General features: G+C 39.4%; 2 protein-coding genes across 6 annotated transcripts; one reads left to right on the top strand and one right to left on the bottom strand.

The window, feature by feature from the left end:
- Positions 1-20,228: 20,228 nt before the first annotated feature.
- Positions 20,229-43,209, bottom strand: LOC141512167 (uncharacterized). Its single transcript, XM_074221019.1, has 6 exons — positions 43,109-43,209; positions 38,833-38,936; positions 34,669-34,820; positions 26,014-26,140; positions 24,825-24,893; positions 20,229-21,953 (listed from the first exon to the last, which is right to left on the bottom strand). Exons 3-6 carry the CDS (start codon positions 34,699-34,701, stop codon positions 20,329-20,331), a joined length of 1,854 nt encoding a protein of 617 aa, XP_074077120.1. The 5' UTR covers positions 34,702-34,820; positions 38,833-38,936; positions 43,109-43,209; the 3' UTR covers positions 20,229-20,328.
- A 2,856-nt stretch (positions 43,210-46,065) lies between these two features.
- Positions 46,066-59,034, top strand: LOC141512093 (uncharacterized). 5 transcript variants are annotated; one of them, XM_074220976.1, is made up of 5 exons: positions 46,066-46,152; positions 48,672-48,823; positions 51,641-51,767; positions 52,897-52,965; positions 55,912-59,034. In XM_074220976.1, the coding sequence occupies exons 2-5, from the start codon at positions 48,794-48,796 to the stop codon at positions 57,708-57,710; spliced, it is 2,025 nt and encodes a 674-aa protein (XP_074077077.1). In that variant the 5' UTR covers positions 46,066-46,152; positions 48,672-48,793; the 3' UTR covers positions 57,711-59,034. The 5 variants fall into 5 exon arrangements, with proteins under 5 accessions (XP_074077077.1, XP_074077079.1, XP_074077095.1 ...); XM_074220978.1 differs by lacking the exon at positions 52,897-52,965; XM_074220994.1 differs by lacking the exons at positions 46,066-46,152; positions 48,672-48,823; positions 52,897-52,965 and having other exon boundaries at positions 51,734-51,817.
- The last annotated feature ends 2,514 nt before the right edge of the window (positions 59,035-61,548 follow it).

Genomic DNA, 61,548 nt, shown 5'->3' with positions numbered 1-61,548 from the left:
CATTTATTTTTTTCAAGATGCTGGGATTGGGTAGTCTGTCCTGGACCATGGGGCCAGGTGGGTTGCTGGGTCTCTGGGGTGGGATGTAAGCTTGGGACCTTCTGGCCCCAGGGCCAGTACTCTGCTTCGCCATTCAGCTGCCCCACAGCCCTTTTTGAAGAGGGACAGAGTGAAAGGAGAGAGAAAAATAGAATAGATGGTAGTGGAGAGGAATGGATGGAGGGAATTCCAATCAGCAACAGCAACTGTGGGAAAATATGGAAGTAACTTCTGTGATGGACTTAGGATAGAGAATGTGACCCACCCGAGACAGAGCTGATGGTATCAGAACACAAGACTGGTTTTCTCTTTTTTACTTTTTCTTTATTTCTCATGAGGTTTTATATTTTTGTGGAGGAGGGGGGATTATATATACTCTTAAACAATATTTTAGTAATGTATAACTTAGAGAAAAAAAATTAAAATAGTAATATTCCATTTTTTTTTAAAGAGACTCTCAGCATTGAAACAGGGGGAGACCATGATCCTTAAACCTTAGCTAAGGGGCGGCTAGGTGGCATAGTGGATAAAGCACCGGCCTTGGAGTCAGGAGTACCTGGGTTCAAATCCAGTCTCTGACACTTAATAATTACCTAACTGTGTGGCCTTGGGCAAGCCACTTAACACCATTTGCCTTGCGGGAAAAAAAAAAAACCTTAGCTAAGCAGCCTCTTCCTGGTCTGGGGCTCAGTTTCTGAATCTCTGGAAAGGTATGTAGAAGTCTTTTCCAGGAGTCTCTTTTTCCTGTTCCAGATGCCAACTCCTATCTCCAGATCTGATGGCCACTAATGGCTGAAAAGAAGCCTAAGGCTTGCTTGAAAATGTCAGTGTTTGGGCTACAAGTGAACCTTCTGAGAAGATGTAAATTCCCCCACCTTCCCTTGCTTTCCGTGACTGGATTCATAGCACTCCCCTCACCCCACTTAAGTGAGGCTATTGATAGGTTCGGAGCTGAGTTTCAGGGCCTGGTTTTTAAGCCAATGGGTAACTTGGAGTTAAACTTGAATATTGTTTCTCCCTACCAGATCTTATATTAGAAAACAAAGATGCAAAACAAAACCCCATAAGGATGTTGCTCTTCTCAGTTTGGTCACTAGTCAACTCCAGATACTGCTATACAACACTCCTAGGCTAATCAAAGACATTTCAGAAAACTGGCTTGTTCCATATTTGTCCATATCTCCCTGGGAGCAATACTTGAGAACAAAATAGTGATATCTCACTGAGCCCTTCATTTCAGTTAATTCTCCAAGGAAGAAAAACATGAGAATAAAATCAACTTCTCAACTACAAATATTAATTCCTCAATGCTCAAAAAAAAATTGGAGAGAGGCATTGGAAATATTCAGTGTTTATTTTGTGATTATGGAGGTAAAGCATGCCAAAATGCTGTCCTTTCCAATTGCCCCTGACTTTTGTGGGTCTTCCACAAGAGCCCAATTATGAAAATTTCTTCAAGAGATCATCTGGGGGGGGGGGCTAGGTGGCACAGTGGATAGAGCACTGGCCCTGGAGTCAGGAGGAACTGAGTTCAAATCTGACCTCTGACACTTAATAATTACCTAGCTGTGTGACCTTGGGCAAATCATTAACCCCACTGCCTTGCAAAAACTAAAAAAAAAAATCATCTACCAGTCCTCTTTGGAGAGATCTTTGAGGGATGAATTTCCACCAAAGATGATCCAGGAAATATGACTGTCTTTAGGTCTTGCCAGTTCTTACCAAATATACAAGTTGAAACTTTTTAGGACAAATAATGTATTCAACAAACACAAGACAAAAACATAAACTTATTTCCAGGATGGCCTTTTTGTTTTTGCCCAATGAAGATTTGAACTTATGAATGTCTATAGGAAAGGTCAATCCACAAGCCTAGATCCCCTATCTGCAAACTCTCCCTTTATAGAAAATGGCCATCAGATACTTACAGAACCCTAGAAAATCATCTAAGACACTACTTCAAACAATTCATAAATTTAGCAAAATAGCAAGATATAAAATGAACTCATAAATCATCAACATTTCTATATGTGAACAACAAAGACCAAGTGCAAGAGATAGGAAGAGACATTCAATTTACAGTAACTGCAGACAACATTAAATACTTGGGAAACTACCACCCAAGACAAAACCAGAAACTGTATGAACACAATTACAAATAAAATATGTAATTTTTCATACACATAAAATTAGATCAAAACAATTGGAAAGATGTCAATGCTCATGGTTAGGCTGAGCTAATATAATAAAAATGACAATCCTACCCAAATTTTCTTACTTATTCAATACCATACCAATCAAACTCCAAAATAATTATTTTACTGAATTAGAAAAAAAATAGTAACAAAATTCATATGGAGTGAAAAAAGATCAAGAATATCAAGGGAACTGTTTAAAAATAATGTAAAAGAAGATGGCCTTACCCCACCATATCCAAAACTGTACTATAAAAGCATCAGTCATTAAAACTACCTGGTACTGGTTAAGAAATAAAGTTATGGATCAGTGAATTAGAATAATTCAAAGGAAAGGGTAGTGAATGACAAACCCAGTTTTGAAAAACCCAGAGATATTAGTTTCTGGGATTAGAATTCACTCCAGAGACAGTTTCTGGGATAAAAACTTACTATTTGTTAAAAGTTGTTGGGAAAACTGGAAAATAGTAAGATAAAAACTAGACATTAATACCACTGTTGGGTTCATACCCTGAAGAGATCCTGGAAAAGGTTAAAACATCACTTGTACAAAAATATTCATAGCAGCCCTGTTCGTGGTGGCAAAGAATTGGAAATTGAGTAAATGTCCATCAATTGTGGAATGACTTAGCTAACTATGGTATATGTATGTGATGGAACACTATTGTTCTATTAGAAACCAGGAGGGATGGGATTTCAGGGAAGCCTGGAGGGATTTGCATGAACTGATGCTGAGTGAGATGAGCAGAACCAGAAAAACATTGTACAGCCTAATGGCAACATGGAATTGATGATCAATCTTAATAGACTTCTCAAAAATAAAAAATAGACTTCTCATTCCATCAATACACAATCAAGGACAATTTTGGGGAATCTGCAATGGAGAATACCCTCTGTATCCAGAAAAAGAATTGTGGAGTTTAAACAAAGACAAAAGACTATTACTTTAATTTTTAAAAAACCTGCTATCTTATGTAATTTTGTTAACTCTTCTTTGTTTCTTCCTTAAGAATATGATTTCCCTCTCAACACATTCAATTGAGATCAATGTGTACCATGGAAACAATGGAAAGACACTAACAATGCCTTCTGTTGGGGGTGGGGGGAAGGGAAGTGAGATTAAGGGAAAATTATAAAACTCAAAAGTAAATAAATAAATAAGTTTTAAAACAACTAGACATAGACCCACATCTCACACTCTATATCAAAATAAGGTCAAAATGGGTTTAGCATTTAGAATAAAAGGTAATATCATAGACCAGTGAATAGATCTAAGAAATTATCTGTCTGATCAATGGAAAGTGGGGAAATGTATGACCAAACAAGAAATAGAATGGATTGTAAGGTGGGTAATTTTGACTATATTAAATTTAAAAGGTTTTTCACTAATAAAAGCAATGCTGCTAAAATTAGATGGAAATCAGAAAGCTGGGAAACAATTTTCACATCTAGGGGTTTTGATAAAGGTCTCATTTCTAACATATATAGAGAATTTAATCAAATTTATAAGGTTATAAATCATCCCCAACTGATAAATGATCAAAGGATATGAACAGGCAATTTTCAAATGAAGAAATCAAAGCTATATATAATCATATGTAAAAATGTTCCAAATCATTACTGATTAGAGAAATGCAAATATACCACCTCACACCTATCAGATTGGTTAAGCTATCAAAAAGGGAAAATGATCAATGTTGGAGAGATTGTAAAAGGATTGGGACTTTAATGCATTGTTTGTAGAGTTGTGAATGGATACAACCATTCTGGAGAGCAATATGGAATTATGCCCAAAGAACAATAAAACTGGTCATACCCTTTGCCCCAGCAATACCAGTACGAGGCCTATATCCAGAAGACACCATAAAAAATTGGGAAAAGTCCCACATGTTCAAAATATTCATAATTCATTTTGTAATGGCAAAGAATTAGAATTTGAGGGGATGTACATCAATTGGGAAGTGGCTGAATAAGTTATGGTATATGAATGTTAAAGAATACTATCGTTCTATAAGAAACCATGAATGGTCAGACTCTAGAGAATCATGGAACAAATCACAGGAACTAATACTGAGCAAATGAGCAAAGGGAGCAGAACCAAGAGATCATTGTACACATTAACAACAACATTGTGAGTTAATCAGCCTTGATGGATGAGCTCTGCTCAGCAGTTCAGAGAACTAAGACAACTCTAGAAGATCTGTTATCCATATCTAGAGGAAGAAAAACAAAACAAAAAACTCTACAGAATCTAAATGAACATTGCATTCACTTTTGAAAAATTTTTTTCTTTCCTCCTTAGTTTTCTTTCTTTTCACTTAGTCTTAATTCCTAATGCAGAAGATGACTAATCTGTACACATGTTAAACACAATGTGTTTTAGACTGTTCATTGTTGATGGAAGGGGATGGGAAAGGAGAGTGGAAGGAAATTTCATAACACATAAATATTCCTATGCATGTAGATGACTGTTGAAAAACTTTCATAATATGTAACTGGAAAAATAAAATATCATTTGGGAAAAAATGTTCACCTGGAAATAGCTGTGAACCACAACTCAGAGTTGTTTCAATTTGAATTTTTCTAATAGAAATTGAATGCATTTTCCCCATATAACTATAGATAACTTTGATTTCTTTATATGGAAAAACTGCCTGAAAATTAAATGATCATTAAAACAAAAAAAAAAATTTTATTTGTCCTTGGGATATATTTAATGGAACAAATAAAAAAACTTTACCTTGTCTCTTTCTGAAGTCTTTCCCAGAACTCCAGGAAGATATGAAAGGGAAAGAGGGATGGAAATTCATTTCATCTTCATGGTTCATTTCCCTATCCACAACAAGAATCACTAAGTAAAATGAGAAAATATTTGTGGCTTAATGTATTTTTTGTAACTGACTGATGCCAAGTAGTTTATTAATTGATAAATGAATGTGGGTCAGTTGCATGTAATATTTTGAGTTTCTTTTTTTAAAATCTAGATTGATGGAGAAAATAGCCTTTTTCAGGGAAAAGCTAATTAATTTATTGTTTGATTTATTTTACCCTGAAACACTGGTTACATTCTCCCAGTAACATTGGAATGATTAACTTAGGGAGCCAACCAGTTCTTCTAAAAATTAACCTGATAATAAAATAGGTATATAAGAAGAAGAAAAGTAATGAGAAAATAGGATTTCTGTTGTCTCTGTTCATCTGTGCTAGTTCATGATTTTTTCAGATATTTATAATATTCCTAGTTAGTGATCATGGAGCCTGATCAGTTAGTCTGTCAACTATCTGCAGAAACAAATCCATCTATAGTATCTTGATCTGTTGATTATGTTCCTGATGAGATGTGATTACAAAGTAACTGGTAAAGGAGGAAAGTGCTTTGGTTTTGTGACAGAAAGTCAGTGAGGTAGGGCAGCTGGGTGGCACAGTGGATAGAGCACTGATCCTGGAGTCACGAGGACCTGAGTTCAAATACAGCATCCAATATTAATTGCCTAGCTGTCTGACCCTGTCTCCAGGGCTGGTGCTCTATCCACTGCACCACTTAGCTGCCCCCAGCTAATAGCATTTTTAAATGTTTAATTTTGCCCATTTAAGTTTGAAGACTCTTTTTTTGACTGGGGAAATTGAATATCAGCTACTTTACTTTCTGCCAATAGAAATAAGAGAATTTATTTATTCATATGTGCGTGTATTGTTTCCAACAGATGGAACCAGGTTTGATGAGAAGATGAGTCCAAATGTGAAAATGACATCTTGGAATGACTATTCTTGTTACATTGAAGAGAGGGTTCATCTGGGTAAACATCAGAGAACCCGCATTGTTGAGAAAGAATATCAATACACTCAACATGGAAAAACTAAGAGGATCAACACTAAGGAGAAATCTTATGAATGTGCAAAGACTTTCATGTTCAACTCCAGTCTTGCTCAACATCAGAGAATCCACCATAGTAAGACACCTTGCTTCTGTAATCATTGTGGAAAGGGTTTCACAGTGCACAGCCATCTAATTTAGGCTGCCTGGTGACCCAGTGAATAGAAGGCTGTCCCTGAATTGACAAGAACTGAGTTCAAATTCAATCTCTAGTATTGTATATGTGCATGATCCTGGGAAAATCACTCTACCTATTTCTGCCTCAGTTTCCCTATCTGTAGAATGGGACCCTACTACTTCCTAGGGACCATGAAAGGTTAAAATGAGACAGTATTTGTCAAATGCTTTGCAAACCTTAAAACACTATATCAATGCTAGTCGTTTTTCCTAGAATCATAACTCTCATGGGAAGATGACTGACCTTAACTTTATTATGTATAGTTCATCACTTTTCCTTCTATTGAAACAGATATCCAGAAAATGGCAGATAAAAGCAATATGTTGTAATGGATTGGCAACAAGATTTATCATTGGAAAACTGGGTGCTCTCTTGCTGTATAACTCTGGGTGGGTTCTCTGTCTCCATTTACTCATCTCTAAATGAGGAGGTTGGACCCAGTCTCCTCTATGGTTTCTTCCCACCCTGTTTATTCATCAAAAGTCCACTCATATTTTTATAGGTGTTGTTCTGATCAGTATATATTTAAGAAAATGGATTTCTACCAGAGAAACTTTTTGTAATAATTTTCCCCCCTACTTTCCTGTTTTCACTCTAATTGGAGCCACATCAGTTTGGTTTGTGCAAAAGCTCTTTAATGTCATGTTCAGTGGGGCTAAGGCAGAGTTGAACAGATGCTCTGAGATGACTTCATTTTAGGTGCAGCCTCAGACAATTTTCTCCAGAGATTCCAGTGATCCAGATGTGGATCTCAATATGGCACTTTTGACTCTCATAAGGTAAAAGATTTAAGTTTTCTTATGGCAGATAAACCCCCTTATTCAGAATTTAATGAATTGCAACAGACCCGGGAATGCAGGTTTTAGAAAGAAACTAGAGATTTATTATTAAAGGAAGTTACAACATATTAAGAAACAGTAGATTTTTAGAGGAATTGTTAGAACAGACCTCAGCAGTCTTTCTCTCCACTCCCCTCCCTAGGCTCAGCACTCACGCCTAAGGGCTTCTGCTTACCAGCTCCGCCTGCTTCCAGTTCATGGATCTGGGCTGCCAGGGCCCTGAGGGCTTGTTCTGGCAGAGGTTCCCCCCCGCCACTGTGCCCGGTGCTCCCTGGGGTGTAGGTCAGGAAACTGTCCCCGCTGCCATGAGCCACAGCTCCCAGCACCCTGGGGCTGCTTCCTGGAGAATGAAGTTCCTTTGCTCTGGTGGCTGCCCCTCTAATCCTGTGGAGTGGAGCCTTTCTACTCTTTTCCAGGTTACCTTGAGTAGGAGAACTGCCTCACTGGATCCCTCTGTGGATTCTGTCTTTCAAAAATTTAGAGTCCTTAGTTTAAAAGTTTTGAGAGAGAGCACGTAAGAGATGATCTTCTCTTGTCACCATCTTGACTCCGCCCCCCCCCCAGTTCACCTTTTTCATTTATGACACTGATATTTTGGTTTTCTACTTTCTTTTATTAATCAAATTAACCAGAGGTTTATCAATTTTATTGGTTTTTTCATAAAACCAACTCTTGGTTTTATTTATTCTATAGTTTCCTTGCTTTCGATTTTACTAATTTCTCCTTTAATTTTTAGAATTTCTAATTTGGTATTTAATTGGGTGTTTTTAACTTGTTCTTTCTCTAATTTTTTAGTTGCATATTTAGTTCATTGACTTCCTCTTTCTTCAATTTATTCATGTAAGCATTTAAAGATATAATATAACCCCTGACAACTGCCTTGGCTGTATCTCATAAGTTATGGTATGTTGTCTCATTATCTAGGATGAAATCACTGGTTCTTTCTATAATTTGTTGTTTGATCCACTCATTCTTTAAAATGAGGTTATTTGGTTTTTAATTAGTTTTCGGTCTAACTCTCTTTAGCCCTTTATGGCATGTGATTTTTATTGCATTGTGATCTGACAAGGATGTATTTACTACTTCTGCATTTGATTATTAGGTTTTTTGGCCTAGTATATGCTCAATTTTTGTGTAAGTGCCATGTACTACAAGGGGGAAAAAGTATATTCCTTTCTATCCCCATTCAACTTTCTCCAAAGGCATATATCATGTCTAGGTTTTCTAACATTCTATTAACCTCCTTAACTTCCTTCTTGTTTATTTTATGGTTGGATTTATCTAAATCTGAGAGGAGGGTAAGGTCTCCCACCAGTAGAGCTTTGCTTTCTATGTCATCCTGTAACACATTCATCACCTCCTCTAAAAATTTGGATGCAATATCACTTAGTGCATACATATTTAGAATTGAAATTACTTCATTATCTATGGTACCTTTAAAGAAGATATAGTTTCCTTCCTTATCTCTTTTAATGAGATCTATTTTTGCAGCTGTTTTGTCTGAGATAAGGATTCCTACCCCTGCTTTTTTTCACTTCACTGAAGCAAAATATATTGGGAAACAATTTTCACAACTAGCATTTCTGACAAAGGACTCATTTTTAAAATGTATAGAGAACTGAGTCAGATTTATATATTAAAAAAAAGCCATTTCTCAATTGACAAATGGTCAAAGGATATGTGGAGGCAATTTACAAATGAGGAAACTAAAAGCTATCCACACGCATATAAAAATATTGCTCTAAATCATTACTTATGAAAGAAATGCAAATTAAAGCATCTCTGAGGCACCACTTCACATCTCTCAGACTGGCCAATATTACCAGAAAGGACAATGATTAATGTTGGAAGGGATGTGGGAAATTTGGGACTAATGCATTGCTGGTGGAGTTGTGAACTCATCCAACTTTTCTAGAAAGCAATTTGGAATTATGCCCAAAGGGCAATAAAATGTGCATATCCTTTGATCCAGCAATAACACTACTGGGTCTACACCCTGAAGAGATGATGAAAAAGGGTAAAAACATCATTTGTACAAAAATATTCACAGCAGCTCTATTTGTGGCAGCAAAAAATTGGAAATTGAGTGACCATCCATTGCAAAATGGCTGAACAGTCTATACTATATGTGTCATGGAACACTGTTGTTCTTTTAGAAACCAGGAAGGATGGGAATTCAGAAAGCCTGGAGGGATTTGCATGAACTGATGTTGAACAAGATGAGCAGAAACAGAACATACGTATATACCTAACAGCCACATGGGGGGCGACCTTGATGGACTTGATCATTCAATCAGTGCAACAATCAGGGACAATTTTGGGCTGTCTTCGATGGAGAATATCATCTGTATCCAGAGAAAGAATTGTGAAGTTTGAACAAAGATCAAAGACCTTTAATTAAAAAAAAATTATCTTATGTAATTTCACTATCTCTTTTTTAAAAAAATGTTATCTTATTATGTAATCTTGCTATTTCTTATATTCTGTTTTTCCCTTAAGCATATGACTTCTCTCTCAACACATTCAATTTAGATCAATATATAATATGGAGACAATGAAAAGACTAACAGACTGCCTTCTGTGGGGAGTGGGGGTAGGGAAGTGAGATTTGGGGGCAAATTTAAAAATAAATTTATTTTAAACATTAAAAAAAGAAAGTATATTTTAGAAATAAGTCCTTTCTCAGAAATAGTAGTTGCAAAAGTTGTTTCCCAATTTACTATATTTCTTTTGATCTTGGTTACTGTGGTTTTGTCTGTGCAAAAAAAAAAGCTTTTGAATGTAATCAAAATTATTTAGTTTTTTTTGAATGATGTTCTCCATCTCTTCCTTGGTCATAAACTGCTCCCCTTTCCATAGATCTGACAGGCAAACTAGTCCTTGATTTTCTAGTTTGCTTATAGTATTGGTTTTTATGTCTAAGTCCTGTAGCCATTTGGATCTTATCTTGGTATAGGGTGTGAAGTGTTGGTCTAATCTAAGTTTCTTCCATACTGACTTCCAATTTTCCCAACAGCTTTTATTGAAGAGAGAGTTTTTATCCTAATAGCTGGACTCCTTGGGTTTCCCAAACAGCAGATTGCTATAATCATTTCCTACTATTGCACCGAGTCCACTGGTCCACAACTCTACTTCTTAGCCAATACCAGACAGTTTTGATGATCAATGCTTTATAATTTAATTTTAGATCAGGTAGGGCTAAGCCACTTTTTTTTTTGCACTTTTTTTCCATTGAATCCCTGGAAATTCTTGACTTTTTATTTCTCCATATAAATTTACTTATGTTTTCTAACTCATTAAAGTAATTTTGATTACATTAAATTAAAAAGGTTTTGCACAAACAAAACCACTGTAACCAAGATCAAAAGAAATGTAGTAAATTGGGAAACAATTCTTACTACTAGTATTTATGATAAGGGACTCATTTCTAAAATATACAGAGAACTGAGTCAAATTTTCAAAGTAACAAGCCATTCCCCAATTGACAAATGGTCAAAGGATATGCAAAGGGAATTTACAGCTGAGGAAATCAATGCAATCCACAGTCATATGAAAAATTGCTCCAAATCATTACTTATTAGAGAAATGAAGATTAAAGCATCTCTGAGATACCACCTCATACTTAGGGAATTGGATCAAGCTCCATAGGGGAGAAGCACACCTGCTATTTTTAGATCCTAGATTTTTAGAAAACAAGGAAAATGGAAAAAGGTTGATTTTTGTGGGGAGTCAACTAAGCTGATGCCATGTGGTGTTTTGCAATAGCCCTGGTATGGGCCAGCCTGTGTTGTTCAGACTCACAGCTGTTGGCATTTCTAAGGTATGTTTGGTTTATACCCAACTGTGGAATGAGGGTTGGAAGGACCTTCGGTGTACGTCCAATTTTAGTGTTTGCCTACCAATAGATTGAAGGAGAAAATACAACCCCCCCCCAAAAAAAAAGCTATGTGCTTGCTCCTTGGAAGGAATTAAGATTTGATAAAAGAAAAAAGCTAAGCTCCTAGAAATTATCTATGAATGGAACTCTTTTTCTCTTTAAAATGCTCTCTCTTGGATGGGATTTCAGGGAAGCCTGGAGGGATTTGCATGAACTGATGCTGAGTGAGATGAGCAGAACCAGAGGAACACTGTATACCCTAACAGCAACATGGGGGTGATGTTCAACCTTGACGGACTTGCTTGTTCCATCAGTGCAACAATCGGGAACAATTTTGGGCTGTCTGCAATGGAGAATACCATCTGTATCTAGATAAAGAGCCATGAAATTTGAATAAATTTCAAGGACTATTCCCTTTAATTTAGGAAAAAAAAACAGATCTTATTGTCTGATCTTGTTACCTCTTATACTTTGTTTCTTCCTTAAGGATGTGATTTCTCTCTCATCACACTCAATTTGGATCAATGTACAACCTGGAAACAAAAGAAAGACTGACAGATTGCTTTCCGTGGGGGTGGGGTGGGGGTGGGAAGTAAGATTGGGGGGGAAAATTGTAAAACTCAAAACTGAAATAAAATCTTTAAAAAAAAATAAACCTAAAAAAAAAAAAAGGAAGAAATGTGGAGAGACAGCTTAGAGTCGAACAGTGAAGAACTTTGAATTCCATGCTCCCCCTTCTTTACCTTTCTGGGTCTGTTTTTTCATATATTAAATTTAAAAAAATAAAATAAAATGCTCGCTCTCATTCTCTGCCACGACCACTCTCTGCAGAGGGAGGGGGGAGGGACAAGGGAAATCCTTTTTAGAACTTTGAAACTCAAACCTGCATCTCAGATGGAATGCATGCTTTGCTTCAGGAATGCTAAGACACACCAAAAAAAACTTGTTTTAGAAAACAGGGGACCCCCATACCTTCTTCCTGGTTTGGGGAGGCGAGGGTTGGGCAATAACCATGTTTTCAATTCCAAGCCCCATTCCCTAAAGATATTAGCTGGGCTGAGGAAGTCCCACCCTTGGGAGGGGGAAGGGGAAATGGGCAGATTGATTGAGAAGCCTAGTGGTCAATTAGTTAAGAAAAAAATGGAAACTAACTTTTTCAGGGACAAAGAAATTCAGATTTCATCTTTTAATTAAGCCTGTGCTAGTAATATCTCTGAAATAGAGTAACTGGATTTGAACTTTAAAAAGTTACTTAAGGGGCGGCTTGGTGGCTCCGTGGATAGTGCACCTGCCCTAGAGTTAGGAGTAACTGAGTGCAAATCTGGTCTCAGACACTTAATTACCTAGCTGGGTGGCCTTGGGCAAGCCACTTAACCCCATTGCCTTGCAAAAACCTAAAAAAAAAAAAAAAAGAATGCATTCAATTTTAACTTGGTTGGCTACTTCAAAATCTTAATGAATATATATGAGGTTCCTCAAGAAATTCTGATTGATTCTGTTATTTTTTTGACTTATCTTAATCAGTACATTTAAAAAATGTAGATATTGTGTGTTTCTGTGTGTGTGTGTGTGTGTGTGTGTGTGTGTATTTTAGCATCAATGGGACATTCTCACATCTCTACTGGCCTGTACTCTGAGATTTGGTACTGGCAAGGATATCAATCTCACTTTGGTAGATTTAAAACCTTTATATAAGACTTGTTTCTGTGTGTTTGTGCCAGTGTGTGCCTCTGTGTGTGTGATTCAGATCTGAAATACTTGAGTTAAATCTTACTTCTTTTAGAGTTTTGAATTTAATTGCTTTAATGGGTCTAATTTTAAGTAATTAATGAAGTGGGGAGCTGAGCCTATCCCCTTATGCCATTTGAAAGTTTGTAAGTGGCAAAGTTTGTGAAATGATCTCAGCTGTGAACCAAGTTTTCGTTAACCTAATATTGATTGAAGGCTGTATTCAACTTAGGTTAATGGAGACTTTAAGGTTTAGTAAATGTAGATTCCCTGCCCTTAAGAAGCTTTGAAAAGAGGGCTGGAAAGCCTTTGATAGGAAAAGGTCACCATCTTATGTGTAGTAAAGAAAAAAGAAACTACCTGAGAGCTAAATGAGAGTAATTTAGTCACCTTTGAAAGTTTTGTAACAAGTCTTGAGAATTTATAAGTGTTATTAAGAAGGAAAATATAATTGAGATAAATTGCATGTCAAGGAATTTGGGAATACTGAATCAAATATATTTACTGGTTTATTTTGGGAAAGAAATATTGTACTAAATTTTGTAATCTGACTTGTTTCAATGATAAATCAATATTGATAATTGTCAAAAATCTCACAAGATATTTTGTTGGTAAAGGGAGAAACTTTGTAATCTTTGTCTCACCATCTATCATCAGGGAATATATATGTATTTATCAGTTATGTGATATTCTCTTGTAACTTCAAGAAATACTGACAGTGTTTGGTTCTCTTGTGAACACTTAAGCTAATTGAACACTGTAATGTTAAAGCCTGGAACTAACATGTGATTACTTTGAAGGGGTGGTAAGGGAAATATCAAATTATGACATCATCTGGGATACATCTGCATAATTCATGCATAATAACTCATGTTAATTGACAAATGCCTGGTTGTTTTAACTACTGTTTAATTGCATTGGAATCAATAACATATAGAAATTTAAGGTTCCCAACGATGTTCTAATAGCTTTTTTAAGAATTCTGAAAGTAGTAATTTGTAGTTTTGAAGATGGCTAGTGGTTGAAAGTTTATGTTTCTAGCTATATATGTAAACTGGGACTAAACTGTGGTTGTTTGCTTTGAGGGAAAAACACCTATGTAACATGAGGAAGATAAAATGATGATTTGAGATTTCTCTGTGGCAATCTCTAGCCAGTTGTAATGAGAAGTATGCAGATGATAGGCAACCTCTTAGCCAGGAGATGTTTAGTTATTTTAGACATAAAGGGTTCACTGCAAAAAGTTGATTTTATGTGTTTTGTGTGTGTGTGTGTATATATATATATATATATATATATATGAATTAGGATTGTTGTTTTTACATCTCAAAATCGGTTTATTGCATTTCATTTTCAGCATTGTCCTTAGGTACATGAGCAACAATTGAATTATAACTTTTTCCTGGATCTAATACAAATTACAGCCTGACACACTCTTGGTTCTCCTTAGTGCTCAAGCCACCCGAAGCTCTGGTTATAGGTAATTGCTATATTACAATGCATTGATAATTGATCTGCCTGGCATCAGGTATGTTAAAATAGAAAGTATGCTAATGAAGCCATTTAGCCCCATGGGGGTTTGATGATAGCTTTCTCTGTTACATTATCTCTGGTTTATGCTCGATCAATTTCTTCCCTTGAATTTTGTTTCTTAGTTTATAGCTCCAAAACCAGCCTTTGCAGGATACCAACCAGCTATGCCAGCCAATCATCAACCCTGCCTTAATGAAGTCCTTGCTGTAATGCATTCATCTCCAAATGGACTCTGAAAGGCCCAGAAGAATCTGGGTCTTGAATAATTTTTTGGGGGGGGATAATGCAAGGGAAAGAGAAGAATTGTAAATGTAGAAATTGAAAGATCCCCATTACCACTGATTCATTGTTTAATGTAAAATTTGAGGGGCAACTAGGCCCTGGAGTTAGGAGTACCTGGGTTCAAATCCGGTCTCTCCGGCCTCAGACGCTTTTTTTTTTTAAGGTTTTGTAAGGCAAACAGGGTTAAGTGGCTTGCCCAAGGCCACACAGCTAGGTAATTATTAAGTGTCTGAGACCGGATTTGAACCCAGGTACTCCTGACTCCAGAGCCGGTGCTTTATCCACTGTGCCACCTAGCTGCCCCCTCAGCCTCAGACACTTAACCTAGCTGTGTGGCCTTGGGCAAGCCACTTTAACCCCATTTGCCTTGCAAAAACCTTAAAAAAAAAGACATAATGTAAAATTTGTATCCCGATCTCCATAGGCTTTACCCTCAAACCTAATTCCTGGTCCAGTAAGGTGGAAGGGAGTTCACCTTTTGCCCTCTGGATGAGAGGCAAGACATAAAAACCTGGGTTGGACTCCAGCTCAGGGAGGCGGAGGGCTCTGACCTGTGGCCCAACCAACACAGCTTGGTTGTTCTTTTACCTCTCTCTCCCCACCCCTCTGTCCCGCCCCCCCACTCCTTTCCTATGTGTTGTAACTTCTTTTAATAAATTCTTGGTTTTTTCCACCCTTGCTTTGCCAAGTCTGAATAATGATTTCTCCTAGGCAGAACTGAATTCAAGTAGCCAGCAACTACAGATGTAATGGACTGGCCGACCCAATTTTTCAACTTTGAATAATGCCAAAATGGTGTCCTCTCCAATTACCCTTGACATTTGTGGATCTTCCTCAAAAACCCAACTATGAAAATTCCTTCAGTAAGTCATCTACCAATCCTCTTTGGAGAGATCTTTGAGATGAATTTCCAACAAAGATGATCCAGACAACATGACCTGCTTTATGTCTTGTCAATTCTCACCAAATGTACAAGTTGAAAGTTTTAGTAAAAATAAGATATACAAGAAACTAAAAATTAAAAACATAAACTTATTTCCAAGAAAGCCTTTACATTTTTATCCGGTGAAGATCTGACTTTATGAGTGTCCAGAGGAGGGATTAATCATCCCCATTAATACATTCCCTTTCTGCTGTGTAATCTAATACATTGTAATTTGAATAACATACTTCTGAACAAAAGTCTGGGATGTTCACCTCTTTCCTTATACATGGTCTATGTCTGTAGATAAATCTGAAGTCAGGCTTTGTCTGTGTGAAAAAGCTTAGTCCTCCTTTAATTTATATCTGTGAGTTTGACTTTCAAATTGTATAAACAATCAGATTAAAGGGTATCCCAAGAAGCCAGGTAACTATCCTTGTTATCTAGATAAGAGACGGAATAATTTCTTATCTTTATGACATTTTGGCAGAAGGGGAGACAGTACAGTCCTAGGGGTAATTGGATTTAAAAAAAATTGGGCAAATATCAATTGCTCATGTATAAGCTGATCTAATATAATAAAAATGAAAATTCTACCTTAATTAAACTATTTATTTAGTGACCTACCAATCAAAATTCCAAAATACTACTTTAACGAGAAAGAAAATTGTAAATAAATTCATATAGAGAAATAAAAAGTCAAGAACTTCCAAGAATTTAATGAAAAAAATGCAAAAGAAGGTGGCTGAGCCCTACCAGATCTAAAATTATATTCTAAAGCATCAGTCATCAAAACTGTCTGGTATTGGCTAAGAAACAGACTAGATACAAGAGCAGGAAATGATTACAGTAATCCCAGCTTTTGGGATAAAAACTCTCAGGAAAACTGGAAATTAGAATGGCAGAAACTCAGATTAGACCAACACTTCACACCTTATTCCAACATAAGATCAAAATGGATACAGGATTTAGACATGAGACTATTATAAGAAAACTAGGAGATCAAAGAATAGGTTACCCATCAGATTTATGGAAAGGGAAGCAGTTTATGACCAATGAAGAAATGAAGAACATCATTAAAAAAAGATAATTTTGATTAAATTAAAAAGCTTTGGCAGACTGTAACCAAGATAAAAAAGAAATATAGTAAATTGGGAAACAATTTTTACAACTAGTATATATGACAAAGGACTCATTTCTAAAATATACAGAGAACTGAGTCAAATTTTCAAAAAAAAAACATTCCCTAATTGACAAATGGTCAAAGGATATGAAAAGGCAATCTTCAGATGAGGAAATCAAAGTGATCCATAGTCATATGGAAAACTGCTCTAAACCATTATTTATTAGAGAAATGCAAATTAAAGCATCTCTGAGGTACCACCTCACACCTCTCAGACTGGCCAATATGACCAGAAAATACAGTGATTAATGTTGGAAGGGATGTGGGAAATCTGGGACACTAATACATTGTTGGTGGAGCTGTGAACTCATCCAACCTTTCTGGAGAGCAATGTGGAATTATACCCAAAGGGTAACAAAAATGTGTGTACCCTTTGATCCAGCAATACCACTACTGCATCCATACCCTGAAGATTATGAAAAAAGGGTAAAAACATCACTTGAACAAAAATATTCATAGCAGCCCTGTTTGTGATGGCAAAGAATTGGAAATTAAGTGAATGTCCTCCAACTGGGGAATGGCTTAACAAACTATGGCATATGTATGTCAAGGAACATTAATGTTGTATTAGAGACCAGGAGGGATGGGAATTCAGGGAAGCATGGAAGAATTTGCATGAACTAATGCTGAGCAAGATGAGCAGAACCAGAACATTGTACACCCTAACAACAACATGGGAGCAAGGATCAACCTTGATGGACCTGCTCATTCCATCAGTGCAACAATCAAGGATAATTTTAAGCTGACTGCGATGGTGAATACCATCTGTATCCAGAGATAGAATTGTGGAGTTTAAACAAAGACCAAAGAGTATTACTTTTAATTTAGAAAAAAAACCCATTATCTTATTATGTAATTTTACTATCTCATACTTTATTTTTCTTCTTAAGGATATGATTTCTTTGTCATCACATTCAACTGAGATCAATGTATACCATGGAACCAATGTAAAGACTAACAGACTGCCTTCTGTAGGGGGTGGAAGCAAGTTTAGGGGGAAAAATTGTAAAACTAAAAATAAAATAATTTTTTTAATAAAAGAAACCAGGAGAGGGGTGGCTAGGTGGCGTAGTGGATAAAGCACCAGCCCTGGAGTCAGGAGTACCTGGGTTCAAATCCGGTCTCAGACACTTAATAATGACCTAGCCGTGTGGCCTTGGGCAAGCTACTTAACCCCATTTGCCTTGCAAAAAACCTAAAAAAACAAAACAAAACCAGGAGGGATGGGAATTCAGAGAAGTATGGAGGAATCTGCATGAATTGATGCTGAGTGAGATGAGAAGAACCAGATACACTGTAACATCATCATGGGGTTGATGATCAATCACAGAAAGGCACAAAATTTATCTTTGTTCTCAACCTAGTATTTCCATTGCATCAGATTTATGGTTGCAGATGGTGTAGAGAATTCCAATTTTCCCAAAGCTCCTTGAAGCATGGGATCCCTTGTTTGTTTTGGGGTGCTGCCCAAGTTTTATCCTAACAGTCTTTCTCCTCAGGAATAGAAAGGGTGAAGCCATGGGGGGATCGGGGGCTCTCAGAGATGACCAACCTGGCAGGTGTTGGCTTTGGGATAGAGTATGGAGGCCCAGGAGGGGCTCTGACTAAAGAGGGCTTCTTTCTGGGTATGCTATTTGTTTGGCCAGGACTGGGATTTCTGTCTTCCACTTCCCATCCTGGACATCATTCCTCTTTCTCATATTGCCTCCACTTTTCATGATGACCTCCCTGAGCCTGACACCTCAGAGGTGAATCTACCCTTTTTTGAAATTCCTGACCATGGCTCCAAGATCTCCTCCTATGCAACTGAAGTTTAATTCACTTTTTTTTTTTTAGGTTTTTGCAAGGCAATGGGGTTAAGTGGCTTGCCCAAGGCCACACGGCTAGGTAATTATTAAGTGTCTGAGACCGGATTTGAACCCAGGTACTCCTGACTCCAGGGCCGGTGCTTTATCCACTATGCCACCTAGCCACCCCGTAATTCACTTTCAACATGAAAGCTTACCAGATACTTGAGGATAGCCACTAAGTCTTCTTTCCTATCTCAACTCCTCCCTCCTCATTCTTTTCTTTTTCTAACTGAAACATCCTTAGTTTCTTCAGCTAATCCTTCAAGTGATATAGCATGAACCTGCCAACCTGGTTGGGTTCCTTTGGACATTCTCTTCCCTAAATTTTCCATAATATGTCTCCCAGGGGTGTCCTAGCTCTTTTAAACTGTTGAGGAGCTGCATCCATCAGTTGATGGTTCTATTTCTTACACAGTACCAGACAGTTTTGATAAGTGCAGTAGATCATTTTAGATCTGATAGGCAAGAGCACCCTTCTTTCTTTTTTTCATCAGTTCCCTTGATATTCTTAACTTTTTGTTGCTCCACATGAATTTTTTAGACTGTAAAAATAGTTATTTCACAGTTTGGTATGACACTGAATAAGTAATTCAGTCTAAGTAAATTTGCCATTTTTTAGTATTAACTCATCTTAATCATAAGCACTTGATTTTTTTTTAATTGTATAGATTGAAAAGTTCTTTGTAACTGTGTTTATCCAGCTGTCTTGGTAGGTAGTTTCCCAAGTTACTTTAAATGGAATGTCTCTTTTTACTCTTATACTTGGCCTTTGTTGTTCATATACAGAAACTTTGATGATTTATTTATGTGGGTTTACTTTAGATCTTCCTACTTTGCTGAACTTATTAATCATTTCAAGTAGCATTTTAGATGATTTTTGAGGCGTTTGTAAGTATCTGATGGACATTTTCTACAAAAGGACAGCTTATAGTATTTACCATAATTTCCTTAAACTAAAGAAAATAAAATTAGTTTTATAAATGAAGTTTAATTCTCTAGGATCTTACTAGACTACATGGGTGGAAGACCTTGAGAATACCAAAACAGCACTAACTGAATAATATTCATAGAATTTTAAGAAAGGATCATAAAACTTTTGGCAGTCAACCATGCATTCAGGTTACATATTTGTACATAAAGATGTCATTGATTGCTTTATAATTCTCTAACCCATCCATGAGGTCTGTTCTATATCAGAACTGATAAGATCCAATTGACCCCAGGACTACTGTGTCCTCTTCTGCCAAAATTGGATCATTAAGATAAAAATTTATTCAGTCTCTTATCTAGATAACCAGGAGAGTTTCTTGCCTTGTAAGGATGGCCTTTACTCTTGACTGTTCACAAAACTTGAAAGCCAATCTTGCAGATACACATTAGAGGACTAAGGTTTTTCATGTCAAGCCAGCCATTAGATTTATCTAGAGATATAGACCTTGTGTAAGGGCAAAGGTGAACATTCCAGACTTACAAGAAGCTCAATTAGAGGCTGATAAAACAACTTTTGATCAGAAGTATTTAATAACAAAATTAGAGTATATCAGATTAAACAGAAAGTAGGGAATATATGCTTTGTGGATTGACCCCTCCCCTCTGGGAGTCAGATCTTCATTGGGTAAAAATGTAAAGGCCTTCTGGGAAATAAGTTTGTTTTTACTTTTGAGTTAGTTGTATATCTTATTTTTACTAAAAGTTTCAACTTGTACATTTGATTCATGGATCATCTCGGTTGGAAATTCATATCTCAAAGATCTCTTCAAAGAGGATTGGTAGAAGACTTATTGAAGGAATTTTCATAATTGCATTTTTTGAGAAAGACCCACAAATGTCAAGGGGAATTAGAGAGGACACCATTTTTGCATTCTTCAAACTTGAAAAACTGAGCCTTTCCAAATTGATTACATTCATAAGGTTTCTCTCCAGTGTGGATTCTCTGATGCACAGTAAGACTGCCATGCTGTGTGAAACCCTTTCCACATTGATTACATATATAAGGTTTCTCTCCAGTGTGGATTCTCTGATGTACAGCAAGACAGGAGCTCTGTCTGAAAGTCTTTCCACATTGCTTACATACATAAGGTTTCTCTCCAGTGTGGATTCTCTGATGTATAGCAAAACTGTAGCTTTCTCTGAAAGTCTTTCCACATTGATTACATTCATAAGGTTTTTCTCCAGTGTGGATTCTCTGATGTCTAGCTAGACTGTCACTGTGTGTGAAAGTCTTTCCACACTGATTACATTCATAAGGTTTCTCTCCAGTGTGGATTCTCTGATGTACAGCAAGACTGGAACTCTGTGTGAAAGTCTTTCCACATTGATTACATTGATAAGGTTTCTCGCCAGTGTGGATTCTCCGATGTACAGAAAAACTGGAGCTCTCTCTGAAAGTTTTTCCACACTGATTGCATTTATAAGGTTTTTCTCCGGTGTGGATTCGCTGATGTATGGCAAGAGTGGTGCTCTCTCTGAAAGCCTTTCCACATTGATTACATTCATAAGGTTTCTCTCCAGTGTGGATTCTCTGATGTACAGCAAAACTGGAGCTCTCCCTGAAAGTCTTTCCACATTGACTACATTCATAAGGTTTCTCTCCAGTGTGGATTCTCTGATGTTTAGCTAGACTGTCGCTGTGTGAGAAAGTCTTTCCACATTGATCACATTCATAAGGTTTCTCTCCAGTGTGGATTCTCTGATGTACTGAAAGACTGGAACTCTGTGTGAAAGTTTTTCCACACTGATGACATTCATAAGGTTTCTCTCCGGTGTGGATTCTCTGATGTACAGCAAGATGGCTGCTCTTTATGAAACCCTTTCCACATTGACTACATTCATAAGGTTTCTCCCCAGTGTGGATTCTCTGATGTACAGCAAAATTGGAGCTCTCTCTGAAAGTCTTTCCACAATGATTACATTCATAAGCTTTCTTTCCAGTGTTTATTCTCTGATGTACAGCAAGAGTGGAGGTACAACTGAAAGTTTTTCCAAATTGATTACATCCATAAAGTGTCTCTCCAGTGAGGATTCTCTGATGTCTAGCTAGACTCTCTCTCTGTGTGAAGGCCTTTCCACATTGATTACATTCATAAGGTTTCTCTCCGGTGTGGATTCTCTGATGGACAGTAAGACGGCTGCACCATTTGAAACCTTTTCCACATTGATTACAGAAGTAAGGTGTCTTACTATGGTGGCTTCTTTGCTGTTCAGGAAGGCTAGAATTGTACATAAAAGTCTTTCCACATTCATAAGATTTTTGATCAGTGTGGATTCTCTTGGGTCTAGTAATACTAGAACCCCTTCTGAAAGGTTTTTGAGGTTGAGTGTATTTATATCCATTCTCAACAATGTAGTTTCTCTGATGTTTACCCAGGTGAGCCCTCTCTTCACTATAACAAGAATAGTCATTCCAAGATGTCATTTTCAGATTTGTACTTATCTCATCAAAACTGGTTCCATCTGGGGGAAACAATATAAACACATACACACATAAATATAAATACATCCCCTTATTTCTACTGACAGAAAGTAAAGTAACTGACATCCAATTTACCAAGTCAAAAGAAAAAGCTTTCAAACTTAAATAGGCAGAATCAATCCTTTAAAAATGCTATTAGCTTAAATCTAAAGGACAACTGAATGCACAAAGAATTCCACACACAAACCTGAGACAATTGCAGAGCTAGCCTTGTCATTATACTTTACAAATGGGATATGAGGTCTGAATGGCCAAGTGAACTGACCCTAATCCTGGCACCACAGAATACAACACAAACCTGGTGACATCCACTGCACTAGACAGATGTTCTCCATTCACTTTAATCCTTTCTTCAATTGAATTTGTGTGATGTCAATTTTATTCTTTTCTAATTAGGTGATCATCGTACTATTCAGTATAGACTAGTTTTGATGCCCTATATAGTGTAGTGATTCAGGCCAAATTTCAAGTCAATGTAAGAAAAAGATTATTCTACATTTTCGTGTAATAATTTTCAGGAATTTCTTACAAAAATTTATTAAGATCTCCTTGGTATTGTGTCAGTTATTGTAGATAGACTCACAATTTATCTCATTCCATTATATATACAATATTGCTTTATCTATCACATTTAAAAGCATAGTGCAATTTCTCTACTGAGTCCATTCAAAATGATATTTTGATTGTTGAACAGAAGACTCTATGAAAGCCAAAGCTTTTTCTTTATCTTTATCTAGATTTCATTTTTCTTCAAGTTAGAGTCTTTACTAGCCCAACTCAAGCTCAAGATCTCAGACATACACAGAACCTTGATTTCTCTCACTACACAAGAGCACTTTTTCCTTCATCAATAACATTGTAAGCAAATCTCATCAGCAATAAAATCACTGGATCAAAAATCTATAAATGGATTTTTTACTGCAGGACAGCTGACAGGTTCCCTGATCAGGATCACTAGCCAATATCTGAAAAAAAAATCATGAATTATTGCACATGAATAGAGACAAGTAGAAATCATATTTTTCTCATTTTTGTTTCTCTTTACTTATCTTCTACTTATAGACCTACACTACCAACAAGATGATTTTTAGAAGAACTGCTTGGCTACCTAAGTCAGTCCTTCAGTAGCTGCTGGGAGAAAGTAGCCTATGCTCCAGAGTAAAATTAGTCAATAAACAAATTAATCAAAGAGCTTTGCCTTTGAAAAGTTTATTTTCTCTATCAAGCTACTTTTATGAAAAAAAAGAAATTCAAAGTAATATATGCAATTAATTTGAAAGTTCATTTATCAATTACTAAAGTTCATTTATTAATTATCATTTATCAATTACAGTTATTTAGCCAAAGGAACCACTAATGAACTACTAGGAAATTCCAAAAATATATTAAGCCATTACAAAGCTTTTATAATTTTATTTCATGATTCTTGTTGTGTACAAGTAAGTAAATTATTGAGATGAAATGAATTTCCATCCTTCTTCAAGAGAGCTTGAAAAATTCTCATTCCCTTTCCCCTTCAATCCTAGGTAAAAAACCATGTCAATTTATTCTTGTTAAAAGCCCCAGTATAGCTAGTTGTACAACAGATGGACAGCACAGATTTACAGAGCCCTGAAAATGGATGAATGGCATTCTCTCATAGTTACCTCACCAGTGTGAATCTGAATACAATTTTCCAGGTGGTTGAGAAAAGGGATTCTAAAAGCAAGAAATTTTGGAAGATCCTGCTCTACTCTGGGGTCATAGATGTTCCCTACATGGATCAGGTTCTCTAAAATTGAGCCTTTCAACCTATCAGTTCAGACAATAAGATACTACTATCTTCTTGGGTCATCACTTCCTCAGTCATTTTTCAATACGGGATCATCACCTTTCTTTCCAGTTTCCTTTATACAGAAGAATAAAACTCCATTCATAACCATTTCCTGTGCAAGGTGGTTTTTTGCTCTTTCTTTGATCACTTTAGTTTAGAGGTCTCCTTGTAGTTATCACTGAATCAAAGGACAGAGAGAAGAATGACTTGGGAACATAATTGCAATGTATTACAGAATAGGACATTCTTTCCCTTTCAATACTGTGTGAACCCTTATAACAAAGTTATTTCTAATTTTAAAATTTTATTTATTTAAGGCAATAGGGTTATGTGACTTGCCCAAGATCACACAGTTAAACAATTATTAAGTGTCTGTGGTCAAATTTGAACCCAGGTCTTCCTGACTTTAGGGCAGTGTTCTATTCACTGCGTCACCAAGTTCCCCTCTAAAACTGTTTCTTATAGACAAATAGTTGGATTCTTCTTCACAATGCTCTATCTCATCCTACTTTCAATGGGGAATGTTAATGACACTTCATGCCAAGAATGCTCAATCTGGCTTCTCTGAAGTACAACCTCAAACCCCATTTTCTTCCATAAAATTCTTCCAGGTCCCTTAATCTTCCTTCTCTTATCTGGCTCTAGTTTATCCTGAGTAATGTAGGTATTACAGAATTGTGTACCTGTTATCTTTGCCATGAGCCTGTAAATTTTTGGAGAGAAGGGAATTTCCTTATGTCTCTGGTGCTTGGCAAAGGGTTTGGCATATTGTAGCTATTTAAGAAATGCTTGTTGATTTTTGAAAGGTCTAAGAAAGACATCATATGAGCTAACCTCAGCCCTCTCTAGACAACTACAGGGGAGTTCCATGAACCAATGGTCAACTAAGACTTTTAATGGGATCACTGAAGTATCACCAGAAGAGAAATAAGAATTCAGGGAATCCAACCTAAGACTGAGAGGTTCAATGACTTGCCCAGGATTACATCCAGAAGTCATCTGGGGCACAGCCCACACCCTCCAGTTGTGTCTCACTCACCTAGACAGGAGATCCTCAGACTTTCTTGCTCTAAGTGGATGAACAAATTTTTTCTGGGAACTGGAAGTCCTGGCCATGGGAAATAAATTGGGAATGAGGATGGAGTAAAACCTGTAATTCCTTCTTTGTTGGGAAAGGTGGAATGTAAGAAGCAAGGATCACAAGTCTCAAAGACTCAAAGAAATGTCCAGGGAGGTTACTGATAGGAACTTTGAGGGTTATGAGAAGTGGGGTGTGGGGCAACAGAAAATGTGGCCAACTTTGTCTACCCCCTCATAGAGCAACAGCCACATTTCATTGTTTTCATTTGCTAGGAATTAGAAGAAGCTGATATTGCAGAGGAGGGAGTACTGGACCTGCAGCCAAGAAGACTTGAGTTCAAATCTGGCCTCAGAAATTTACTAGTTGTGAAGCCATGGACAAATCACTTCATCTCTGTTTCCCTCCAAGTTCCAATCGAGTAGCAACAGAAACAAAAAGGTTTGAGGATCATGTCAAATGACCTCCATTGAGAAAACCATAAGCCACTGGGCCAGGCTAATAGTAGATGTGTAGAAATACTTATTCTCTTCCCTTTCTATCCTTGCATCTCTATCTGAATTTAGAAGATGTTTGAAGGAAGAACAAGGATATGCTTTGTATCCATTTTTAATTGTTTTGTTGTGGAATAATGAATATCTAAAGACATCCCTAGATTTTGTCTAAGAGTAACCCTTGCAGCAGCAAGCTACCAATTTAAACTCATGAAGAAAAAGAATGTTCTATTGGCAAAAATCTTCCCAAAGAATCTTCCCTGTAAGTCTAATGTTCAGAAGAAGCTACAGGAGCGATGTTTGGAGACTTTGCAGACAAGATTCATGTCTAGGAAGAGGATAAACTGGCATTGCCTGAGATCATCTCAAGTCTGAGATTCAGGATCATTGCTTTGGTCCTTGCCTTAAAGCTGCTTAGATCCAAAAGGAGAGAGCTTTGGGAGCCATAAAGTAAACTCCCAGTTCCTAGGCCACAACAAAAACACTCTACTAGGAAAACCAGGCGGCAGGAGATTCATGTCTCTTCGATAAGGAGGTGAGCACTTTAGCCTTTCTAAGAAGTGATAGATGCTACCAACCCTATACATTAGGGCAGAGAATGAAGACACTCCTACTAATGCCACACTTAAAGAGTTGTCAGGGAAAGTGGTCTTTACCCAGGAAGAGGAAGTTCTGAGCATTCTCCAGCATGACGACCTTGTGCAGCTGTTTCTGAGCATCATCCAACAGGTTCCACTCCTCTGGGGTGAAGTCCACAGTCACATCCTTGAATGTCATCACCACCTAAAATAACAAACTCAGAAAACTTACAAGATGAAACACACTTCAGAATCGATCCAGGCCAATGTTCATCAATTTAAAGAAGAAAAATGAAGGAGAGAGAAGGGATTTATGCAAAGGTCAAAACCATTTAACAGAGTCAGAACCAACACCTGAAATCTTGAAAAGTTCAATGGAATACTGAAAAATGCATTTGATATTTTCCATTGGAACAAAGCTGAGAAATTTCTTAAAGTGAATTTCTACTAACTACTGAATTAGACAAAGTGCCTATCAGAGAGATATGAGGATATGGAGGTGAAAGAGAGAAGATCTGCTACTTCATCTGGCATAAATGATATAGTAAGAAAACTGATGAATTTATGAAAAGCAATCAAGAAATACTCTGGAGATCAAATATATCTTATATTGACTGAACAGAAGATAGAGAAAATGTATTTCATCTTCTAAATTCTTGAAATTAACTTTTATTTTGAGAAATATGCATATTAATGCCATTAAAGAAATAAAATGAGTGATATGAAACTCCACCTAACTGAAGGAAATAATTTTTAATTCTGAGAGCTTGAGGGAGCTCTGAGTACTATGGGTCATAGTTAAAACATTTTATATCTTGGCCTTGTAAATGCTGTTATTTCTTTTTTTCCCTGCCAAACATTTATTTGTTTTTCCAACTACTTGCAATGGAGGATTTCAATGAAACATTTTTTCCCCAAGGTTGTCTGTTTTACATTTTTCTCCCTCTGGTGAGAAAAAGCAATCTAAGATGGGCTCTACATTTATGACCATGCTAAAATAAAGATCCAGATTGATCATATTATGAGAAGAATAAAATTTAAACAGAATAAAGAAAACATTAGAGAGAGAGAAAAATGACATGATACATAAGTCAACTTTTAATAACTGAAGATGATCAGTTTTTGTCTTCATTTAAACTCCACAGTTCCTTCTCTGGACATTGATGGTATTTTCCAAAACAGGTCTTAAAATTGTCTTTGATTATTTTCCTGCTGAAATTAACAAATCCATCATGGACTGATCATCAGTAGTGGTATTGTTGGATCAAAAGGTATGCAAAGTTTTATTGCCCTTTGAGCATTGTTCCCTGCTCTGCAGAAATTTTGGATCAGTTCACAATTCCACCAACAACACATTAGTGCTCCAGTTTTCCCAAATCCCCTTTAATAGTTGTCATTTTCCTTTCTAGTCATATTGGCCAATCTGATAGGGGGTGAGGTGGAACCTCGGAGAAGTTTAAATTTGAATTTCTCTAGACCATAACCTTTTCTAAAATGGGGATATTTAAGGATTCCATTTTGTCTTCTTTTAAACCAATACAGTTTGTATTTTTGTAAATATTCATCATTTTCACTTAGATTTTCAAACTTATTGGCATACAATTGAATAAAACATTTCTGAATTAGTACATTAATTTCTCCTCATTGGTACTGAATTCATTTTTTTCATTTTTAATACTCCTTTTATTTTATTGCTTTTTAATTTGGTTTTCTTATTTTTTTTTAATTTATTTTGTTAAGGCAATGGGACTTAAGGTACTTGCCCAAAGTCACATGGCTTGGCAATTATTTAGTGTCTGAGGCTGGATTTGAATTCAGGTCCTCCTGACACCAGGGCAGTACTCTATCTGTTACGTCACCGAGCTACCCATCTTTATTTTTTTTTAAATCAAATTTTAAATCAAATTAAATCAAACCAAAGCTTAATCTATTTTATTATTTTTTCATAAAACTTACTTAGATTTATTTATTAGTTCAGTAGTTTTTCTTCCTTTTGATTTTTTAATTTCATCTTTAATTTTCAGAATATATAATTTGTTATTCACTTGAAGATCTTCTGCTTTCTCTAACTTTCTCAGTTGCATGACCAGTTCATTGATCTTCTCTTTCTCTATATTATTCAAGTAAACATTTAGAGATACAATATTTCTATGAATAACAACTTTGACTGTATCCCATAAGTTCTGGTATATTATCTAATTACTGTCATGGTCTTGGATGAAATTAATTCCTTCTAGGATTTGTCATTTGATCCACTCTATAAATTTAGGTTATTTAGTTTCCAATTAGCTTCAGGTCTATCTCTCCATGGCCCTTTATTACGTAGGCTTTTTATTACATCATGGTCTGAAAAGGGCGCACTCAATATTTCTGCCTTTCTACACTTGATTTTGAGGTTTTTAATGCCCTAATACATGGTCAAAGATCATGTAGGTGCTTTGGACTGCAAAAAAACCCCAAAAGGTATATTCCTTTCAATCCTCATTCAATTTTCTCTACAGGTTAATCAAGTATAAGTTTTGTAAAATTCTATTTACCTCCATAACTTCCTCTCATTTATTTTATGGTCAGATTTATCTAATTTTGAGAAAGGGAGATTGAGATCCCCTACCAGTAGAGTTCTGCTGTCTATGTCTTTCAGTAACTCAATTAGCTTCTCCTTTAAGAATTTAGATGTTGTACTGCTTGGTGTGACCATATTTAGTATCAAAATTATTTCACTGTCTCTGGTACACTTTAGAGGGATATAGTTTCCTTCCCTATTCCTTTTAATGAGATCTATTTTGTACCTGCTTTGTCTGAGATAAGGATTGCTACCACCTGGTTTTGTCAACTTCAAGTGAAGCATAATATATTCTGTTCCAGTCTTTTGCTTTTCCTCTATGTGTACCTCTGTGCTTCAAATGAGTTTCTTGTATGCAGCACATTCCAGGATCTTGGTGATCCAATTCCATTTTATGGCAGAATTCATCCTATTCACATTCATAGTTATAATTACTAAAATTATAATTATAATAATGTCTGTATTATCTTAAATGCTATCTCATCTCCATATGTATTTTCCCCCCTCCCTTCATCTGCAAAATGTGTTAAGAGGCTTGATTCATGTTGGTTCTGAGGGATAGCCAGGAGACTTTGAAACAGGGCTTGACTTTTTTTCTGGAATCATAGCCCTATCTTAACAAGGAGTTAAAATCAAATCATAGTCTCAGCAAATGAGCAAAGAACAGAAGAAAAAAATGACCATAAACAGTTACTATGATCAAAAATAAAAAACAAAATATACACTTAGAGGAAGATAACAAACTCAAAGGTTCCACATCCCAAGCCTCAAAGAAAAATATCAATTGGTCTCAGTTAATGAAAAGAGCTCAAAAAGCATTTTGAAAATCAAGTAAGGGAGATGTCAGACTGGATCAAAAGGAAAAAGAAGTATAAAAAGTCAATAGAGAAAAGAATGCCTTAAAAAACAGAATTGATCAAGTGGAAAAAGGAGAGGCAAAAGTTTCCTGAATAAATAATAAAATAAACCCAGAAAAAAAAGTTCAATTTCTTACTGAATTAAACAACCAACCCAGCAGCAAATAGATACAGGAGAAACAATTTTAAATTATCAGATAATATGAAAGCCACGATCAAAAAAAGAGCCTAGACAACATTTCCCAAGAAATAAGCAAGGAAAACTGCCCTGACATTCTCAAAGCAGAGAGTTAAAAAGAAATTGAACGACTCAACAGACCACCTGTTGAATGATTCCCCAAATTAAAGAAATCCCAAAATGAAAACTGCCAGGAATATTATAGTCAAATGTTTATGATCCTGCATCAAGGAGAAAAAAACGGAAGCATCTAGAAAGAAACAATTCAATACTCATGGAACCAAGATCAGGATCAGGATAACAGATGATTTAGCAGTTTCTACAAGAAGGGTTTAGAAAATTATGTTCCAGAAGGCAAAAGAGTTTGATTTGACATCAAGAATCAACTACCCAGCAAAGTTGAACATACTCTTTCAGGGGAAAGATGAACATTCAAAGAAATAGACAAGGCTTTCAAACTTTCCTTATGAAAAAGCCAGGGCTGAAGAGAAAATCTGATTTTCAAATATAAGACTCAAGTGAAACTTAGGAAAGGGAAATTATAAGGGACTTAATGATGTTTAACTGCTTATATTCCTGCAAAGGAAGATCAATACTGATATCTTATATAAACTTTCTCATTTGTTAGGGTAGTTGGAAGTTGCATACATAATCAAGTCATAGGTGGGAGATGAATATGAAGGAATATATTAAAAACAAGGAGTTAAGAGTTAGAGAAGAATGTACTAGGAGAAAGGGAAATGAGGCATAGAATAGGATAAATTATTTCACACAAAAGAGGTAAGAAGAAGCTTTTTCAGGGTGGAGGGGGTGTAAATGAGCCTTACTCTCATCAAAATTAGCTTAGAGAGGACATAGCATACCCACATGTAGATATATAATTGGGTATAGAAATCTATCTTATCCTAGAAGAAACTTGGAGAGCCAAGAGATGTGGAGAAAGGGCTGGAGGAGGTGACAGAAAAGAGAGAAGATTGTAGAGGGTGGCAGTCAGATGCAAAACTCTTTCTAGAAGAGACAGAATGAAAGGAGAGAGAGAATAAAACAAATGGAAGGGGGGGAAACAAGCTGGAGAGAAATACAAAAAACAGAAACACTTTTGTCTGACAAACCTCATTTCTCAAACAGACTACTGACTCAAATCTAAAGGAATCAAGAGTCATTCTGCAAATGATAAATGACAAAAAGATATGAAGTTATCAAAGTTATCCAAGGTCATTTTTTAAAAAAACATGTTTGTAGAAATGAGCATTAGAACAATTCTTTAGATTGGGTAACAGGCCAGAATGAGAAAGTGATAAATGTTGGAGGGAATATTGGTAAAATGAATTGATAATATTCTGTTGGAGGAGTTGTGAAATAATTAAACAATTCTGAAGACTAATTTAGAATTATGCTCAAAGGAATGTAAAACCATTTCTACCCTTTGACCTAGGACTGCCACTATCAGGTCCATAATTCCACAAGAGATGGAAAAAACCCTTAGGGAAAAGACCTACAAGCAGAAGGATATTTATAACAGCTCTTTTCTTGTGGAGAGGAACTGAATATTTAGGGAATTCCAAACAGTTGAGGAATGGCTGAACAAATTATGGTATGTGATTACGATGGCATATTATTCTTCAGTAAGAAATGATGCAGGGTGTTCTCTGTTAAACTAGGACAGACTTTCATGAGCAGATGCATGGGAAATGTACTTTATGCACAGTTACAGGAATGTTGTCAAATAATCATTTCTGAATGACTTAACTTTTCTGAACAATGCTATGACCCAAGACAATTCTGAAGGACTTAATGATAATACTATCCATTCTTAAAGACAAGAATTGGGTGTCTCATTACAGATTGAAGCATACAGTTTTTTTCTTTATGTTTTTTTTTTGTCAGGGATGGGAGATGTATTTATTTTCACAACAGGAATATTTATTATAATAACGTTTTTCATGGCTGCACATTTTTAACCTTTATCAAACAAATTGCATTTCCAATGACAAGGGTGTGGGGTGGGAAGAAGGGAGAGAATTTATAACTCAAGCTTTAAAGGTGAATGTTACCAGTTGCTTTTCCATGTAATGGGGGAAAAGAAAAATAAAGTAAAAAAGAGATTGGGAAAAAAATCAACCTATGAGTTATGATTATAGCACAAGTCTAGCTGTGAAAAAAATGACTATTATCCAAAATTAAGCTTAATATCCACTTTAAAAAGTTTTGACAAAAAAAGTTTTGATGTCATGATGAACTAATTGTTCCAAAATCCTGTAGGTTAAAAGTCAAATTTTGCATTAAAAAGAAGTGATTATAGAAAATGGAAGCATTAAAAAAAATTTTTAAGATGTAAAAACTCATAAATTTGATATGTCAATAAATCTTTAAAAACTAACTCTAGACTGTGAAATATATCTGAAATTATGCCTGATAAAAAATCTACAGGAAAAATGTGAAGAAAATTACAAAATATTTTTAAAAAATAAAATCAGATTTAAATAATTGGAGCAATATTAATGCTTCATAGACAGGGCCAATATAAAAAATGAATTGAAAAAAATCATAACAAAATTCATATGAAAGAAAAAGTCAAGAATATCATTTGCCAAGAAAAGATCAAAATAAACACGCCAAGTAGATATTAAGAAAAATATTACAAGATCTAAAGAACATGACTCATTACTGATCAGACCATTAGATAAGAAAACAATTTATGAATAACAAGAAATGAGAACAAAGTTAGGTATAAAATGGATAATTTCATTCATATTACATAAAAATGTAACCAAGATCAAAAGAAAAAGCAAAAAATTGGGGGAAATAATTTTAAGACTGTTTCTCAGAGAAATGCAGATTGAGATATCATTGTATACCTTTCAGGATTGTATAAACTGATTGAAGGGCAAAAGGACAGATTTTGGAGGGAATATGGAAAATTGGATTAGTTATTAGTTATTATTCCTCATTATTGGAGGAATTTGGAACTGATCCAATCCTTTTGAAAAACAATCTTGGATTATGCCCAAAGGCTAATGAAACCAACAATAGAAGACAGCAATATCTCTACAAATTCTATTTCCAAAGAGGATTAGGGAAGGCAAAGAACCTATGTTTTCTCAAACATTGATAACATCTTTCTTTGTGCTATAAAGAACTGGACATTTTGGGAATGCCCATCAATTAGAAAAAGGCTGAACAAGCTGTGGGATATGCTTGCAATGGAATGCCCCTGAGCAATAAGAAATGATGAGCACAATGATTTTAGAACAAGATGGAGAGACTTGAATGAAATAATGAACAGTGAAATGCATAAAACCAGGAGAACATTGTAGCCAGTAAAAACAAGATGGTTTAAAGAATGACTTTGAAGGGAAAAACTATTGTTACCATTCACATTATGGATAAAGACAATTTTTGCATCCACAGAAACAGCTGATAAATAGAAGAATTCACGGAATATTACATATATATATATTTCTATTTCTGCTTAGTGACAGACATCTCTGATGTGGAGAGGGGGAAGGAAGGGGAAAAAAAAGGGAAGGGGAGAGAAATTTAAATGGGAAAGCTTTATATAGTGTATTTGATGTTTTATGTGCAGTCAGCATTTTTATTATATTATGCCATGGAAATAGTTGTTTTATTTCGTATACATAAAAATGAGAAACTATTCTTTAGATAGTTGAGAAATGATACCTTTATCAGAGACACTTCTGAAAAATTTTTTCTTCTAATATTAATTACATTGGTTTTATATGTCCACGAACCATTTAATTTAAGATAATCAAAATTAGTCATTTCATGTTTTAGAATATTCCCTACTCATTTTTTATTGTAAGTTCTTCCCTAATTGAAAATCTGACAGGTAGACTATCACTTGCTCTCCTAATTTGTTTATAGGATCATCCTCTATGTGAAATCCTTTAGGCATTTTTGCCCTTCTCCTAGTCCACAGTAGAAGATGTTGATCTATGGCTGGTTTCTGCCATATTGTGCTGCTCCTAGTTTCCCAGCAATTTTAGTCAAATAAAAACATGGATTTAGGGATTTATCCAACCCTAGATAACCACGGTCATTTAACTAGTATGAGATGCATATGGGGTCTGGTCCATTGATCTATCACTCTACTACTTAGCAGCTGGCTTTGATGATTGCTACTTTTGAATACAATTTGAGCTCTACCTGGTGGATCCTAATAATTCTGGCAAGAAGACCAATTCAGCTATTCTTTGGAAGGTCTCTGGCAGACAGTGGGTGCCATGTAAAAAGACCAGATCATCTTTCTAGTCTCCTTCCACCTTCTCTTCTTCCTCTCTGAGTAAGGGACCCTGGGCGTTTGACCCATCCTTCATGAAGACCTACCATCTCCTGACTCAGAGACTTTCCAATGGCTGTTTCTCCAGATGGGAATGTTCTCCTCCCCTAAGCTTCTTTCAAAGCATCAGCAAAATTTTTTTTCTAAGCAAAAGATGTCTCAGGTCCCTCAAATGATAAAAGCCTTCTCTCTGAGAGTTTCTTCTCTCCATATAGGATGAAGTGTTGATCTCTCTCTTTTTTTTTTTTTACACTTTATTTATTTAAGGCAATGGGGTTAATAGTGGCTTGCCCAAGGTCACACAGCTAGGCAATTATTAAATATCTGAGGCCAAATTTGAACCTAGGTCCTCATGACTCCAGGGCCAGTGCTCTATCCACTGCGCCACCCAGCTGCCCCCCCTTTTTTTTTTTTAGGTTTTTGCAAGGCAAATTGGGTTAAGTGGCTTGCCCAAGGCCACACAGCTAGATCATTATTAAGTGTCTGAGACCGGATTTGAACCCAGGTACTCCTGACTCCAGGGCCAGTGCTTTATCCACTGTGCCACCTAGCCACCCCAAATGTTCATCTTTAATAACTCATCCCATTACCTCAAGATCACTGGAGGTCCTGGCATAACTGACAGGGACCTCCTTTTAGCTCCTGGCCCTGTCCTGAAGTGGGGGCCTCTCCGTTCTCTTATCAGATAAGCCAGAGGTAGTTTCTTAGATCCTGTCTTCTGATAGTCAATAGGTAGAAAAACCCCAACTGAGGACTGCATCTGTGACTTGGCTCTCTCTAATCAGACCCCCCTTACCCTCCCCCTGATGTTGATCTGTGGATGGACTGTACTTACCTGTGGTGGAGGGCTATGTCTCCCAGGGGCCATTCCCTCTGGCTGTTTTCCCTGTTTGGGCCAGGCCTGGGTCCTTGCAGACTGGGCTGAGGAGGGAGAAGGATCCCAGAGGGGATGATCTCTCTCTTTTTCTTCCTGGGCATGAGGCTGACCTATAGGGGAAAAAACAGACATTAGGGCCCACAGACCCTGGATCTCTCCTCAGGGGAGAGACTCCAAGGGAAGGAGAAAGACTAAAGGTAGGGTGAGGTTTGGAAAGCAACTGTTCCCCTTCTTCTTCCTTCCCTTTCATCCCTCTCCCTCTCACCAAGATCCTAATGAGAGCCAGGAAGCATTAGATGTCAAGGCCTTCCAAGTTAGAGCTTCAGTGGCACCCAATCAGAACTTTCCTTTCCAACTGTCGTCTGCCTTCCTTACAACCTATCTCCTAAACTAATGCTAAAAACGAAATTTCTAAAATCTTTAAATTCTGATCCAAACTTGGTTTCTCCACCATTAAAACTGCTAAGTAGATATGTATCCCCCCAGATATAAATGTGAAGCCTGGCTGGGTCTCTATCCTGGGTCCCTTCTAGGTGCATCTGCAATTCTGACTTTCTCAGTTGAATCAACAATTAGACAAAGACCATCCTGTGAAGGTAGTAACCAGGCCCCTTCACATTAGACAAGACAAATTCCTCTACAAACTATAATTTCCTTTGGGGGGTGGGGTTGTAACTTCCCTAACGTCACACAACTAGGTAATTATTAAGTGTCTGAGACAAAATTTGAACTCAGGCCCTCCTGACTCCAAGGCCAGCGCTCTATCCACCTAGCTGGCCCAATCTATCATTTCCTTTTGCATTATTTTTAATCTAAGAAATAAGGCTCACCACAGGATCAGGAACAAAGAGAAGGGAAACATATAGGGGACAAGAGTAGACAAAACCTTAAATTCCCAGGAGACCATGCTATAGTTTCATAGCTGAGAACCATCTGCTAAGATGTTACTTTCCAAGGAGGGAGGTTAATAGCTTTTTTAAGTTTTAAGTACCTGGGGCAGGGTCAGCACTTCTTTTCCATGTCCAAAGGAGGACTAGGTCTTCCTTTTAAATGATAAAGGCTGCAGTTCTTTTATGGGATAAAGAAGACTTGACAATCTTCCTTTCAAAGTTTAAGAACCAAGCCTCCTATTCCTCCCAATAGCTAAGAAACTTCCACCTTTGGCTATGTATTGTTGTAAAAACTAAAGTATCCTTTGACAAGGAACTTTGTAAGAATTAGAATTAAATAGAACTGAATCAGAGTGACCCTTGTCAAAATGAAATAAAATTCTCAAAATTTTACTCCTTGGGGCAGGTAGGTGGTGCAGAGGATAGAGCACCAGCCCTGGAGTCAGGAATACCTGAGTTCAAATCCAATTCAGACACATAATAATTACCTAGCTGTGTGACCTTGGGCAAGCCACTTAACCCCATTGCCTTGCAAAAACAAACAAACAAAAAAATTTTACTCCTTGTAAAAGAATGATCTCATTACAGTTGTGAGTTTTTACACAATAGATAAGAAATTAAGAGTCCTGCTATTACCTTTAATTTAGGGGAAAAAACCCTGATATCTTATTGTCTGATCTTGCTACTGGATCTGATTTCTCTCTCATCACACTCAATTTGGATCAATGTACAACATGGAAACAACATAAAGACTGGCAAATTGCCTTCTGTGGGGGATGGGGGTGGGGAAGTAAGATTAGAGGGAAAATTGTAAAACTCAAAATAAATGAAATCTTTAAAAAAAAAAAAGAGTCCTGGACATCTCCCCCATGTGGTAATTACAAATTCAAGAGGATGATAATGCAGATGCTGGGAGACAAATCCTGCCAGGAAGAGACCTGAAAGTTTTGTACAAGGATGAGAGTCTTTGAAGAGCACTGGGGCTACTTAATATTAGGCAACCCCCATGGTCAGGCCACAAGGGAAGTGAAGAATCTTCCCTATTCTCTGTTTATGTGTGAAAGTTTAAATCTTTCACAGTTCAAGTGTGGTCATTACCTTCCACTACAGCTTAGAGCTAAGATCTGAAAGAATAAAATTTAAAATATCTAACAGATCTTTTCTTCCATTGTATTTTAATGCTAATATTTTTTTTTTAGGTTTTTTTGCAAGGCAAACGGGGTTAAGTGGCTTGCCCAAGGCCACACAGCTAGGTAATTATTAAGTGTCTGAGACCAGATTTGAACCCTGGTACTCCTGACTCCAGGGCCGGTGCTTTATCCACTGCACCACCTAACCACCCCTTAATGCTAATATTTTTAAGGTTTTTAACTGTTAGAGGTCACACCCTCAACCACTATCTGATTTGATCAGTGCCAGAGAGTCAAAAGGACAGATAGAGAACATGATTTTTTTAAGGAAGATAATTCAGAATTACATTCAACTGACCCCAGGGCTAGTGTTCTATCCACTATGCCATCTAGCTGTCCAAGAATTACTTTAATTTCCATTTCTCTAATAATGATTTAGAGCATTTTTTCATGTGAATACAGTTTTACCTTCTTCATCTGAAAACTACCCGTTCATATCTGACCATTTATCAACTGGGGAATGACTTGTATTCTTATAAATTTGACTCAGTTCTCTCTATATTTTAGAAAGGTGTGCTTTATCAGAAACACCAACTGTAAAAATGGTTTCTCACCTTTTTGCATTCCTTTTGTTTTTGACAGAATTATTTTTATTTATGCAAAAACCTTTCTAAATTTATTATAAAGAAAATGATCCCTTTTACATTTTATAATGTTCCCTGCCTCTTGTTTGGTCATAAACTCCTTTCCTCTATGTAGAACAGACAGATAAGTTACTCCAGGTTCTCCTAAGTGGCTTGTGGTATCACCTTTTCTGAGGAAATCAGGACCCATTTTGACAATAGTGCCCTGCTCTCTTCTACTGTGTTTTGGACTGACTGGCACTTTGGCATCTCCACTTAACTCTTCACCTGCATCCAAATTGCTGCCCTCTCCTGTTGATGTTCTGGATGCCCCCATTACATAAAACTAACAAAAATAACATTTCATTCTATTTTTTCTATTCTGTATATACCATGTCATTGCTCTCTTTAAACCTGCCTAATCCCTCACACACACACAAATACATACATACAACTCCTCCCCGCCCCCTACTTGTTTCTTCGGCCCAAGCTCTGCCAAGGAAAACCCATCATCGTGAGTCTTAACTGGACAGGTCTGGAGCAGAGCCCAGAAGGAAATGATTCACCCCTCAGTACATGGGGCTGAGGTCCTTGAGCATTTATTACATCAGTTTATCCTAAAACGAGGAAACACCCAGGCTTAGCTCTTCTGGAAAATCTCATGGGCAGCACTTTCTAAGAAAGAAGAGGGACTTTGTGGTCCTTGGGATCCAGTTTATGGGGCAAGGTTATTGATTCCAGATTAAATATGAATCTGTGAAAGGAAACAGTCTAGGAATGTATTTTTAGAAAAGAAATAGTTTCAATTATTTAAAAAAAAAAAGGAATGAGGGGCACCTAGGTGGCACAGTGAATAGAGCACCGATTGTGGAATCAGCAGGACCTAAGTTCAAATCTGGCCTCAGTTAATAATTACCTAGCTGTGTGACCTTAGGCAAGTCACTTAACCCCATTGCCTTGGAAAAAAAAGAGGGGGTGAGTTCTTCTAAATTCCTTTTTTGACATCTATGTGTTACTGATACCTAAACAACAACCAAAACAGAAAAAGGAATTATGGACCAATTTTCCTAATGAATATGGATGCAAAATTTTGAAGAAATTTTAACAAAGCAATGGCAACAAGTTATTACTAGGATAATAAATCAGGATTGATACCAGCAGGCAGGGATGATTCAATATGAGGAAAACAATTAATGTAACTGAACATGTCCATAAAAAATTAACAGAAATGATTATGATTATCTCAATAAATACTGAAAAGCCTTTAAAAAACTACAGCAAGAATTCCAATTTAAACACTAGAAAGCAGAGGAATAAATAGTTTTCCTGCAAAAGATAAAACTATCTCTTGAAACCATCAGGAAGCATTATGTGTACTGGGTATAAACTTAGCCTTCCCAATAAGACCAACAGTATTTAATATTGTATCAAAATGTTAGCTTTAGGGGTTGCTAGTAGTGTAGTGGATAAAGTACTCACCATGGAGTCAAGAGGACTTGAGTTCAAATCCCATCTCAGGCACTTGACTCTTATTAGCTGTGTGACCCTGGGCAAGTCATTTAGCCCCACTGCTTTGAAAAAACCTAAAAAAGAAAAAGAAACATTAGCTTTAGCACTAAGAGAAGTAAAAGAAAATGAAGGAATTAGAATAAGCAACAAGGACACACAACTTTCACTCTTTGTAGACAATCTGTTGGTCTATTTAGAGAACTCCACTAGATCAATTAAAAAATATCTTGAAGGGGTGGCTAGGTGGTGCAGTGGATAAAAGCACCAGCCCTGGAGTCAGGGGTACCTGGGTTCAAATCTGGTCCCAGACACTTAATAATTACCTAGCTGTGTGGCCTTGGGCAAGCCACTTAACCCCATTTGCCTTGCAAAAACCTAAAAAAAAAAAACCAAAAAAAAACTTGAAGCAATTAACTTTAGCAAAGATGTAGGATATAAAGGAAACCCACATCAGTATTTTTATATATAACCAACAAACCTCAACAGCAAGAGATAGAGAAATTCCACTTAACATGAATGTAGACATAAAATACTTGGAAATTTACCTCTCAAGACAAACCTACAAACTGTATGAACATAATTACAAAATACATTAGATGAAAATAAAGTCAGAACTAAGCAATTAGGAAAATTGTTCATGATTAGGTCACGCTCATAAAATAAAAATTTCATCCAAATTAAATTAGTTATTCAGTGCCAGACCAATCAAACTACCAGAAAATATTTTAGAAAGCTAAAAAAAATAGTATCAAAATTCATGAAGAGGGGTGGCTAGGTGGCGCAGTAGATAAACTACCGGCCCTGGAGTCAGGAGTACCTGGGCTCAAATCCGGTCTCAGACACTTAATAATGACCTAGCTGTGTGGCCTTGGGCAAGCCACTTAATCCCATTTGCCTTGCAAAAACCTAAAAAAAAAAAAAAATAATAATTGAAGTGATTTAATGAAAAAAAAAAAGCAAAGGAAGAGGGCACAGTTATACCAGATCTGAAACTCTACAGTTAAGCCACTGTCATCAAGACAGGTTAAGAAACAGAGGAGTGGATCAGGGGAATAGATCAGGAACAAAAGGAACAAAAGTACATGACCATAGTGATCAACTGTTTGTGGTAAGAACTCACTCTTTAAGAAAAACTGGGGGAAACCTGGGAAATGGAATGGGAAAAACTTTGCATGGACTAAGATCTTCCATAGAGCACATAGGAATTGACCTTTCCTTAAATTGAGAAGGAGCTTTCTAAAACCATCAGCAATCCCTATACAGAAGGGGGATAAACTAACAGCATTACCAATAAGAACAGGGCTGAAACAAGGATGCCTGTTATCCAATTATAACCAAAATAAGGTTGAAATGAGTATAGGATTTAGACATAAATGATATGGACAAACTAAGAAGAAGAAATAATTTACCTATCAGAATTATGGAGGGGGAGATGTTTATGAACCAAGGAGAAAACATTATAAATTGCAGAACAGATGATCTCAACAATATAAAATTTACAAGTTATTGCAGAAATAAAACCAAGGCAGCAAGCTGGGAAACACTTTTCACACCTAGTGTTTCTGACAAACACCTCATTCCTAAAATGAATACAGAACTGAATCAAATTTATAAGGTTACAAGTCATTCTTCAGGTAATAAATGCCCAAAGGATAGGAAGAGGCAATTTTCAGATGAAGAAATTCAAGCTATCTAAAGTCATATTGTTGCTGGTTGTTCAATTATCTGCCCGTTTAGAATCACTCTTTTGGTCCCAGGATGTAAAAGAAAATAGAGATTTATTAAAAGAAGTGACAACAAAAGAAAGTGACAGGAAAGTGAAAGAGAGATTATGGAAATGCCTTGTGGAGTGATAATTCATCTTGGGAGGCCAGCTGGCAGGCTCAGGAGAAGTCTGGAAAGGGAGAGGGAGAGAGAGGGAGAGAGAGGGAGAGAGAGAGAGAGAGAGAGAGAGAGAGAGAGAGAGAGAGAGAGAGAGAGAGAGAGAGAGAGAGAGAGAAGAGGAAGGAGAGAGAGAGAGAAGGACAGGCTGCCATGGGCTTAGTTTAACCAGACTACATGGGGAGGCCCCCAGAGCTTAATCCCCAGAGTGGATTAAGATAATAGGAAGCCCTGTCCTTCTGGATGGGAGACCAGAAGAAGCAAGAGCTGGATAGTCCTATCAAATTTACCAGAGCGAGATTTTTGGACACCCTGACTTGGTCAGCATCAAAATCTGAAAATACAGAAACATTTTCCCACTTCTCCAGGCCAGTGGAGAGATGTGAAAATATTCAAATAATGTTTTAAAAAAGGCTGGACAGAGGGTGGTACTTGGGGGGGCTCCTTTACCTTGGAGCCAAGTCAACCCCAATGGCAAACCTTGTACTGGTCCTTCCTGTCCTTTCCACAGGTCACTTCCTGCCCCCCCCCCAGCATCCAGGCCAAAGTCAAGTGAATGGGAAAATAGGGACAAGATACAAGTGACAATGTCCAAGGGAGGCAGAATCTCAAGAGCAGGAACCTCCACCCATTTAACAGATTTTGTTTCTGCCACGTACACAATTGTCGACATCATTTCTCCCCTCAAAATGATTGGGGACCCAGATTCTTTGGGGCCTTTCAGAGTCTACTTGGAGATGAATGCATTGCAACAAGAACTTCACTGAGGCAGGGTCCAAGGAATGGTTGGCTGGCACAGCCGGCTGGCATCCTGCAGAGGCTGGTGTTGGAGAAATTGAGCTAGAGAAACAAAACTCAAGGGCAAAAAGACTGAGCAAGCAAAGCCAGAGAGAGATTTTATCAGAGAAAGCTTTTTAGCGGAGGGCCAATAATTAGGGAAAAAAAGTAGAAGGTCTATAAAGAGCAAGAATTCTACTTTGTGATCTGAAGCCAGTATCAAACTACCTTTTACAAGAACACAGATTTGTTAATGGATGCTGCATTAAGCTGGAACCAAAAGCTTAATAACAGGATAAAGAAATGGACTGAATAGGCATTTCAAAACTGCACATGTCCAAAAGGTAATTTGCTACAGAATTTCCTATTCCACATTTGGCCATGTTTAGAATGACTAAAAATTCTAGTTGAAGAATGGATCTCTCCTTTAAAGCAGGTAAAAACAATAGACCAGTAGCCATTCTGATATAAGCAGCCATCCTGATATTTCTCTTCCTTCAGGGAACTGGTTGTGGTAAAAAGGCAAAACCTATGTGAAAAGGCCAAGACAAAGATTTATTTTTTTAACATTTTAAGATTCAGATGACAGCGTTCCAATGGCTCCGTCACCTGGCGTGATTCTAGCCCTTTGCTCGGACTGAGCAGAGGCACCGAGGCCGCGTCCCCTTATGAATTAGGCGTCCTCTACAGGCAGGGGCTCCAGACAGGCCTTGCCCAATGGGCAGCTTCAAGGTCTGCCCGCTTAGTGCTTCAGGCGCTTGGGCACTAAGGAGAATGACAAATGTGCCAGGCTGGCATCTGGTGTAAGAGAGGCGGGAAAATTAGAATTTAATTCCTGCTCATGGACCCGCGGGCAGCGATGTGAGTGATTCTGCGGTGCACAAAAGCCGGGACCCTAATTTACACGGAGAACGAGTTTTTTACAAAATCAACTTTTTGCCATGACCCCATTCAACTATTAACTATGTTTAAAACAACTAAACATCGCTTTTGGCAGGGAGATTGCCCACCCTCCCGGACCTCCTGCACCCCAGGGCAGGCGCAAAGGGTCCCCGCGTTCCCCTCGGGCTGCCCGGGGGCTTTGCCCGCAGGCACACTCGGGTGCCAGGCCTCGGGGCGGCCCCGGGGGCCCCCGATGTCTCCAGCTCCGGCCTCGGCGCGGACGTTCCAGGGGCTCTGGAGGGGTTTCCCACTCCCGGCCCCCCGAGTCTCCCGCAGCCGGGAGGCGGGACCGGGGCTCCGGCTCGGGGCCCCAGACTGGGGGGGCAGGTCACCGGGGTCACGGGCCCGCACACGCGCACTGTGAGGCGCGAAGCCGCCCCGGGCTCCCATGGGGGCGGGGACTGGAGAAGCGGGGGGTCCCGGGGCGGCCCCCCAGCAGCGGGAGGCCCCGCCCCCGGGGCGCGCCGGCACATCCGGGACCCCGAGGCCGCCCGGCCCCGCCTCCCCGTGACGCCCACCGGGGGGAGGGGAGGATCGCCCCCGGAAGTCAGGGGCACAAAACGGCAGAGGAGCAGCAGCCCGGCTCCAAGGGCCCCACTTACAAAGGACATGAGGGGCGCGGCTCCCCCTCCGGGCTGCCTCCTACCTGGCTCCCCTCGGAGGCTCCGCGGCTCCACTTAGAAGAAGGCAGAGTCCGAGGAAGGCCGCGCTTCCGGATGCGACACCGGAAGAAGCCGGAGCCGGAAGGAGCCGCCAGTTTGCGGGTAGGCGGTGCAGGGGGCGGGACAGCCAGGGCCCCACCAATGGCGGGTCTCGCACGGCTCCTTCCGGTCCTGCTCTTCCTCCACCCGCAGGTTCCACGTGACACGCCCTCCCCGCCCCTCCACCCCCTCCCCCCCCGACCGCCCGGGAACTGTCCGCGTGTCCTGGTTCTGATCCGACCCGGCTCCTGCGCTCCCGGGAGCCCCCGGGGGGGCATGGCGGCCCCCTCCTCCTGGGAGGCCCCGGGGGGCACATTGGCCCCCTCCTCCCGGGGGGGGCACAGCGGCCCCCTCCTCCCGGGGGGGGCACAGCGGCCCCCTCCTCCCGGGAGCCCCCGGGGGGGCACGGCGGCCCCCTCCTCCTGGGAGGCCCCGGGGGGCACATTGGCCCCTTCCTCCCGGGGGGGGCACATTGGCCCCCTCCTCCCGGGGGCCCCCTCCTCCCGGGAGCCCCCGGGGGGGACACGGCGGCCCCCTCCTCCCGGGAGCCCCCGGGGGGCACATTGGCCCCCTCCTCCCGGGGGGGGCACATTGGCCCCCTCCTCCCGGGGGCCCCCTCCTCCCGGGAGCCCCCGGGGGGGACACGGCGGCCCCCTCCTCCCGGGAGCCCCCGGGGGGCACATTGGCCCCTTCCTCCCGGGGGGGGCACATTGGCCCCCTCCTCCCGGGGGGGGCACAGCGGCCCCCTCCTCCCGGGGGCCCCCTCCTCCCGGGAGCCCCCGGGGGGCACGGCGGCCCCCTCCTCCTGGGAGGCCCCGGGGGGCACATTGGCCCCCTCCTCCCGGGGGGGGCACATTGGCCCCCTCCTCCCGGGGGGGGCACATTGGCCCCCTCCTCCCGGGGGGGCACAGCGGCCCCCTCCTCCCGGGAGCCCCCGGGGGGGCACAGCGGCCCCCTCCTCCCGGGGGCCCCCTCTCAGGATGAACTCCTCATGGCCACATACTCTGTCTATTATCCCCTTACACTTCACCTAGACAGGTCTGGAGCAGAGCCTTGAATGCTATAACCCATTCCTCAGTAAATGGGGGTGAGGCCACTGAACATTTGTTACATCAGTTTACCCTAAAGTGAGCCAACATCTAAGCTCAGCTCTTCTGGAAAATCTCATGATCAGCCCTTTCTAAGAAAGAAGAAGGATATTGTGGTCCCTTGGATTCTGTTTATGGGGTGAGGACATTTATTCCAGATTGAATATGCATTTGTGGAAGGAATGTAACCAGGAAAGTATTTCTAAAAAAAAATAAATTGTTTAAACTAGGGGAAGGAGTTTTTTCCCAAATTCCTTTTTTGGCACCAACGTGGTGCTGATACCTAAACAAGAAAGAGCGAAAACAGATAAATGAATTGCGGAACAATTTTCCTAATGAATACGGATGCAAGATTTTGAAGAAAATTTTTGTGAAGAGGTGGCAATAACTTATCATTAGGATAATAAATCAAGATCACACAGGATTTATACTAGCAGGCACGGAAGATTCAAAATGAGGAAAACAATCAATCTGACTGATCAAGTCAACAAAATTAACAGCGATTATATGATTATCTCAATAAATACTGAAAAAGCCTTGGGAAAAACTACAGCAAGCATTTCAATTTAAATACTAGAGAACAAGGGAATAGTGTTCCTGCAAATAATAAACAATATCTCTTGAAACCATTAGGAATCATTTTCTGTAATGGGGATACATTTAGCATTCCCAGTAAGACCACCACTATTTGATATTGTATCGAAAGTTAGCTTTAGGGGTTGCTAGTGGTGTAGTGGATAAAGTATTTGTCATGGAGTCAAGAGAACCAGAGTTCAAATCCCATCTCAGGCACTTGACTATTTTTTAAGGTTTTTTTATTTTTGTAAGGCAAATGGGGTTAAGTGGCTTGCCCAAAGCCACAGAGCTAGGTCATTATTAAGTGTCTGAGGCTGGATTTGAACCCAGGTCCTCCTGACTCCAGGGCTGGTGCTTTATCAGGCACTGGATTCTTACTAGCCGTGTGACCCTGGGCAAGTCATCTAGCCCCACTGCTTGGAAAACACCTAAAAAGGGGAAAAGAGGCACCTGGCGTGATTCTAGCCCTTTGCTCGGACTGAGCAGAGGCACCGAGGCCGCGTCCCCTTATGAATTAGGCGTCCTCTACAGGCAGGGGCTCCAGACAGGCCTTGCCCAATGGGCAGCTTCAAGGTCTGCCCGCTTAGTGCTTCAGGCGCTTGGGCACTAAGGAGAATGACAAGTGTGCCAGGCTGGCATCTGGTGTAAGAGAGGCGGGAAAATTAGAATTTAATTCCTGCTCATGGACCCGCGGGCAGCGCTGTGAGTGAAATGCAATAGATTCTGCGGTGCACAAAAGCCGGGACCCTAATTTACACGGAGAACGTTTCAATATAAAAAGGGCTTTTGGCAACGAGGCCAAGCCTCCCACCCTCTGTCCCAGGCCGGGCCCCTCTGCCGGCCCGCTCGGGCCCTGGGCCCAGGCCCCCCGCCCAGCCGTTCCCCGTCAGAGCTCTCCGGGCTCCGGGGGGCCGCTGCTGCACCCCACACTCCCGGGGGCGCGGGAGCCCTTCGGATCAGAGCCGGGAGCCTCGGGCGGGTCCGCGGGGCCCGGGCGGGGCCAGCAGCTCCGTCCCGGCATCCCCCGGGCTCCCGCGGGCAGCAGCGGGGAGGGGCTGTCACGTGGAAACCCGCGCGGGGAGGAAGGGAAAGCAACAAAGGGGGGGGGAAAGGAAGGACCGGAAGCAGCCGGCCGCGGCCCGCCATTGGTGGGTCCCTGGCGCCGGCGGAGGCCCGCCCTCGGCGCCACCAACCAGAGAGCGGAGAGAGGAGAAGCCCCGCCCCCTCCGCCTCTGGCTGCTAAGGGTCTGCCACCCGGAAGCGCGGGGCTTCCTCCGACTCTGCCGCGATCGGCGTGGAGCTCCGGGGCCTCCTGGGGGAGCCAGGTAGGAGCCTCCGGGCCGGGCCCCGGGCCCCGGGGGGCGGGAGGGAGCAGCGCCCCTGGTGTGCGATCCGAGATTTACGGAAAAGGAGGGACCCTTGAATTGACCCTTTGGAGCCGGTCTGCCCACTGCCCTTTGTCTGCCCCTGGCTTGGGGCTCCCCTCCCCCCCGCGTGTCTCCGGGAGTCGTGGCCGCGGGGCGCCCCGGGCGCTGCTCCGCAAGCCCGGAGAATTCAGAGTTGGGGAGCCCTGGGCGGGGCGGCAGTACCGCCCCTCCCCCTCGCTAGCCGCGGGAGACCCGGATGTGCTGGGCGCGCCCGGGGGAGGGGGGAGGGGAGGCGCCAGCCTAGAACTTGGGCCCCGCGGGGACCCCCCGCCACCACACACACCCCACTGAGTTCTCTGCGTATGTGAGAACTGAGTCCTTGGTCAGAAACGCGGCCTGTACCGAGCCCTTTGCTCTGGGCTCGTCACCAGGAGGGCAGCAGTGTGCATGGGGCTGGCAGAGTGCCAGGCAGTCCGAAACACAGAGCAGGACAGCTGGGGCCCCTCCGGGGGCATCTGCAAGCCTGACTTTGCCAGCTGAGCCCCCAGTTAGACAAAGACCATCCTGTGAAGGGAGGAGCCAGGCCCCCTCACTGTTGTGCCTGCTGTATTCCCTCTCGGGCCTCTTTCTGTACAGAGATGATGCATAGGCAAGAGGTGCTGCCAGCGTTGTAGACCCCCTTCATGTCTATGGAAATGGCCTCATTGGCTGCTGGGGATCTTGTTACAACATTGGGTATGGTTTCTGGTATGATTGACTCATTTTCTTTTTTCATTTCTGCATTTTCATATCACTATTACCTTTGTTTATCTTTTTTGTTACATTTGAAGTTTAGAACATTTCTTGGAATATAGGCAAATTGGTAAAAATCAGGTAAAGATGTTTTAAGAAGGATTCTGGGAGCAGTGGTTTATTGCTTCTTTTTCTTTGAAGATGCATAATAAGTGAGCGTCTTTACATAGAGATAATTGCTCTCCTAAAATATTGCAGTTTGAAATGATTGTATTTATACGTTTTATTTAACTGTAGATAACAGAAAATACTTGGTAATTTGCCTGCCAAGTAAACCCAGAAACTATATGAAAATAATTACAAAACACATATTGTCTGTGAAAAACACAAAGTCTTATCTAAACAACTGGAAAGAAATGTCAGTTGTTCATGGTTAGGGCAGGTTAACATAACAGTGACAATGCTTTCCAAATTTATCTGTTATTCAGTGCTATATCAAATTACGAAAAAGATTATTTTATAGAACTAGAAAAACTGCTGTTCCCTTCCTCTTGGAAAATAGCCTCTTTAGAATGATGGCTCTGTGCTATCCGACAATAGCATGGTCTCCTTGGAATTTAAGGTTTTGTCTACTCTTGTCCCCTATATTCTGGTCCCCTTCCCTTTCTTCCTGATCCTGTGGTAAGCCTTCATTCTTCCATTAAAAATAAAACAAAAGGGGGGCAGCTAGGTGGCATAGTGGAAAGAGCACTGACCCTGGAGTCAGGAGTACCTCAGTTCAAATCTGGCCTCAGACACTTAATAATGACCTAGCTGTATGGCATTGGGCAAGCCACTTAACCCCATTGCCTTGCAAAACAATCAATCAATCAATAAAGCAAAAAGAAATGATAGGTTGGGGCAGCTAGGTAGATAGAGAACTGGCCCAGGAGTCAGGTTCAAATCTGATCTCAGATACTTAATAATGACCTAGCTGTTTGACCTTGGGGAAGTCATGCAAACCACCACCACCCCCCAAAAAAGAAAAGGATGATTTGTAGGGGAACTTATCTTGTCTAATGTGAAGGGACCAGGTTCCTACCTTCACAGGTCTTTGTCTAATTGTTGATTCAGCTGGGAAAGTCAGACTTGCGGATGCATCCAGAGGGGACCTAGGATAATTCATAGAGACCAAGTCAGGCTTCAGATTTATATCTGGGAGACACAGATCTACTTAACAGGTTTAGTGGTGGAGAAACCAAGTTTGGATAAGAATTTAAAGTTTTAAGAAATTTCATTTTTTTTTTAGGTTTTTGCAAGGCAAAAATGGGGCTAAGTGGCTTGCCCAAGGCCACACAGCTAGGTCATTATTAAGTGTCTGAGATGGGATTTGAACCCAGGTACTCCTGACTCCAAGGCTGGTGCTTTATCCACTACACCACCTAGCCGCCCCTAAGAAATTTCATTTTTACAGTTAATTTAGGAGACAGGATATAAGGAAGTCAGCAGACCATTGGAAAGGAGAGTTTGGATCAGGAGCCACAAAAGCTCTGACCTGATCCCATCTGGGCCACCCCAGCCTCCCATGCTTCCTGGCTCTCTCTAGGATCTTGGTGAAAGGGAGTGGGATGGAAGGGAAGAAATAAGAAGGGGAACAGCTGCTTTCCAAAGCTCACCCTACCTTTATTGTTTCTCCTTCCCTTGGAGTCTCTCCCCTGAGGGGAGAGCCACGGTCTGAGGTCCCCAATCTCTGTTTTTCCCTATAGGTCAGCCTCTGACCCCGGAAGAAAAAGAGAGACCTCATCCTTTCTGGGATCCTTCTCCCTCTTCAGCTCACTCTGCAGAGGATACAAGCCTGGCCCAAGCAGGGAGAATAGAGCCAGAGGGAATGGCTGGGAGACATAGCTCTCCACTAGAGGTAAGTACAGATTAACATCAGGGTGGGGGTGTGTGTGGGGGGTGTCTGATTAGAAAGAACCAAGTCTCAGATGCAAAGAACCAAAATCCCTCCAATTGCGATTTTTTTATACTTGACTATCAGAAGACAGGATCTAAGAAGCCACATCTGGCTTGTCCAATAAGAGAAGGGAGAGGCCCCTACTTCAGGACAGAGCCAGGTGCTAAAAGGAGGTCCCTATCAGATATGCCAGGACCTCCACAAATATGAAATGCCCCTTTGGGATATTGGCACACCCAGGGACCTTTGAGGTAATGGCATGAGTTATTATAGATCAACATATAGGGGCAGCTAGGTAGCCCAGTAGATAGAGCACTAGCCCTGGAATCAGGACCTGGGTTTGAATCTGACCTCAGATACTCAATAAATGCCTAGCCGTACTCATTGTAACAAAGAAAAATCTTATTATATGAAATATCTTAGCCTATTCCCCCCTCTCGTTTTTCTTTCTCCCATTACATTTCCCTTTTATCTATTGACTCCATTTTTATACCGTAACATATCTTCAAATTCAGTTTTCTCCTGTGCTTCATCTATAAAAGCTCTTTCTACCTGCTCTATTAAATGTAGAGGTTTATATGAGTATTATCAGTATCATTTTTCTATACAGGAATACATGTAGTTCATCATCATTAAGTCCCTTATATTCTACCCTTCTCCACTCTCTATGCTTCACCTGAGTCCTGTATTTGAAGATCAAACCTTCTGTTCAGCTCTGGCCATTCCAACAGGAACATTTGAAATTCCCCTGGTTGAAGTATTCAATCCTGATTTCTCATAAAATCAGCTAACTCCCTGAGTTCTATTCTTTGTCTGAAGGATTTGTTTTCCTCAGAGAGCTTTCTTACCTCCTTTTCCATCTGGCCAATTCTGCTTTTTAAAGCATTCTTCTCAATACCTTTTTGAACTGTTTTATCCATTTGACCTATGCTGGTTTTTAACATGTTATTTTCTTCAGCATTTTTTGGGGGGTCTCCTTGACTAAGCTGCTGACTTCATTTTCATGTTTTTCCTGCATCTCTCTCATTTCTTTTCCCAGTTTTTCCTCTCTCTCCCTCACTTGATTTTCAAAGTCTTTTTTGAGCTCTGCCATGGTCTGAGCCCAATTTCTGTTTTTCTTGGAGTCTTTAGATGCAGGAGCTTGTGCTTCCTCATCTTCAGATTGAGTGTTTTGATCCTTCTTGGGCTCACAGGCAAAATATCAGGATCTGAATGTGATCCAAACCCCAGAGTCCTGTTCCAGGGACAGAGGACAGAGCTCTCTCCACAGAGGCAGTCTCTCTACCCCCCTCTCTAGGCTCAGCACTCAGGCCTGGGGACTCCTGCTTACTGGCTCCACCTGCTTCCTGTTCCTGGAGCTGGGCTGCCTTTGCCATGCTGCCCCCTGTGTGCCCTGAGGGCTGGGCTTCATGTGCTCGCTCTGGCAGAGGTCCCCCTGCTGTTAGACCCAAGTTGTGTCTGGTGCTCCCTGGGGTGTAGGTCAGGAAACTGCCCCCACTGCTGTGAGCCATGGCTCCCAGTGCCCTGGGGCTGCCTCCCAGAGGCTGAAGTTCCTTTCCCTCTGGCAGGCTACCTCTCTGGTGGGCCACTCCTCTGATCCCGTGGAGCCGAGCCTTTCCACTCTTTTCCAGGTTACCTTGGGTTGGAGAATTGCCTCACTGGATCCTTCTGTGGGTTCTGTCTCTCGAAAATGTAGTTAGAGTCCTTAGTTTCTAAGTTTTCCTCCAGAGCAACTGAGAGAAGGTCCTCTCCTGTCGCCATCTTGGCTCTGCCCCCTCAACATTCAGCTTTAAAATCTTGAGTTATAAATTCTCTCCCTTCTCCCACCCCACTCCCCTGCCATTAGGAATGCTATTTGTTTAAGAAAGGTTAACAATGTGTAGTCATGATAGTCCTGTTGTGAAAGTAAACACATCCGCCATCCCTGCCAGAAAAGTGTAAAACACGAAACCTTGCTAAAAAAAGTTTCATTAAAATCCTCCATTGCAATTGGTTGGAAAAAGAAATAAAAAAAAAATTTGGTAGGGAAAAAGAAAAAATACAGTAATCATAGAGGTAAGACATAAAATATTTTAGATGTTACTCATGATATTCAGCTCCCTCATGTTCTTAATATAGTAAAAATAGCATTAATATTACATATTTCTCTCAAGATAAAAATTAATTTTAGGGATTGAGAAGTTGAACTACATTTTCTATAACTGTTATTCCATCAATATAGGATACATTTGATTTCCAGTGCATACATTTCTTGATTGTTTTACACAAACTCATCATTTTTCTCACCATATCATTTTATGCTAGTTTTGATGAAGTGGCAGAACTTCTTTCTTTCTCCTCCATATTCTCATATCTCTCTGATATGCACTTTGTCAGATTCACTTTATTCCACTGGAAAATATCAAAAATGTTTTTTTAGGATTCCATTGAAATTTTTTTTGGTTTTTTTTTTTTTTTAGGTTTTTGTAAGGCAAATGGGGTTAAGTGGCTTGCCCAAGGCCACATAGCTAGGTAATTATTAAGTGTCTGAGATGGGATTTGAACCCAGGTACTCCTGACTCCAAGGCTGGTGCTTTATCCACTACGCCACCTAGCCGCCCCATGGATTTCATTGAAATTTTTAAGATTCCAAATGTTGGTGCTGATTCTATGAAAGGGTTGTAGATTTGGGTAAATCCCTTCTCTATTCATTTTTCTCCTTTAAATGGATGAACATTGGCCTGGATCAATTCTGAATTGTGTTTTATCTTGTAAGTTTTATGAGTTTTGATCTTTTAGGTGGAGGTGACTTTGAAGGATGTGGCTGTGGACTTCACCCCAGAGGAGTGGAGCCTGTTGGATGATGATCAGAAACAGCTGTATGAGGAAGTCATGCTGGAGAATGCTCAGAACTTTCTCTTCCTGGGTAAAGGCCACTTCCCCTGGAGTGTCGTCACTCCTGCCCTGTTTTATAGGGTGGGTGGCATCTATCATTTTTTAGGCTAAAGTGCTCACCTCATTTTTGAGGAGACAAAGATATCCTACTGCCTGGTTATCTTCGGTGAGGAGTTTCTGTTGTGGCCCAGAGAACTGGGAGTTTATTTTGTGGTTCCTAAAGCTCTCTCCTTTGGCATCTAAGCATCTTTAAATGAAAGACCCAACCTATGATCCTGAATCTCATACTTGAGATGATCTCAGGCAATACCAGTTTATCCTCTGCCTGGACATGAATTTTGTCTGCAAAATCTCTAAACATGGATCCTGTAGCTTCTCCTTGAAGGTTGGCATTACTGGTACTCTCCTTCTTCTGCATTGGGAAGATTTTTTCCAATACATTTTTCTTACCAAGTTTATTTTGATAGCTCTCTGCTGCTGGGGTTACTCTTAGACAAAAATCTAGGGATTTAGGGATGGCTTTAGATATTCAGAACAAATCAATTAAAAATGGATACCAAGCTTGTCCTTATTCTTCCTTCAAACATCTTCTAAATTCAGATAGCGATACAGGGATACAGAGGGAAGAGAATAAATATTTCTAGACATCTACTATTAGCCTGCTCCAGTGACTTACTTAATGGAGGTCATCTGACATGATCCTCACACCTTTGTTGCTGTTGCTACTATTACCTCTGTTGGATAGTTTAGAACTTGGAGGGGAAACAGAGATGAAGCGATTTGTCCATGGCCTCACAACTAGTAAATTTTTGAGGTCACATTTGAACTCAAGTCTAATTGGCTCCAGTTCCAGTGCTACCTCCTCTCCACTATCAGATGCCTCTTAATTCCTAGCAAATGAAAACTATGAAAGGTGGCTGTTACTCTATGAGGGGGCTAGACAGAGTTGGAAATCTCTGATGCCAAGTTGATGCCACATTTTCTGTTGTTCCACACCCCACTTTGCATAACCCTCAAAGATCCTGTCAGAAACCTCCCTAGACAGTTTCTTTGAATCTTTGAGACCACTTTGCGGTCCTTGCTACTTGCATTCCACCTTCCCCAATGTAGAGGAAATTACAAGTTTCAATTCTTAATCCCAATTTATTTCCCATGGTCAGGACTTCCAGTTCCCAGAGAAAATTTGTTCATCCACTTGGAGCAAAAAGGTCAGAGGATCTCCTTTCTAGGTGAGTGAGACACAACTGGAGGGTGTGGGCTGTGTCCCAGGTAGCTTCTGGATGTGACAGGAAGGAAGTTGTAGACTTGGGTATTGGAAGACCTGATTTGCTATTCCTTTTCAGATATTTCTTAGCAGTGAGATCAAGGGCAGGTCCTTGAATCTCTCAGTCTCAGTTTCATCTTTTGTTAAGTGATAGACTTGGACTCCTTGGACTCTCTTTTCCCTTCTAGTGATAGTTTGGTGATCCCATAAAAAGGCTTTGTTGGCCGTTTTGGAGCATGGAATTTCGCTGTATTTATCTAGAGAGGGATGAGGTTTTCTTAAATGAAGTCTTTCTTAGACCTTTCATGAATCGACAAGTATTTGCTCAGCACAAGAGAAATGAGATTTCCTGCTCTCCAGAAGTTCACTGGCTCCTGGGAAAGATAAAGGCACACAATTCTCTAAAACCTGTTTTATTGAGGATAAAAGAGAGCCAGATAAGTGAAGGTAAATTAAGGGACCTGTAAGAATCTTAAGGAAGAAGGTGGGGTTTGAGGTTGTACTTCAGAGAAGCCAGATTGAGCATTCTAAGCATGAATTGTCATTAATGTGGGGGAATGGGACAAATTTCCCCATCGAAAGTAGGATGAGACACAGAGCCAGAAGTACCCAAGCTTTTGGCTATAAGAAACAGCTTTTGGGGTAGCTAGGTGGTTCTGTCACTAGAGCACTGGTCCTAAAGTCAGGAAGACCTGGGTTCAAATCTGGATGCAGATACTTAAAATTACAAAAGAAAGCTTTGATATAAGGGTTCATATAGTATTAAAAGGTAAGGAATGTGCCCTATTGTGTAATAAATGTTGCAGTTATGCCCCCCCCCCCAGGTCATTCCTCTCTGTCCTTTGATTCAGTAATAACTACGTGGAGACCTCTAAAGTAAAGAGATCAAAGAAAGAGCAGAAAGCCACCCTGCACAAGAAATGGTTATGAATGGGGTTTGTTGCTATAAAAAGGAAACTGGAAACAAAGGTGCTGGCCCTATATTGAGAAATGACTGTTGTCACCCATGTAGATAGTAGGACCTTACTGTCTGAGCTGATGTGATTAGAAGGCTCAATTTCAGAGAATCTGATCCATGCAGGAAACAACTGTGACCCCAGGGTTGAACAGGAGCTTTCAAAATCTCTTGCTTTTAGAATCCCATTTCTTAATGACCTGGAAAAATGTATTGGGATTCACACTGGTAAGGTAACTCTTATGAGAGTATGAGATTTATCCTTTTTCAGGGCTTTATAAATCTGTGATGTCCATCTGTTGTACCACTGGCTGTATTGGGGCTTTTAACCGGAATGAGAATTTCACAAGCTCTCTTGAATAGGGATGGAGATTCATTTCATCTCAGTAGTTCACTTATCTGTCCATAACAAGAATCACTAAGTAAAAGGATAAAAGATTTGTAATGGCTTAATATCGTTTTGGAATTGACTAATTAGTAGCTCATTAATAGTTTAACTGGCTAAGTAGTTTAGTAATTGATAAATGAACTTTTGGGTTCATTGCATAATTACTTTGACTTTTTTTTGTCATAAAAGTAGGTTGATAGAGAAAATAAACTATTCAGAGGCAAAGCTCTTTAATTAATTTATTTATTGACTATTTTTACCCCGGAAGATAGGCTACTTTCTCCCAGAAACTATTGAAGGGCTGACTTAAGGTAGCTGACCAGTTTTTCTAAAAATCATCCAGATGGTAGTATAAGTCTATAAATAGGAGACAAATAAAGAAGGATAAAAATGAGAAAAATGTGATTTATATTGTCTTTGTTTCTATGAGATAATTCATGCTTTATTTCAGATACTGGCTATTGATCCTTATCAGGGAACCTGTCAACTATGCTGCAGTAAAAGAATCCATTTGTAGGATTTTGATCTAGTGAATATATTGCTGATGAGATTTGATTACAATAGTATTGGTGACGGAGGAAGATTTCTGCTATAGTGAGAGAAATCAAGTAAGGTTCTGTTATGTCTGAGATCTTGAGCTTGAGTTGGGCTAGGAAAGAATCTAAGTGCATTCGCATTCATGGGATCTTGTCTTCAGCAACCAAAATATGTTGAATGGACTCCATAGAGAAAGAACATTTTCCATTTACACATGATAGATAAAAACAATATTGTAGATAGTGAAATTAGACAAATCTTGAGTCTGCCTACAATAACTGATAACAATACCAAGGATATCTAAGTACATTTTTGATACATAATACTGAAAATTATCACAAGACACTGGAGAAGAAGAGTCTTTCTCTCAGGTTGACTTGGAATTTATGCCGAATGACTACAGAATAGGGTATCAAGACTAGTCTATACTGAATAGTACGATAATCACCTGATTAGAAAAGAATAAAATTGGCATCACGCAAGTTCAATTGCAGAAAGGATTGAAGAGCACTGGGCCTGGAATCAGGAGTACCTAAGTTCAAATCCAGCCTCAGATACTTAATAATTCCCTAGCTGTCTGGCCTTGGGCAAGCCACTTAACCCCATTTGCCTTGCAAAAACCGAAAAAAAAAGCCCAAAGGATTGAAGGTGCAATGGAGAACATCTCTCTAGTACAGTGGATGTCATCAGGTTTGTGTTCTAATCTTTGGTGCTAGGATTGGAATCAGTTCACTTGGCCATTCAGACCTCATGTCCCACTTGTAAAGTATAATGACAAAGCTAGTTCTGCAGCTGTCTCAGGTTTGTTGTGAGGATCCAACAATTATGTGTGGGATTCTTTGTACATTCAATTGTCCTATAGGTGTAAGCTAATAGCATTTTTAAGTGATTGATTCCACCCATTTAAGTTTGATGGCTTTTTTTTTTTTTTGCCTTGGTAAATTGAATGTCAGTTACTTTACTTTCTTCCAATAGAAATAAGAGGATGTATTTATATTGGTGTGTGTGTATATGTGTATTGTTTCCACCAGATGGAACCAGGTTTGATGAGGAGAGGAGGACAAATCTGAAAATGGCATCTTGGAATAACTATTCTTGTTATAGTGAAGACAGGGCTCATCTGGTAAAACATCAGAGAAACCACATTGTTCAGAAAGAATATAAATACACTCAACATCAAAAAACTTTCGGAAAGTGTTCTAGTATCACTAGACCTAAGAGAATCCACAGTGAAGAGAAACCTTATGAATGTAATCAATGTGGAAAGGCTTTCAGAGACAGTACCACACTTGCCATACATCAGAGAATGCACACTGGTGAGAAACCTTATAAATGTAATCATTGTGGAAAGGGTTTCACAGTGCGCAGCCATCTTGTTATACATCAGAGAGTTCATACTGGAGAGAAACCTTATGAATGTGATCAATGTGGAAAGAGTTTCAGTCGTAGCTGCACTCTTGCCAGACATCAGAGAATCCACACGGGAGAGAAACCTTATGAATGTAATCAATGTGGAAAGGGTTTCACAGAGAGCAGCCATCTTGCTGTACATCAGAGAACCCACACTGGAGAGAAACCTTATAAATGTAATCAATGTGGAAAGACTTTCAGTCGTAGCTCCACTCTTGTCACACATCAGAGAATCCACACTGGAGAGAAACCTCATGAATGTAATCATTGTGGAAAGACTTTCATTTGTAGCTCTACGCTTGCTAAACATAAGAGATTCCACACTAGAGAGAAACTTCATGAATGTGATCAATGTGGAAAGGAGTTCACAGTGCATAGCCATCTTGCTGTACATCAGAGAATACACACTGGAGAAAGACCTTATGAATGTAATCAGTGTGGAAAGAGTTTCACATGGCGAAGCCATCTTACTGTACATCAGAGAATTCACAGTGGAGAGAAACCTTATGAATGTGATCAGTGTGGAAAGGGTTTCATAGTGCGCAACCATCTTGCTGTACATCAGAGAATTCATACTGGAGAAAAACCTTATGAATGTAATCAATGTGGAAAGACTTTCACTTGTAGCTCCACTCTGGCCAGACATCACAGAATCCATACTGGGGAGAAACCTTATGAATGTAATCAGTGTAGAAAGGGTTTTACAGTACGCAGCCATCTTGCTGTACATCAGAGAATCCACACTGGAGAGAAACCTTATGAATGTAATCAGTGTGGAAAGGGTTTCACAGGGCGCAGCCAACTTACTGTACATCAGAGAATCCACACTGGAGAAAAACCTTATGAATGTAATCAATGTGGAAAGACTTTCAGACAGATCTCCAGTCTTATTGACCATCAGAGAATTCACACTGGGGAGAAACCTTATGAATGTAATCAATGTGGAAAAGCTTTCAGAGAGAGCTCCAGTCTTGGTAAACATCAGAGAATCCACAGTGGAGAGAAGCCTTATGAATGCAATCAATGTGGAAAGTCTTTCACTTGTAGCTCCACACTTGCCAGACATCAGAGAATCCACAGTGGAGAGAAGCCTTATGAATGCAATCAGTGTGGAAAGTCTTTCACTTGTAGCTCCACTCTTGCCAGACATCAGAGAATCCACACTGAAGAGAAACTTTATGAATGTAATCAATGTGGAAAGAGTTTCACAGTGCGTAGCCATCTTGCTGTACATCAGAGAATGCACACTGAAGAGCAACTGAACAAACCTATTGATCCTGCATTACCAATAATAAGCTTATATCCAGAAGAAATCATTAAAAAATGGGAAAAGTTTCACATGTTCCAAAATATTCATTCCATCTCTTTTTGTAGTGGCAGCGAATTGGAAGTTGAGAGATATCCATCAAGTGCAGAATAACTGAAAAAGTTATGGTTCATGAATGTTAAGGAGTACTATTATTCTGTAGGACTCTAGAGAAGCATGGAATGAATTACAGGAGTTAATGCTGAGTGAAACGAGCATAGCTAAGAAAACATTGTTCAACATGGTGTGTTGATCAAGCTCAATTGATGATTCAGTCCTCTCAGCAGTTCAAAGAGCTAGGACAACCTGGGACATTTGTTTTGGACAATTTAGGGAAGAGAATGAATGTCCAAAAGAATCCAACCAGGATGACAAAGGGTCTCAAACTTATGCCATATTACTCAAAGGGATCAGCTGAAGAAACTAAGGATATTCAGCCTAGGGGAAAAAAAAACAATGGGGGGGTGTGGAATTGAGACAGGACTGGAGACTTGGAAGACCTGGTGGCTATCTTTAAGTATCTGGTAAGCTTTTTTTGGAAAGTGAATTAAACTGTACTTCCAAAGGGGAAGATCTAGGAGCCATGGTCAGGAATTCCAAAGGAGGTTCCTAGATCTTGGTGCTCTGGGAGGTCACCATGAAAAGTGGAGGCAATATGATGGAAAAGAAAAATGGCTAGGGTAGGAGGTGGAGGATAAATCACAGGCCTGGCCAAAGAGACAGCATACCCAGAAAGAAGCCTCCTTCAGTCGGAGCCCCTCCATCCCAAAGTTAATACCTGCCAGGTTGGTCAATTCTGAGAGCCCCTGCTTCCCCATGGCTTCACCCTTCCTATTCCTAAGGAGAAAGACTATTAGGGTAAAACTTGGGCAGCACCCCCAAATAAAGGAAGGGGTCTTATACTTCAAGGTGTCCTTCAATTGGGGAATGTAAAGTTGTGGTATATATGTGTGTCATGGAACACTATTCTATTAGAAACCAAGAGGGATGGGATTTCAGAGAAGCCTGGTAGAATTTGCATGAACTGATGCTGAGTGAGATGAGCAGAACTAGAAGAACACTGTACACCCTAACAGTAACATGGGGGTGATGATCATCAACCTTGATGGACTTTCTCATTCTATCAGTGTGATAATCAGGGACAATTTGGGGCTCTCTGCAATGGAGAATACCATCTGCATCCAGAAAAAGAATTGTGGAGTTTGAACAAAGGCCAAAGATTATCGCCTTTAATTGAAAAAAAAAATTACCTTATGTATTATGTAAGTTTGCTTTCTCATTTTATTTTTTCCTTACGGATATGATTTTGTTCTCAACACATTCAATTCTGATCTATGTATATAGCATGGAAACAATTATTAGATAGCCTTCTGTGGGGGATTGAGGGGAAAAATTGTAAAACAAATTCAAAATAAAAAAATGTTCCGATCATTATAAATTTCCTTGTCAAAGTATAATTGAGTCTAAGTTTTTACAACCATTCAAAGGATGATGTTTCTTAGCTGTTGGGAGGAATGGGACCTCTGCTCCTTAGACTTTGAAAGGAACACTTGTCCAGTCCTCTTTATTCCAGAAAAAGAATTGGAACCTTTATCATTGGATGTGAATTTGTAATAGTGAATTTGGAAGAGAACCATGCTGAAGGGATGGTTCAAATTTCAGTTTCAGTTTTTTTCTCTCAAGGATTTTATTTTGTTTTACAGTTTTTCCCCTAATCTTACTTCCCACCCCCTACTCCCCACAGAAGGCAATTTGCCAGTCTTTACATTGTTTCCATGGTATACATGAATCCACATTGAATGTGGTGAGAGAGAAATCATATCCTTAAGGAAGAAACATAAAGTATAAGAGATAGCAAGATCAGTTCCAGGGAGTCAAATGGACAGAAGGAGGACATGGTTATTTTATGGAATATAATCAAAATTACATTCAGCTGACCCCAGGGTCAGTGCTCTATCCACTGTGCCATCCTGCTGTCCTACAATTGTTTTAATTTGCATTTCTCCAGTAATGTTTTCCAACATTTTTTTCATATGACTGTAGATAACTTGAATTTCTTCATCTGAAAACTACTCATTCATATCTGAACATGTATCAATTGGGGAATGATGTGAAAGCTTACAAATTTAACTCAGTTCTCTCTCTATTTCAGAAATGTGTCTTTTATCAGAAACACTTGTAGCACTCCTCTGACCAGCAGAGGCCACAGGACTCAGGAAAGAGATGAGACAGGTACCCAGGGGTGGGGCTGCTAGTAGTACAGCTCAGGAGTGCCTTTTAATGAGAGCATCAAATAGGCTCTTATAGCAGAAAATTGCAATATTAGCATCTTAGGAATATTCAGCAATATCACCTTGTACAGGATGCTGCCCAACATCTTGCGTTTTATCAGGAGGTTTGCTTTAGCTTGCCTTATGCCTTAGATGTAGACAACATCAAAGGTCAGTGAAGAGCTTACAAAACAGGTGAGCACAGCACAGGGAATTCTATACTTCCCTTACACCCCTTTTGACCCTCAACAAACATAGTTAAAATGGTTTCCTAGCTTTTTTCATTCCTTCTGTTTCTGATTAATTGGGCAAAAATCTCTTAAATTTAATAGAAACAAAATGATCTCTTAAGCATTTTATAATGTTCTCTGGCATGTTTTTGGTCTTTAGAACAGATGGATAAGCTATTCCATGTTCTCCTAAGTGGTTTTGAGCATTTATCAATTGGGGAATGACTTGTGACCTTATCAATTTAATGGAATTCTCTATATATTTTAGAAATGAGACCTTTATTAGAACTCCTGATTGTGAAGATTATTTCCCAGCTTTCTGCTTTTCTAATTTTGACAACATTGATGTTATTAGTGCAAAATTTTTTAATTTAATATGATCAAAATCATTCAGAGAAGAAAAAGGAATTGGGATAGGCAAGGAAGACACAAAACTTTCACTCTTTGCAGATGATATAATGGTATACCTAGAGAACCCAAGAAAGTCATCTAGACAACTCTTTGAAACAATTATCAAATTCAGCAAAGTTAGCAGGATATAAAATAAACCCACATAAATCATCAGCTTTTCTATATATGAACAACAAAGCCCAAGAACAAGAGATGGAGAAATTCCTTTTAAAATAATTGGATAATATTAAATACCTGTGAATCTACCTCCCAAGACAAACCCAGAAATGTTATGAATACAAGTGTAAAGCTCTCCTCAAGTTAGATGTAAATAACTGAAAAGGTCAAATGCTTATGGTTAGGTTGAGCTAATATAAAAATGACAATTCTACCAAACTAAGTTACTTATTCAGTGCCATGCTTATTCATTACCAAAGTACCAAATAAATACTATTTCTCCTAGTTCAGTAAAGTAACAAAATTCACCTAGAGTAACAAAAGGGCAAGAATAGCAAGTGAACTGATGAAAAAAATGTAAAGGAGGATACCCTAGCTCTTCCAGATAAAAACTGCCTGGTACTGGTTAAGAAATAAGCATAATGGATCAGTGTATTAGGATAGGTTGAAAAGAAAACTTGGTAAATGACTGCAGGAATCTACTATTTCACAAACCCAAAGACTTCAGCCTCTCAGGCATAAGAACTCACTATTTGACAAAAATTATTGGGAAAACTGGAAAATAGTATGGCAAAAACTAGGCATAGATCCAACATCTCACACCCTATACCAAAATAAGGTCAAAATGGGTACAGGATTTAGACAAAGAGAGCCACACCTAGACAAATGAATAAACCAAAAAATACTCTATAGTTTTATGACCAAATAAGAATTACAGCATGCATATATATATATATATATATATATATATATATATATATATATATATATAATACAAAACGTGTCATATTATTTTCCAGGATTCCCAGCAGTTCTTGTCAAATAGTGAGTTCTTAGCCCAGAAACTGGAATATTTGGATTTACCAGTCTATTATTTCAGTCTTT

Source organism: Macrotis lagotis, chromosome 1 (assembly GCF_037893015.1).
Source record: "Macrotis lagotis isolate mMagLag1 chromosome 1, bilby.v1.9.chrom.fasta, whole genome shotgun sequence".
Classification (NCBI taxonomy): Eukaryota; Metazoa; Chordata; class Mammalia; order Peramelemorphia; family Peramelidae; genus Macrotis; species Macrotis lagotis.
The sequence above is the reverse complement of the archived record's forward strand: the minus strand, read 5'-3'. Positions and strand labels throughout refer to the sequence as shown.

Coding starts and splice junctions, on each gene's coding strand:
- LOC141512167 (XM_074221019.1), bottom strand. CDS start 34,701: ATGGCCCCTGGGAGACATAGCCCTCCACCACAG. Junction 26,141..34,668: donor GACATAGCCCTCCACCACAG/GTAAGTACAGTC, acceptor TTGTTATTTTAG/GTGGTGATGACATTCAAGGA. Junction 21,954..24,824: donor TCTGAGGATCTCCTGTCTAG/GTGAGTGAGACA, acceptor TGTTTCCCCCAG/ATGGAACCAGTTTTGATGAG.
- LOC141512093 (XM_074220976.1), top strand. CDS start 48,794: ATGGCTGGGAGACATAGCTCTCCACTAGAG. Junction 48,824..51,640: donor GACATAGCTCTCCACTAGAG/GTAAGTACAGAT, acceptor TTGATCTTTTAG/GTGGAGGTGACTTTGAAGGA. Junction 52,966..55,911: donor TCAGAGGATCTCCTTTCTAG/GTGAGTGAGACA, acceptor TGTTTCCACCAG/ATGGAACCAGGTTTGATGAG.